We start from the raw sequence: 69,935 nt of genomic DNA on the forward strand, positions 1-69,935 counted from the left end.
ACCAAGGACGATAACTATAAAGATTTAATAATCGTTCTAAAAAACTGATGTCATTGGAATTACTTTCAGAAGATTTTTTCCAGCTTGATGAACGATAAAAAGATTGACAGCTAATCAGAATCCACCTGATTTTAAAAAACTGCGCACACTCATAATGTACCAAATTTTGTCATTGAAGGTGTGGACTAAATAGTTATTTTTATAGTTAGCGTTCTTGGTTTGAACAAGCGTCTAGACCTGATATATCAATGATGAATTGTTGTTGCCAATTATTCACAGTATATTTTAAACTTGCACGAATTATAGTATTAATTTAATCAGTTTCCAGTGTAGTAATGTGCATTTTTTTATTTTTGGATGAACTATTTCTTTAAGGTTGAAAAAATATTGTCTGCAATGTCCGTTAGCAGCTCAGCATGGTTTACATTCAAAAATGTCTTTGACACAAAAAAGGAAAAAGACAATGTAATCTACTCTGAAATGTTAAAACATTGCGACGTTGTAAACTCAATGTAATGTAGATTATTAGCATACATGTCAAGAAGTAGGGGGTAGAGAAGTCCTGCTGAGACATTAAAACAGCAGCAGCATGAACGCTTTATCTCTGGAGTAAAGCAATGAGTTTTGTCCAGGTAAAGATTGTATTCGTTCATTCATCCATTCATTCATTTCATATTAACAATATCTTCAAAGTAGGTTAAAATTTCAGAAGAATCCATTTCCATTTCTTGGGGTCTACAAAACTACAAAAATCAACCTTAAACGTTTAAAACAGGAGAAGAATAAACACATTTAACTCTCAACAAGATTAAGATGAATTCATATAAAGCAGTTTGTAGAACTCTGATAAATTTTTATGTGCAATGAATCTAATTTATGAATCCATGGAGAGGCAGATGCCTCTTAAGGCTGCGGCCTGGGATATCAGGTAAGCCGCTGCTCTAGTTAGAATAATGAAATGAAAGTTATGGCAAGAGAGGTCAAGGCAATTTTATATAGATAACTAAATATTCATCAGTTTGACCCTAAAACCATGCAATGATTAATTGCATCCCTGATGTGATCAGAATTTAAATACAGTTTCAAAACCATGAACTCACTGAGCTGAGACATCCAAAATTAGCAATTTGTGCTTAATGCATGAAATATGCAGTGTGTGGTACAGCTTTGAGTCGACCAGGTCATTCTGTTCCTGATAGCACTGTTTTTCTAACAGGATGTCCTTCCAGAGAGGTTGTGTGATTTTTGATACATAAGTCTATAACCAAATTAGAGATTATAGCTGAAAACTGTAGCCCTCGCATTTGTTCCCATGATCCCTAAAATGTATTGACATTGGTAAAAGTGACTTTGCTGACGACAAAAAAAAAACAGAGGATATTTGTATTTTTTGGTGACCTTGTTACCTGGCTTTGGGTGTTGCTGGTCAAAAATGACCAGCCTGCAAAAATTGCTTTTGAAACTGAGTTATTACAGGCCTTACTAATCTTAGTTTTTGTACCTATCTAAAACTGTGGTGCATTAGATCAATGAAGCCAGCAACCAATCAGTTCTAAAAGGAAATACAAAACAAAATAATTATATTCAGTCATAATACTGCATAATTAGATTTACATGAAAAAAAGTCTGGTCATTTTTGATAAGAAAATGTGGATATTTTTTTTAGCACATCACAGTTTACTTTATTTAGTGTCTATTTTGCTTTACACAATATATTTTTCCAAAGCAGCTTTACACAGTAATCAAAGCAGCTTTACAGAGAAAACCAAAGCAGCTTTACAGTGAAAATGCAAAAATAGAGCAGTTTTACACAGAACTTACAGACAATCTAAGCACTCCTTATGCATTCACCTTAGAATGAATACATAGAATATTGAGTGACATGAGGTTGAGTATGATGAAAGAATAATAATTTTCGGTGAAATGTCCCTTTAAGTATTCTACTCAACTTCTGTTCCAAACCAGTATTATATGAACATTTGAGTCTGACCCAGTTTTCTGGCCTGTGTGGTGTGTAAGATCGGTGTGGGTTGTGTTCAGTCCTCATTAATCACTTCTGGTTCTCTTAGGGCTTTGTGTCATCATCACACACTCACCTGCTCCATCCATCCACATTTCAATACGCCATCGCTTGCATACAAATTTCTGCACGGTAAAATAATTAATATTGCTCAGTACGGATCTGTGCACATTGAGAGATATTACATGGAGATAGCAGAATTGTGATTATAAATTGTAGTTGAGTAATTGAGTATAAATTGGGAAAATATGCTTTAACCTTAACCCTGAGCCAATCCAAGATGTAGATTTTTTTTCATCAGAGTTATGGTTTAATCAGGTGTTTGGAATCTCATTTTGACGGCAACCATTCACTGTTACAACGTTCTCCATATCTGTTTTGATGAAGAAACTCACCTACATCTTTGATGGCCTGAGGCTGAGTACTGAGTTTTCAGCAAATGTTCATTTTTGAGTGAATTATTCCTTTAAGAGAAACACCAAAATGAGTTTTGTTATTCCAAACATTGTTAGCAAACAGTACATAACTCAAATACACAACATTTCCAAAATGAACGCTGGAAATTACATTCATACATCATTATGACAAACTCAGAATATTCATCATAATGAATAAGGATGTGAAGTATCCATACACCAGTTTGCAAAACAGGTGAAAAGAATCACATTTTCCCCACAGCTTCTCACAGCCAGCAGCCAAAAGTGATTTATTTCTTACATGCTTGCTAGTTGAAAACTCCAGTGTTTCTTTTTCTTAGCTTTCCAAATCAATTAGTAGATCAAAAGACTAATTCAATCCTTGAGGAGCTGTGCTTAGACAGATATTCCCTAGGAGCCTAGAGGAACTCATCCATAAAACATTGAAGTCAGTTGTGTCATTCACGTCTCCGATGTTACACACCGACTAGCCTACGCTAACCATTCTGATCACGTTGCTCCTAGTCAGCCCTCTTAGTGTTTGCTTTTGAGGTAATTAAACTGCATTTGATGGATAACCTTGTTAAAGAGAGAAGTTTAGGTAATGATAATCCAATTAGATGTTTTTATCTACTGGAACTAATACAAATATATTCTAAATTATAGCACAAGCTGCTGATGTTGATATACCAAGAGAACAAAGCGCGTCAATTTTTTAGAGTGATATTTTGACAGATTTCATAATGTACCAACATACTGAGGAAGAAATAATACATGTAATTACAAAAGTCATGATTTCACTATTGACAAGAGCTTGACTAAAAACAAGCAAGAATTGACTATTTCAGCTAGCAATAATGCCACACATAATGTCATTTGGCACAGACAATTTGTTGTTATAATGACGAGCTCCAAGGCTTTTTGTAATAACTTAAGAACAATTGGACGGCATCTGTTGTTATGGAGGAGGCTTATCTCAGAGGCTTGAGAAATCTCTCAGAGACGGTGCGATTTCCCATTATGTTTCGTTGTTTAGCACCACTGAGGTGCAAACTCTGTTTAACACCCTTAGACAGACTGACTGCCCTCATGGGGAGAAAAAGGCATTAGAAATGACTCCGCTGGTTATGAAAAATATTTATCTGTCTGAGAAGTTTCAGAATTATTCCCAAAGCGCAGCAAAGTTTCATATTCCAGTATTAAAAAGTATTTTCAAGTGTGACCATTCCTGTTTTTTTTTTTAATGCACAGTGCTCGTATATGTTTTTGCTGTTACACACTGTCAAGTTTAAATACCTCACAACATGTCAAAGTATAGACCAATTTATTCTTTTGCATCATTTTGCCAAATGTAATATGTAGCACATAGCACATAAAAGCACATAGAAAAGTTGTCATCTCGAGAATAATTTCATTTTGAGTAAAACAGCATGCAACAATCACTTAATCTGAGTACAAGCTCCACTCTTCACAACAAAGGTAACACTCAAGCATTTATCACAACAGACGCTCTTCTAAATCCTTTTCTCATCAAAAAAGGGCAATTCATTTTAGGGTGACCATCACTTCTCTGTGGATATCTCCATAAGGATTGCTAATCTGCCTAAAAACTGTTTTGTCTTTGTTTTCATATATGATTAAGGTAATAACCAAAAAGTGGGCACAAAAAGAGAAAGTGGGATGTATGGAGAAACGTCAAAGCAATGCAAATATGCATACATGTAAAATATGCTACAATAACACCAATGGAAATTATTCATATTTATGATTCTTCATTAAATTCACTGCAAAAAACAAAGTTGCAACCAAATGTAGTGCACTTGCTAGTGACACATAAGAGCTGACTTACAAAAACGTTTGAGAATGATTTGGGGCATGTCCTGTTTACATTCCCTCCATTTATTTGCTTATTCCTACTGTGCCATAAATAAGGCATAAAACGATTGAGATCGTTTTCTGAGTAAATGTTTCAACATAAAATATGGTTTTGCTCACTGTTAAGTTGTTCACAGCGGACGTCCAGTAAAGATATTGGTTAGATGATTTGTTGATGCATTGATTTGATTTTTCTGTATCCCTGCACTCCAGGATGTCTGGCAGGTAAGCCCTAATCACTACTCTTCAGGACAACTAAAGCATGGGGAAAGGTATTATAAATGCAAATTCCCAGTAAGGGCCCTGAATCTATGTTGAAAGGTCCTCTCCAGGAGATAATTACATCTTGCTTTGATTACGTTCAGAAGACAAGATTGCAATAAAACTCATAAATAATTCAAAGCCCATCAAGGGTTTTTTTTTTTTTTTTTTTTTGGAGGTTGAGGCCATAACTCCTTTCATTCCAGATGTTATATTCGTTGACATGTACACAAGTCTGTTTGCTTCTATTCTAGACTTGAAGGGTAAGTACACCACTGAGTAAAACTTGTTAAACAAGTGTTGTTTAACAATCCTTGAGAAAAACTGGTTTTATTTATACTAAAGCATAATCATCATGAGAATGTGTGAAATCTTTATAATGATTATTTTTTATGAGGTGATTCATGCAGGTTTAAGTTAGAATTGATAGCATTTTCGAATTTAAGACACTGTAAAATTAATTTTAATCCATGAACATATATAAAGAACTTTTGACATACAAGAAAAGCCCTTTACAAAAAATAAAGATGCAAGATACAGTGGTCAGGCATGGAACAGAATGCAGTGTCTGAGACATCTTTTTGAAATTCTTTTAATCTGACTGTGATCCTCAAAGTCTAACTAACTGAACAAATATATGAAAAAAATATGTGCTTTAATAAGAGAAAATATAACTTTATACATATTACAAAAGAGTTTAGAGCAAAATGGAGTAATAAAAGGCTTATTTTCCTTATTGTTCACTGTCAAGGAACATTTAAAATCATACAAACACAAGCTTGCCACTTGCCAACGAGAGTGTATACATACATAATGCATAACAGCAAAGTGTTTTCACTGAACAGACAATTTATGAATACAATCTGAAAAATCATCATATAAATAAATCACTTTTATTCTTCAGGTTTATCAAGAGTCTTGTTAAGATGCAAATTTTAGCCTGAATTCACAGGGCTCTATCTTTGGGATTCAGTGTGTACCTCTGTAAAACTGGGGCTCCTGCTGATGAGCTTGTTTATCTTGTGCATTAATTTTTCTCTAATTGCAGTCATTTGTACCATTTAATAATTGTTAATTATTAACATGATTCATTCTCTCCCCTTTCCTCCGCTTCCACTTGGTTAAATACAATACATCTCAGTCTCTAGTATCTCTCACAATACTGAAAAACATAGTGGGTGGTTCAGCGGTGAATTACGCATTCCAGACTATTGATTGGGGTCGTGTGATATGGCCTCTGAGTGTGTCAAGCTCCTTTATCAGTTGTAACTGTCCTTATTGATTTGGATACGAGTGTGTGGGATGGAGCCAATCACAGAGAGAGTTTTGCGGAAGTGACCCTTGAAGCAAATGTCTAACTATCAAACCTCTGACCTTTCCCGCATGCATATTTTATGGCAGCCGAATTGTCTTCGGTTAACATGGACCAACCATGCATGGTGGAGTGCGATGTTATGATATTTCCTCCCGCATACGTCTGTTCTGAGATCTTCGCGCTAGATGTGAAATGTCAAGGGTGTGTTTGGAAAATTGCCTGATACACTGAAGTTTTCTGTAACGACAATGAGACGTATCTTCGCTGCAGCGCATCTGGATATTGCCTGTAAATGTCTCTCTTTTTTTCACTGTCTCCTCTGTGCAGAGAGAAGAGCGGATGGCCTTCTTTTCGATTCCATGAACTAACCAGGCTGGAGGCTTTTGTGGATCCCTCAGGGCTCTCTCTTCGCATACATACATACTCATTTACAAACCCATCATTCCTTTTGATAATGCCCTCCAAGCTCTATCAAGAAGATGACTTTATTTGAATACAGCAGGATAAATGAATAACAATGCACAATCTTCTGAGAATAATGCCTTAATGATTGAGATGTCACAGAGGATGATTTATCAGAATATTGGATGATGCAATTTGCCTGTTTCACTTAATGGGAAATAATGGCGAACAATATTGTGTAAATATTAAAATTCGAACGTAACAGGTTTTTATGAGTTTTGTAGGTCAGGGTCATTGCAAAAATACGATGAATATGATAAATTCTCCATGCTCTGAATTAATATCATTTTCCTGCATGCTTTCAGGTCTGTATTGTGATTGCTGGAGGGCTGCTGAGAACTGTGGGAAGGAAGGAAATGCAACATCAGACAGAACAACAGAAAGGTGTGACACGATGTTCATTCTGCTTTTTAGCCTTTAGAAAACTTGTTTTATGGAACGGCATTAACTTTTCCTATAAAATGCTTTAGGGGAATGTTCAAAGTATTACATATATAAATCAATTCAGTATTAAAAGATTCAATAACAACAAAAACATAAATGCCAAGCACTTTGTTTACATTGTATAAATATTGGCTATAAGTCATATCGGTGTACTGAAAATGCATAGTGTGATGAGTGGCTATTGCAAAACTGAAAAGAAAACGTACCTATACATACATATCACTGCAGGTTCCAGCTAAAATGACCACCAGAGGCAGTAAACCTCCCACAACTTTTATTTCTTTTCACACAAAAGTACATTTCTTATTTGTAAAAGCTCATTTTCACACAGTTAGTTGCAGAATGTTATGAATTCAAAACAATTTTTACTCTGTTGTTACTCATACAGCTTCATATGTCTGAGTTTTCTAGTCCAGTAGGTTTACTCGGTAGCTCCAGAGCATTAATCTGTAGCGACACTCACTCGATATTCGAATTCTGAACTGCTGCAAAATGTACCTCGAGCAGCAATAAAAAGCCCTGCAATACGTACCTGTACCAAACTAATAAAAATGTGCCATGGTCACGGATTAAATTTGTGTTTAACACCATTTGCTGGACATTTCACTTTGAAACTGCTGCAAAATGTGAAGTAAGGTGTGTAAGTACGAGGTTGCAGAAATCAGAAATGGCAAGACGTATCTTTCCATTGCATCTAACACAGAATTGAGTAAATAATGAGCGTCCATCGGATTCTGTCTAAAATGGTGCTATGGTGGTGAATCTTTGAATAAACTCATTATTTTAGTTTTCTTTCTATACAAAAAGTATTCTTGTGGCTTCATAACGTTACAGTTAAACCACTAACGGAAGATTTTGTTTGTTCTCTACAAACATTTTTTCAGCTTTAGTCACTGAAGTTATGAAGTCACTTCTTTTTGTCTAAAATGAAAAGGGCTCTGTTTAGATGTTAAAAGGGCTATTTCCTAGTTGTCAGGACACCCAAGCAATAAAAGACGTACCTACACACATCTTTTTTTAAAACACGGATGTCTGAATAAATACATGATTGAAGTGTTTCCTCTTATATTACTTCAGTTGTGTACAACAAAACCAGAAATTTGTTTAATAAGTAATTAATAAGTAAATAGGGTAACTTTTGCTTTCATGTTGACTTTAATACAACACATATTTTGCTGATGGTTTAATCTTACATTTTCAGTTCAGTATGTTATGTAGAAATATCATTGTTTCCATTAAGGGCATTTTTAGTTTGCAGTAGAAAAGAAAATATGAGTATGTCTATATTTAGGTAAATAATATTTATGCGCTATATTCAGTAGAATGAATTATGCATTCTGTTGAATAATGAAAAGACAAAACTGTACAACAGAGCAGGTGATGCAAAAAAACATCACTTGAGAATTGCCATACTATTTTCTGCAAAGATTATGTATATAATGGTGAATCATTGTAGGAAGTATAGTATATTATGTACAAAAGCTTTCATGTAAAAGTAGATGTCAGTCTAAATATGTCTCAATTGGTTGAAACTGAAGTTTCTGCGAGATAAACACTAGGAACGTTTAACTAATCACTGAATCTTATGGCTGGGATCATTCACATTATACCTGAGGCATGGCCCTCCGGCTCTTAGAACAATTTGCTGAAGTTGCTAACCTCACAAGGAAAAAAACATGTATATAGCTTTAGGAAAAATGTATAGAAAACAAACTGCTTTTTAGTCACTGTTAGGTGTGTGGTTTTATGTGATTGCCTGGATGTCATGGATTTAGCTGCACAATTTACAAAAATAAAGCTGTTTAACAACACGTTTTAGAAGGAAAGCATTACCACATTAGATGGTAAAGTCCAGGTGACTGCAATTGCAAGGACCCACATTAACCAAAATGAAGACCCTTGCAGCCACAAACAGGGGAGTTATATGCAATGCTCAAGCCACGACATGAAATATCAGAATGAGCTGGTGCACAGCATGGCCGGCCCTCAACGGCTCTCTTGCTGCAGATTTATGGGACAACCTCCAATCATTTCCCCCCGGAATCCATTATTTCTGCCTCCTTTCTTCTGTCAAGGTTGTGGGTGTTGAGTTGAAACGACTTTTCAACCCAAGTTTACAGTTAAATTTAGTAACTGTTTTTATTTCACTTTCTGTTGGCTATGTGCATGGGCCATAAACAACAGAAACAAAGTTGGCAGAAAAGAAACTACATCTGGCATATGTTTTATTTCCAGTTTCCACTGTCTTCTCCAAATTGACTTTTACAGTCACAAAGCATTGCGAAAAAACAAACACGGCAGTAATGTAACATTTATAGATCAAGTCCAGTGGCAGTTTTGACTTTCTTCATCTTAGCTGGAAAAATAGTGACTTTATGGAAAATGAGCTTTTGATTGAGTCCTGATAGAAATGTAGATTAAAGAAATTCCTCTTATGAATGTGTGGTGTGTGGCAATTCAAGTAAAAGCATTTCTTTGAAAAATAATGAAGCTCAGAACAGAATGACCCTAAACTGCATATCATCAATTTTGTTGATTAAAATTATACCTCAAGGGTTCCTTGGAAGATTTTATTCCAATAGATCTGATAGTGGTGAAAACTGCTCATGGTTTGATTGCACAGGTGTATTTGATTAATGAATTCATAAATCATGAATTAGGGTTTTATGTTGTTGCGTTGGTTAAATGCTGTAAAGATCTAGATTATAGGGTGCTGTGAAAGATATTCATATTTTTGTATACATATAATTTTGAATGCAGTATCGAAAGCAAACCTTGCGTGCGGCAATCATTTAGCTTTGTGGAAACTTAAGCGTGGCCCTTAACATCTGAGCAAATCAAGGACATCATAATCTTAAGGAAATTACTCTGTGTTGGAATTACAGTGTCTGAACAGTGTTTTTCATGTGTTATCACAAAGCCTATCAAAAGTTCTGTTCGTCATTTGAATTCTTTGAAGTTCAAAAATGTCCCCTTTTTGTTGAGGAGAGAGTACTGGCCTTTCATGTGCAAATCTAAAAGGATGATATTTCCAATACAGGAAATAAAAGGCCCTGAGGTCATTGTGCTAATGCAGAAACTCTCCGAAAAAAAAAGTACTTTCCACTGATAAAACAGATTTTGTGTTTCTACCCAGACTTTCATGTACGTTGTGTCTGTACCGTAAAATAAAGAACCTCAGACATGAATATTAACAGTCCTATGTGTACCAATAAATATATGCCAATTGTATAATAATGCTGAAGGCAGATGAAAGAAATTTCCATTTCCTTGCATGTCCTATATTTGAATATCAGTTGATTTTATGATGAATTTCTCATTTTATTGCTCTACTCTCTAAAGAATCGTTTCAAGATATAATTATTTCACATATCTGAGCAACGTCTTTGTAATATAGAATATGCACGATGCATTTCAAGGCAACAAGAAATCAGATTTGACCCTGTTTGCTTCCCTTAGTGCACTTGGCTAAAAATAAATGAATAGTTCACCCAAAAAAGTGAATGTTGAAGTTAAAAGCATGTTTGAAACATTTTTAATTACTTAAAATGCTTCAGTTATGCATTATGTGTTCAAAATTAATTAATCTTGGCCAGTTGCAAATATCACATATCTTAAATGATGTTGTTAACCTATGTATGAGCGTGAGAAAGAGAGAGAGAGTGACGAAGCTCGACACATTGTCTCAACCCATGATTCTTTGTGGTTTTCAAAAAATGATCCTCCATTCGATTACCCTTTCTTGATTTTCCTCCTATTATTCATCCTTTGGGGACTCTCCATACGTTTGCGTGAACATGTTAAAACAGGCCAAAATTCAACATTTAGGAAACCCTGAAGTCACAATTCATCGCCTAATTTGGAGGTGACGCTATCATCTGAAACATATCTTTGAAACATGGCCCTCTGGCTGCCACCCTACCGGTGCTCATTCCCCCCAGCAGATAAAATCTATGAGCTTGAAGGGTTTTAATGAGGCAGAAGATTCCTGTTAGCGATGGCTTTTTAATTATCACAAGGACCACTTCCCTCATCTTCAAAAGGGAAAGAAATGATTGGATGCATCTTGTTGAGGTTTTTGGCACTATTATGGCAGGACCTGAAAAAAATATACCATGCTTTAGCCTTTTATTCAACCCCAGTGACTGTGATTTCGCAAATCAGACTGAGTGTAGGGTAAAAACATGAGGGCCCCCATCGACCGATGTTTCATTTCTTCTTCATGACAGTGAAAGCAGACAGAAGGAGAAGGTTTGCGCAAACATTGGAAATAACCCAAGGAAAACATTTCTGTGCAAAGATCAGTTGTCAACAAGACTCGCCTTGAATATTTGAGAAATGTGTGAAATAGATATTTGTTGCTGTTGTCTGGGTCTGAGTGACTTTCGTCTTTAGAGTTTACACACTTTTTGTACACTCAAAAAAATGTGCACTCACACTTGCAAACCGACTGTAAAAGCTTTCTTGCTTAATCCTTATCAAATTTTTATGTCCCAACAAGATACAACAGCTGAAAACTCGCGTTTTAGTTTCATCCTTCCAGGCATTACAAGCACATATGAAGTAATATGTATTTGTTGGTCTTTTGTGGAACTTTTTTTAATAATTCAGGTCCATTTTACATCGAATTGATGCAATACGCTGCAAAACAACCATTCTGTATTTAGAAAAACCCTTACTGGAAAGAACTTGTTTTTGCTTTCACATTATATCAGATTAATTTCTCTCTAGGCAAACAAAAAAGGGGCAGAGACCATTTATGTTACGCTGAATGCATTTTCCTATATAAGTGCTTGAGTTAGCACAACTGAAAACAAATAAGGTGTCTTTAGTTTACATCATTACTTCTAAATCATGTCGCTGTTGAAGGACAAAACAGCAGTGGGACGTAAACAAGAAATCAAGTGGCTGTTACCAAAACAAATTTATTTTTGTCACTTTGGGTATCCTTCGTAGTTCAATGGGCTCGCAGTACAAACACAGTGCTATGTCATACTGTGAGGGACACCCGAGAGACTAGATTTGACTTTGAACATTTTTGCATCAGGGACCTCATGAACATATTGTTTTAAACTAGAGGTAATGTGCAAGAATCTCCATTTTCCCATGATGAATGCACATTCTTTGATTGTGTGGAAACGATCTCTTCAGAGAAAGGCCTTTCCCGATTTCAGAAAGTTGTTTGTGGTATGTTTGGTGCTGTCTTATGGGCCTTTGAAACACTGATTAAAGAATTTGCATTCTCAGGAAAGAGAGCAGGGCAAATTATAAAGGAACAGCAAGGGAATGCAGCGCACCGTGAGAGATGAGTGTACTCTGCGGGGCAGCTTAACATTTTCACACTGTATTAAAGTTCACACTTGCACAAACAGTTGTTTACAGACATTACGTACAATAGTAGTTGTGTCCAGGATTTTAGGCAACTGAAATCAAGCCTTCGTGAATATTATGGATTTGATGCTACTACTTTGATATCCTATCTCCATCTTTAGGGGAGCTCAAAAAGGAGCCATTAAAATTTGTGATAAAACAGTTCCCCCAAGCTGCCACCTAAAAATGTCATTTCAAGCGCTAATGGAAATTTTCACAGGCTAGTAAAAGGAATAAATAGGTGACTTTGCATTATTGGTTAACCTGTAAAAGTGGAAGGCATAATCTGATCCTCTGTAGTCTTTTTTACTTCATTTCTGACCTCGATGGCTCACATGATAATGGTTACATGCTGTTAATTTAAAATTCTGAACTGAAATATGTTCATTTGTAAAATAAATATAAAATATATATATATAATATATATATATATATATATATATATATATATATATATATATATATATATATATATATATATATATATATAAATAAGTAGTATCAATGTGCAAGGATTTTAGGTCTTGGACTTAATCTTGGATTAAACTTTCATGATAGTGGTTGTGTTGTGTGCATGGATTATTTACAGTATGACTATTAGCACTTATAGAATGTAAATGTATACCAAATAAATGTTTGACTCCTTCTGTAATTATTTAACCTTAAGGTCAGGTGGATTACTGAAATAAATTAAATTCACACAAATACATAGCTACTTTTAAACAAAAGATAATAAAAAAAGAATAAAAAAAACAAGCATACGATAAATTTGAAAGAGTCATAGAACTATTCAAGGCAGATTTATTAAACCTGCAGTTTGATTATGAAAGCTTTATAAGTGCAAATTAACTGTTCATGGATCAGCTTTTTTATGAGGATATTTACAAGGTCTTTACTGCCATTTAGTGGCTAAAAACAGAAGTGCAATTTAACAGTGTATAAATTATGCTAATGTTTCATTGTATAGTAGGATAACGATTTTATTCCCTTGATTTTTGGCATAAAAACTTCAGAGCAAAAAAGGGAAAATAAAAACAGAAGAACGTTTCTCTTAAAATGTAAATTTTACAATTATTTTAATATTTATTTTTATATTGTTTGTAGAAACACTGCAGTTCAGTTAAGCAACCAATTTAATTTTGTACCAAAATGCTTGGATTTCATGCTTTGATTTTAATTTTTTATTCAGAAACATGCAACAGATGACTTCATTGTAAATTCATAGAATGTTGCTCTATTAAATAATACACATCTCTACTGTATTTTATTTCTGTAATGCATTTACAAAGTACAGTATGAAGTAGCATATTATGATGCCTCTTTTAGTTTCATATTTTCCACAGAAATTATACCTTGTGTGCATGTCACCAATCTTAAGCATGTGACCATGTTATTAGTTCCACCCGGCATCTTATGAAACTCCTAGAAGCAATTCCCTTTTAATGTGATGGAAAGATGTAATTGCTGCTCTTGATCCAACTGTTACATCACAGTCAGGGTATTTGCACCTCCCTTTGTTGCCCATAACAAGCCTGTGGGCAATTCTGTCTAAAGCGCACAGGATCAGACACACTTGGTCCACTGTTTCTTATCTTCAGGTTTTCAGTCACACTTTGTGATATAAGCTTCCCCATTTGCTTGATGCTGCTGGCCTTGTTCTCTCTGTAGATAAATCAGTCTCGAATTGAATACACTGAACACTCACCTAGTCGAGCCTTCATTATTCAATTCCCTTTTTCTGCATTCAAAACTCATTCACGTCCATGTCATTCGCATGGTTACTAATGTCAAGTTCTTTCTCATTTTTATCATTGGAGACTTTATTCTAAACCTTTTTTTCCTTGTCTTTCTTGGAGGGAAGTTATCTTGTGGCTTATGGCTAGCTAAATAAAATGCTCTTTTGATTCTAATAATGCAACATGTTTTATCTCTTTCTGAATAGTGTGAAGAGAAAATAGCCTAATGTGTTAACTCATGCTTCAGTCAGCCTGTCCCTCACGGTGCTTGCCTTGAATAAACTGGAAATCTGGAATGACTTGTATTCAATTAAACCTGCTGTTTCTAAGGCATGGGAACAACTTCCCAATTTATCAATATTTCACAGAATACAAGATTCTGAGAAGATTTCAACATGAACCTTTCATCATTTTAGTGGCAACCTCAGGAAACATTGCATCACAAAAACAGCATTACGAAGGAACTATGCAAAACTATAGACTATACTTACATTAGATGTATCAGATTTGATCAATCACTTATATAAGTTCAAACAAACAGGTTCTCTATAAGAAGTTGCATGACTGCCATTTCGACGTATGGACATATACTGTGGATTGATTGATTGATTGATTGATTGATTGATTGATTGATTGAACAACATAAGTGACCTAAATGACTAGCGTAGATTTATTTATTATGTTCAAAGTTCATCACAGGACATCAGAAAAGACAGAGTCCATAATACATTAAATTCTGAAATCCGATCATATCAGTGAGGCCTATGCGTTTATTTATCCAGGTGTAATAAATGATACTTTATGATCACCCGTTTTGTTTATCACTGCATGCATGAATTTAGAATTAGAATTATGCATTTTTTTAAAATATATATTTATATGTAAAAAAAATATAACTGTAGGGGACCGTTTCAAAATATCTGTAGCCAATGCGGTTCTTCTCATAATAACGGAAAAATACTGCCAAAGAGAAGTCCTGACAAATACAAATCAAGTTCCTGTGTGACGTCAAGCAGCCAGGCAGGAGGAGACTTGTGCACAACATTTCTCACACACAGTGAGCTGCAATCGTGTCTGGCCGGTTACCATCTCAATACCCCTAAAAACATATCTATTTTTATATTTATCCCTTTTTCTCTTTTAGAACAACAAAACCAAAATCAAAACTGAGGTTGCCTTAGTAAAGGTAGGGTTTTTTTTTGTATTTAACGTAAGATAAAATGGCTGCTGTTGTGAGTGCGTGAATGCAGAAAATGGCGTCGTTATAGAACAAACATCTGAGAGTGTTTCTGCTCGCTTTTCTTTTCGTAAAACGTCGATATACATGTCAGTCGTTAGGTAGATTAATATGTATAATTTGGCTTCTCTCTGTGTTCTGAAACGTGTAAAATATTACATGACCAAACACAGCATGCACGCTCGCTGTTACGCAGAAGCTATTATAATAGTGGAAATGTTTGGCTGTAACTGTTATATGTTGACGTTATCGTTATTAAGTGATTTGGTCGTCTTTCAGGCTTTCAAAATAATGAAAACTGAAAGACGTTACGTTAATCGGCGCTTGCTCGTTTTTCTTTGTTAGCCTCGTTACTGTGTTAGCAAGCTAAAGGTTTGGCCTCTTTTGTTCCGACTATAATTTTATTTCGACTATATATATTGGCGCTATAAACCATTTTGATGACATTTAATATTACTCTCTGGTGTAGGCTTTATTATCTTTAGAGGAAGAGGAAATTGTTAAATCTGATCAGACTTGTACATCCACTGTGTGTGTAACACGCAGCCATTTCTGAGCAAGGCAGTTTTCTCGTGTTTCCTTGACTTTCTTTGTTGTTTCTTTCTCTAATACAGTTCGGATTTCCCCACCCCGCCCTTTGATTATTATTCTTTTGAAGATTCTTCGTTGTCAAGCCGCCAAAGTGGAGAGTGTGATTGCAGAAGGGGGTGCTTCTCGTTTCAGGTGAGATAAATGGTCGTATGTGGGCCAGGACTTGGTCATCAGACTTTCTTAATTTGTTATCCATCAATAAAAGAAACATAGCTTAGCTGTACCCTAAATTATAAAGACAAATTACCTGTTTACATCATTGTTTGTTCAGCAAAAGTCTTCATTTTGAGGCACCCAATTTAAATGGGATTTCCCAATGTTGAAGCTTTTCACGACAAGATTATCTGTGTATAGGCTTACTCTCAGATGAAACACCATAAACATTGTGTATTGACTGGCATTTCTCTCTATTGCACGCTGGTTCAGTTGCGTTTTAGACCCGATCATCTGCGTTGACGCCACACCAGTCACCTTGAGCAAGTGGACAGTTCAATCGATTTAACTTAACTCATGACCGAGGGGTAAAGCATTTGCCTGAATTTTTAAAAGGATTTTTGAATTGAAGATTGAAAATTGATCGAGATGGGGGAACTCTTCTTGATGGGTGTCTTAAAATGGAGTCACTCAGATATTGGGGTACTTGCCACGTTAAAGATAAAAAGTCATAAGGTGTATTAACTGATCCACCAGTTCTGTTTTCTGCTGCTTTGTTTTTAAAATGGTTTCCACAACTCCTGTTATGTGTTGTCTTGTGGTTGTTGTGTGACTAGACAACTTCAGAAAATCAATCTAGTATGGCTTTTATTTAAATTTTAGTGCTTCTTCGGGCGGAGGAGGAGGTAGGGGTGCACCTCAGCACTATCCCAAGACTGTCGGCAACAGGTATGATTTAAGTCAACAATAATCCAGATTTTGCAATATGCTTTGGAGACTCTAATCGCTTGGTTTTCTTTACAGCGAGTACCTGGGGAAAACCCCAGGGCCTAGCGTTCAGAGATGGGTTCCTTCACGAAGCACTAGACGAGATGTCAACTCCTCCAATGAAAAAGAACATCACGATGCAATATTTAGGAAAGTGAGAGGGTGAGTGTCCTTAAGGAGAATGAATATTCACTTCAGCGGAGATGGGAGTTTAAAGAAGCCTCTGTTTTTGAGCTCTTTTGTTCATTGTGCCCTGAGCCTTGTGAGCATGTTTTTGTGGTTGGGTCAGCTGACGCTCTCAAGCTCAGATAAGTACACATTACATGTGGTAAACAGTGGTCTTTGTTATAACTGGTTCAAGATGTTTATTCTATGCTCTTGCTTCTCTCTTGTAGCATACTTAATAAACTGACCCCTGAAAAGTTTGACAAGCTATGCCTTGAGCTTCTCAATGTGGGCGTAGACTCTAAACTCGTCCTCAAAGGAGTCATCTTGCTGGTAAGATTTTTTTTTTTTTTTTTTTTTTTTTAAACTTTACATCTCTCTCTCTCCCCTCCCCTTTCTACCCACTGTAAAATTGGTAATTCCAGGATGACACAAGTTTTTAATACTAGTGGAAGGTCCTCCAACTTGTTTTTTCTGCCGAGTGCCTTTATCCATTAAGGTTGAGGAAATTTTATTATTCAGTTAACTCTTTTGAAGAGATCATTAAATTTAGTTAAATTATAAAAACAGATATAGTTTAGTCAGAATATTTCTCGCCATTAAAATATCTTATGGAGCTGAAATGGCAGCTATAACGTAAACAAACAACCATAAAGAATCATTCTAATACACTGTTTTGGTGTTTTTAATGTTGAAAACAGTTGTCCTGCATATTTCTATGTAAACCGTGATTTATTTATATATAGATTATATTATTTTTATATAAAATCAATAGAACAGAATTTATTTTTATAATGTAAATTATGGCATCTTTTTAAAAGGAAAAAAAGTCTTACTACTAAAACACAATAGTGTAGGTTATGGGTTTTGTGGAAATTGCAATAAAATAAATATTTAGAATATCTTCCAAACCTTCTCAAATGTATACATATATTAACTTTATTTCGCACACCAAAAAAAAAAAAAAAGAAAAACACTCAGGAATGTTTAAATGCTGATTCTGACTATTTAAAGCAACAAAGTCATACCAGACATGTTAGAATAAAAACTTAAATCTATAGATAACAGCATTTTCATGCATTAAAGAATTACTATTGCTGTAACATACTAATTCTGTAGATCTTGTATCTTGTAGATCGTAGACAAAGCCCTAGAAGAGCCTAAATACAGCTCACTCTATGCTCAGCTATGTCTGCGTTTGGCAGAGGATGCACCAAACTTTGATGGCCCTACACCTGAAATCCAGTCATCACAAAAGCAGAGCACAGTGAGTATCTCAAATTAGAATTTGTATTTTATTAAGGGTTGTTGAATCTGATAGAGCTATCTGTAATTAATTTGGTAACAAATTATTTAATTGCACATGTTGTTTAATTTTTTTTAAATAATGCACCATACTTGTCTGCAGACTTTCAGAAGACTTTTAATTACCAAGCTTCAAGATGAATTTGAAAACCGCACCAAAAATGTTGACAGTAAGTCACTCCCTACCACAGCGTCTTGTTTTTGTTGTTTTGTTTTTTGCAAGACATTATGCTGTTACTCTTTAACATTTAACCGTCTCTTCATTTAGTCTACGACAAACAAGATAACCCTCTCACCTCTGAGGAGGAGGAGCAGCGTGCCATTGCCAAGATCAAGATGCTTGGCAATATCAAATTCATTGGAGAACTCGGCAAACTTGACCTCATCCATGAATCTATCCTTCATAAGTGCATCAAAACAGTGTGTATCAACATTTCAGTCTATTATTTCCACTCAGTTATGTTCTTTGGTTAGTGGTGACTCTCACACTACACCTTTCTGTAGCTTTTGGAGAAAAAGAAGAGGGTCCAGCTCAAGGACATGGGAGAGGATCTGGAGTGTCTCTGTCAGATAATGAGGACTGTGGGGCCCAGACTCGACCATGAAAAAGCCAAGGTAGTACATGACCCAAAAATTAAGGGTCGCATTGCTTGATAAATATTTAAATAACAAATCGTCTCTTACATTTCCAACATTTTTGTAATTTTGTTACCAGTAACAAGTTTAAAGTAGGAAAAAAAAAGTGTAGTTTTGTAGGATTCTCTGGTATGAGTTTCAACCATGAAGCAATTGTCAGCAGCTTGTGGTCTTTCCGAAATTGATCGTTGATGTACTTTTGCACCTTTTTTAAAATTGGTCAATTTGCTAGAAATTGGCTTTGTATTTGTAACAATCAGACATGACTGGAATAATGTCATGGTGGCTTTTTGGAAAGTCCTATAGTGCCATTTGTTTTTTTTTTCTCTCTCTTGTGGAGCAGATTTAAAAGGATGATAGAGCCATTAAGTTACATGAGTGTGATTTGTGGGTATGATCTCTCATCCGTTGTTGCCTTTCCCACAGTCTTTAATGGATCAGTACTTCGGCCGTATGCGATCCTTAATGAACAACAAGGATTTGCCTGCAAGGATTCGTTTCCTACTGCAGGACACCGTAGAGCTGAGAGAGAACAATTGGGTTCCTCGCAAAGCTTTCATCGACAACGGACCAAAGACGATTAACCAGATTCGTCAAGATGCAGTGAAGGTAAAGAAGTTTTTCTTTTGTTACAGTTTACAAAAACTGTAATGCTAAGAGTTACAAAAAAGTGTTTAATACAAGTCTTTCTTTCCCTCTTTGAAGGATTTGGGTGTTTTTATTCCACCCATGAACCAGGGAATGAGAATGGACTTCTTCCTAGAAGGCCCCTTCATGCCGAACAGGATGAAACTGGATAGAGAAACTCTTGGGGGATTGGCCGATATGTTTGGTCAAATGCCAGGTAGGTTTATAACCAATTTGTTGAAAAAGGTGCCATGTGTATTTTTTTTTTTTTTTTTTTTTTATATATATAAATATATAACCTTTTTTGTTTTTTGGCAGGTAGTGGCATAGGGACTGGTCCAGGTGTGATCCAGGACAGATTTTCCCCAACCCTAGGTCGTCATCGTACAAATCCTCTTTTCAATGGCCACAGTGGACACATGGCTTCCCAACCACAGTCACAATTTGACTTGGGTATGAAGCCTTTCATCAAGTCTAACCAGGTAAGCATAAACGTTTTAACAGCTCATATAGCAGTATGTGGGGAAAACATTGAGATTCCTAAACAACTATATATCCCTAGGGACAAAGTCAGCATTTTCACAACCAAAACCAGAACCATTCAAACCAGCAGCAAGCTCAATCTAAGGACATGCCTCCACGCTTCAAGAAGGGGCAGCTCAATGCAGACGAGGTAAACAAGACACTACATGCTGAGTAAAACCAAAACACATTCTACCCTGTGATTATAAAAAGACGCGTTATTCTGAGGGACTCCACTGAATGGCAGTTTTCATACTTTGTCTGTTCTTTGTTTCTTGCTGTTCTTTCTCTCTCCCTTTATGCTTCTCTTCTATCCCTCACTCTTAAACTGCCAACCAGTCCGCTGACTGCGATTATGAGATATGAGGGTGTGAATTTTAAAAAAATTGTCCAGAATTTAGTCTTTATAATTAGCCTAACAAATGTTCTGTATGTTTTCCCATTATCTTTGTTTGCAGATCAGCCTTAGACCTGCTCAGTCGTTCCTCATGAATAAAAACCAAGTGCCAAAACTGCAGCCCCAGATTCCCACCATGATTCCTCCCAGTGCTCAGCCTCCACGTACACAGACTCCACCACTAGGACAGGTAGATAAATCTCTCAGCTAGGGTTAATATTGCATGTCAATGAATTTAGATTCCATAGAATGACTTTGCTTCTTTTTTTTTTAGCCTCCTCAACTTGGTCTGAAAACCAACCCGCCTCTGATCCAGGAGAAACCTCAGAAGACTATTAAGAAACCAGCCCCTACTAAGGAGGAACTGCTGAGAATGACTGTGCGTGCCCCTTTTTTCCCCCTCTTTTTGTGTTTAAAGCAATTCTCATCATCAGCTGTTAAGTCTTTCTAATGGTTTATTGAATTTGTTCACAACAGGAGAACATTGTGACTGAATATCTGAACAGTAAGAACATGGAGGATGCTGTCAATGGTGTGAAAGAGATGAAACCTCCCAAACACTTTCTGCCAGATATGTTGAGTAAGATCATCATGTGTTCTCTGGAGAGGACTGATGAAGACCGGGAACATGCTAGCACTCTTATCCATACACTGCGTACTGAGGGCTTCATCACTGGGGAAAACTTCATGCAGGCAAGTTTCCTTTGTGGTTTTTTTTCCCCATTTCAGCAATCAAAATATTTGTATTTTGTTACATTTAATTCCCATAATTGATTTGTTTTTTTGTTTTTTTTGTCATCAGGCTCTGCTGAATGTCTTGGATCAGTGCCCTAAGATTGAGGTGGACATTCCTCTGGTGAAGTCATATCTAGCACAGTTTGCAGCACAGGCAGTCATTGCTGAATTAGTCAGTGTGGCAGAACTGGCTCATCCACTGGAGAACGGCAACCACTTTCCTCTTTTCTTGCTATGCCTGCAGCAAGCTTCCAAGCTCAAGGACCGTGAGTGGCTCACAGATCTCTTCCAGCAGAGCAAGGTCAACATGCAGAAGATGCTTCCTGGTATGTCTCCATGTACACATACACTTTTTTTTTTTTTTTTTTTTTTTTTCCCTCTCACCTTTGAAATATTGACATTTTGCAAGTAAATGGGATTTCTGTATTTAACTAGAGATTTTTGTTTTCCCAGAAATTGACCAGAATAAGGACCGCATGCTGGAGGTTCTTGAGGGAAAAGGTTTAAGTTTCCTTTTCCCCTTGATGAAACTGGAGAAGGAACTGCTAAAGCAGATCAAGGCAGACCCTTCCCCTCAGTCCATCTATAAGTGGATTAAAGACAACATTTCTCCCAAACTCCACACCGACAAGGGCTTCATCAACATCCTTATGACCAGGTGCAGCCAATTGAATGTTCTTTACATTCATAAATGGAGATATGCGAGATGGATATAATTGAAGTTGTTGTGGTTTTTCCCTGTTTAACAGCTTCTTACAGTATATCTTTGCTGAACTTGGCGTGAACGAAGGTGATGAGCAACTGTCCTCCCCTTCAAAAGAGCAGCTGGACCAGGAGAAGCAACTGCTACTCTCCTTCAAGCCAGTCATGCAGAAGTTCCTCCATGATCACACTGAACTGCAGGTCAGCGCCCTGTATGCCCTGCAGGTGCACTGCAATGCCAACACTTTCCCAAAAGGTAAAGGAAAAAAGTTTTTTGTAACCGGAGACATTCTGAATCCACACTTTTATTATTTCGGTTTTTTTTACTCAATATTTGAGGCTCTGTGTTTTTTTTTGTTTTTTTGTTTTTTGTAATTTAGGCATGTTGCTTCGCTACTTCGTGAACTTTTATGACATGGAGATCATTGAGGAGGAAGGTTTCCTTGCATGGAAAGAAGACATTTCCCAAGAATTTCCTGGAAAAGGAAAAGCTTTATTCCAGGTAAGTTTAACCACTGTGTTCTCAAATGGAAAAGTTTTTACCTTAAGTACAAGAATGTAGAATGACAGGTCTTTTTAACATTTCTTTTTAGGTGAACCAGTGGCTGACTTGGCTTGAGACGGCTGAGGAAGAGGAGTCTGAGGAGGAAGCTGACTGAGGAACCAGACTAGTCTTCTAGTACACATCAGTTTCCTGCTATGTGACTTGCTGTCTTCTCTTTGGTTCCTGCATTCTTTGGAGTAGCTCACACTCGGCCAATTACAGTACACTGCTGCTAGGCTCATGAATTAAATGAAAGACGTAGTAATACCTTGATCGTAACGTCTCTAATGTGTTTTCTCGCATCATAACCAATGTCAGACTTGTTATCTGCTTTAGTTTCAGAACCACTATGCTTTTTCAGTAGAAAAAGTGGTAGCCAAATCTTCCTTACATGTTTGTTTTTTGTTTCACAAGACACAGGACAGAAAACCTTACAGCGTCTCGACGGATGTGAAACTGTATAGAACCAATGATTTGTTTACGGTCTGTCTTGGGGATTGATTAAAATGAATCTTGAGATCCTGGTTGAATGGCCTTTTGTAGGTTACGCTGTAGACGCTTTTATTAGTGTTATTCTGGGTCGGTTGCAATATCTTACACCCCTTGTGCATGATTTAAACATCCGTAAAACTGTAATCACTGTAACATATTAGCAGTTTCCATTTCTACCTCCTACTGAATGAGCGTTATTTAGTGCAGGCTTCTGATGTCTAAAGTTTTAGTCTTGAATTAAGATCCAGAACATCTGCGTAGTTTGATTTTGCACAACACACTACCTAATATGTATCTCAGCTTGCAGTAGTTCAAGTGCTTTCCATTGAAGATGCAGAAATCAAGCTACTAGTGTCAACTTAATGCCTCTGCTGCCCCAGCCTTACTTCATCGATGTTCTTCAGTGTGTTCTGGCAAGGTAACTGAAATGTGTTGTTTAATGGCAGTAGTAATGTTGTCCTTCAGGTCCCACTGACTTGCTGCGAATTATTCCAATCTTAAACATCAAAGTGATGGATTATTTTAACCTGCATTTTATTGGGTCACTAAATGTAAAAGAAAATGAGAAAAATCCAGGAAAAAAACGAGGTGAAAGGCTTTGCCCTTGTCAATAAGGGTTTCTCAGACAACCTTTTATTGACAGGTGTTTTAACTGTGTTTGACAAAGTTAATCTTGTACACTTGCGTTTGCCAACATGTTAACTGCAATCCAGTTGTCAGAAAGAAAATGGCTTATGATCATGACATTGTAAGGCTGTTTAGTGCTGTATTCATCACCACTATTGCTGAATTCATAATAAAGGAAAAACTTGATCAGCTAAAGATTTTCAGTTACTTTTTTTTTTTTCTTTAATAGGTTTCATTGTGCTAAATCTCTTGTAAAGAGAATTATTTTGCCAGAATCTATTTATTTTTTTATTCCACAAGGAGACAGTAGTGATTGACTGTTAGCACGATTAAAATATTTTTTTGTATGTGAAAATGTTCACAATTTAGGCATATTAAATCTAGAAGATTTTACAACAGATATTTAGTAGTTTAAGCAGTATATCTAAAACTAGACATTTACATTTATTCCTCATCAGTGGGGATCCAGAAATATTCCACTTTCCTGTTTCTCCTTGAAAATCCCGATTCGTGGGTGTCTGCCATTGGTGACAGCTCTCTGAAGTGGCCTGGGCCTGTGTCCCGTCCTACTCGAGGAGCAGCCACCCTAAACATTGTCCTGCTGAGATATGAGATAAATCAATACATTTACTTATCAAAGATAAGCATTTGATAGGTTATACGTACCTCCCTGAACTCCTGTCTGATTCCTCACTGTTGAGGTCAGGCGTAGAGATATACACAGGGTCTCCTTCCTGTTGTGTGCATGTTATTTAATGTTATATAGTAACAAAATGGATGTTTACACTTGTTTATTTTAATAATGTGTTGTAAACACAGACAGGAAACTTTACCGTGAAGTTCCTTGGTGTGCCATCTTGATTTTTCAGGATCTTAACCCTCTGGTCGCTTTCAGTCATGCACAGGAAGTAGCTCTTAATATTAGCTTGACACTGAAGTGAGATGCAAGTATGTGTTATTTTGCCATCAATTCAGGAAAACAATAATTTCACAGTAACAGCTCCATTTTGAAGATTTTACCAATGTTATGATTATTTCATAAAAAGGAAAAAAATTCCATACATACAGGACTGTTCAAATGTTCAAAATTTTGCTCAGAATTTTGGATCGACGGGAAGAAAAAAACTTACGCTCACCAGATGTAAAATACATGAATTAAAAATACAGTAAAAAGTTATTGACATAACTACATTGTTAAATATTATTTTAATGTAAATATATATATATATATATATATATATATATATATATATATATATATATATATTTTTTTTTTTTTTTTTTTAATTCTTTTGGTGGCAAAGCTGTAATTTTTTAAGCAGTCATTACATTTTCAGAAAGTATTCTAAAATGCTAATTAGATGCCCAAGAAACATTTATTATTATCAGTGTTAAAACAGTTGTGCTGCTTAAAAAAGGTGAAAGTGGAAACTACTTTTTTTTCAGAATTATTTGATAAACATTTTGAAGTAGAAAGACATTTAGTAAATGTCTCTAATGTCACAATTGTATGCCTCCTTGTAATTTAAAAATAGATCAATACAATATTGTTGTTATGTTGCATTGTTCTGGAATGTTGAAAATAAGTGGGAGCAAAATTCTGTGTCTTTATTCAAGATGGACACAAAAGGAAAGCTGGACATACTGCTTTGGTCTGTCTCAGAGACTTAAATTCTTCCTGGGCCCTGATGACTTCTGCCAGAACCTGGTGTTTCTCTCTCCAGCTGAGACACTCCCTGGTGCGATCTTCCCTCTCCCGCTCGGCTAAATGTCTTTCCTGCTCAGATTCCTGCTGGGCTTTATTGGCCCTTTCTCTCTGCTCTTCAGCAACCAGAGCTCTGCGTCTGGAGTTCACCTCCCTACAGAGAGAGGATGACAGTGACAGACAGCATCATGAACCAGACTGTTCCAATTCAGCTTTTATTGCATTATAATGGCCTGAATGCTGCCACGCCAGGATCCATTCACAATGCTTGTATTACCAATGATAAATGGCATTACTGAAGGCTTTCGAGCTTACTTTTCCATTATCTTCACATTCTCCTCAGTCAGCTCCTTCAGTTTGTGTCGTAACGTGTTCCTCTCATCCTCCAGTATTCTGTTCTCCTCGTGGAGAGCCTGCTTTTCTCCTGACACCCTGTCTAGTTTTAGCTTGGTCTCAAAGTAATTCTTTTCAGCTTGTGCTAAAAGCAGCTGGACATCACTGTGCTGTGGGAGACAGTATGCAAATGATTTCAGTGGAGCCATACATAGAATTATTTCGCATTTATGTGTTTGATGATGTATCTGTACCTCTTTTTTTAGCACATGTAGTTCTTCACTGAGCCGTGTTTTGTCAGCTACTGCGAAATCTTTCTCTTGTCTGCTGTCTATTGCCCGAGCCTCCGCCAGTGCCCTGCTCTTGTCCGCCTCTGCTCGTCCTCTGTCAGCATCTTCAGCTGCCCTGGAGCATAGTGTGGCCCTCTGCTGGCTGAGATGCATCTTCTGTTTCAACTGATTAATACAAAGGAATAAAGAGTCCAAAAACATTTTGATTCTCTGCAGACTAATTTCAAAGTCGTTTAAATGGAAATAACCGACTAGTTCAAATAAGAAAACCTCAGATGAAAAGTCAAAACACCGTGTGTAACATGCAATCCACTTTTAAATACTTTATGAACAAATTTTAAATGATTCCAGATACATTGCTATTCGAGTTGTTCTTATTTTCCATCAAACCGTTTAAATTTGCAACACTGGCAGCAACAAAAGCGGCATAATTTAGGTGGCGCATTTATACAAGAAGAAATGGCTTGTTGTTGTGGTTTCAAAGGTTACCAAAAACAACACAGCGTTGAGCTGATCAACACGGTTTTATTAGGCATTGTACCGAGATAGCATTACTTCATACGTAATGTTTCCTCATTTAAATCGGTGGTCTGTTTCCAAGTGGAAATTTCTGAGAGGCAATGAGCGACATAAAAAAAACACATGTAGCAAATGCAAGGTTTGGAGAGTGAAATAAAATTTGTTAGTTTTGTTAAACACTCGAGTTCGAGTGGATGCCGACTAGCAGCGGCGGTTCTGCTCTTCTACACTATGATTTCAGATGTGTTGTGTGCACACCTCTTTAACTTGGGCCTGGAGTTCCTGGTTGAGATTGCGCAGGTTTCTCATGGTGAGCTCACTTTCAGTCCTCATCATGATCCTTTCCATGTGAATTTCATTAGACAGATACTTGTTCTCCTTTTTTAGGTCTTCACATTCCTGAACAACACAGATACTGAGAAAATGACTGTATACTTCCAATAAGATACAAAATATATTTTGTAGAATGATTTTTGTTGGGTTTGTGTAATATTTAGTATTGTCTGTACACATGCATTTATTATATATATATATATATATATATATATATATATATATATATATATATATATATATATATATATATACATTAATGTATTAATGTTTTCAGTATTTAATGACCTTAAATTATGACAGAATGTTGAACTCTTCTTAATCGGAAAAGAAACTTTGTTTTATTCACACTGTAAATGACTAATTTTTACAAATTAATTTTCCATATGTACATGTCAGTCACGAGGCTCAAGAATATTTGAATTCTGTTAAAAATGAACGTGTGTGGTCTATTAAAGTACACCCTTGTTTTCAATGTGTCCAGAGGACATTGCCCTAATGTTCTCCTTCATGTCAGCACCTACCTTCCTCTTTCTTACTAGTTCTCCCTGCAGGTGGTTGATCTGCAAGAAGGAGCCGCTGGCACTCAGAGCACTCACGGGTCGGACTGCACGTACAGGTCTTCGAGGAGGGTGCGTGGGTTTCAGAACTCCTTTAATCTCCTCGATGCTTTCGAATCGGCCGCTCATGTTGTTGCTGCTGTGAGAAAGAGACTTGAAAGTACCGCTGTCTGAAGCAGGGGTCTTCAGGGAAGTCAGAGCCTGGAGCTCTCCATGAGAGCTGGCCCTTAGGTTCATGGCTCTGACTGGACGCTGAAACCAGATGTGAACTATAAATTTTGGGCTGCTGTGAAATGTGTTTTCCTCTTGCCAACCCAATGTCCCTTGACGTGAATGCAATGGGAACTAAGGAGACTCACCAACATGTAGCCTAGTTCAATAATTTATGAGGAAATGTTATACCAACTCACAGGGAGCAGAAACTCTACGCTACCACAAGGGATCCAACACAACTCATCTCATCCTTGACTAATTGCACCATACTGCCTCTCAACATCCTGAAATGAGCTGGTTAGGGTTAACATCATATTGGTAATGAAGCCAGAACTGAAGCCTAGATTAAAATTTTTCGAAGAAAATGTGACTGGTGTTTACCAAGAAAAAGCTGATAACAAGAAATGTTAAAGCTGTCTGTGATATTCTGATCATTACATATGACTATGAGTTTATATTAGTTTCTTGGAAATTCCCCATTTTATTGTCCTTTAGGCAAAAATGTTGAACTCATCTTACATTTACTACATTGTAGTAAAAATTACCTCAGATTTCAGCATTATTACTGCAATAGGTACTGGTCTGGGTACTCTAAGAAAGACTTTGTCAGGCTGCCCCGTTATGTTGATTCTTATTAAAGTTACTAAAGTTATTCAGTAAATAGCAGTGAATGATTGTCTCATTGTATTTAAAGACACAGACAGCAGCACGTTTATTAGACTGCTGTCACTTTAAGACCGAATGCACAGATTTTCCATTAGGTGCGAACCAGAAGCTCAAAATAGTCTTTATGTCTCACTCCATCTTGGATCGCAGGCACAGAAAGCCTTTTGGTGCTCATTGTTTTTTGAAAGACGTTATGTAGGAAGAGCAACAGTGCAGCACTTTCCTTGGATTTTCATAATCACTGGAAGCCAAAAAAAAAAAAAAAAAACCTAAACAAATTTCTATTAATCACACTACCCTAATTATTAATTCATCTTTGAGAGCAAGAGGCCCCATGGTATTTCAGGAGCCCTAAGCAACTTGTATTCTTTGTGTATAGAGGGAATAGCTCTGGCTGCAATAACACTGGCATTTTCATCTGTTGCTTAGCGGGTTGCAAGGGGCTGTTCAAACAGAACACGCTTTTACATTCAACACTTCAACTTTCTATGTAAACATGCACTGAACCCTTAAGGGATTTTCACTCAGAATGTGATTTTGCTTTTGTCTGTGCAGGTTTTCCATTGTTTCTCCATGTAAATATAAACATGCACTAGAGCGACATGTTTGACTGTTACGCCTAACCAACAGCCTGCATCTCATGTTTTTAAAAACAAAATGCATCCTTTCGTTTCGTGTGCGTTTAAGATAATCAAAAATTTAAGATTTCATACCCATATAGCTATTTATGTTGTTATCACTCATTGTCACAATTTCACAGGTGAATAACACAGGGGAAAAAATAAATAGCATACTTAAATTATTATTCAGAATTATATCTTTAGTAATAGTCTACCTCAATAACACCAGATCCTCTACAAGTATAGTACACAAGATTGATTCCCTTTACTTTACAGAGAAAGGAAACTCACACCCTTCCATTGTAAATGTATTATTCAAGCAGAGTGAAGCAGCACAAATAAGAACAAGTTCCACTGTCCCAGATAGCCCTGTTTGTGGTTTTGCTATTACCATTAACTGCATAACAACAACTGTATGGGACTAAACAAAAACAGATTTTACATTTTTTTGTGCCATCTAGTTTAGTGATATAATAGCAGCAGAGTACACAAAGTTGTATATATAATATTGAAAACCCCAGTCAAAACCTTTTGTCATGGTTATGGTTTATTTAGTTTGCTCTTATAAATGTCAGGGAAAGATGTGTTTATGTTCAGAAATGTTGTGATTAGATTATTTGAATCAGCAAAAATAGTACAGGATGCTTTGAATAACTTCCTGTAATTTCCTACGCCTCCCATGTGGGTTCATTCAGAGGTGATGCTTTCTTTGTTTGCCTGCATGCCTGACAAGTCATCAATAGCCTGTAATTCACTGTTCCCGGTCCCAACGCATGCGACTTGGCTGGTTGATCTGAAAGTGACGTGGTAAGGAGCCTTCTGTTTATCTAGCCTTCAGAATCACAAACAACTCTGGAAAGAATGACCTGCAGAGGGAAGCAGGCTTAATTCAGCAGTCTGTGCTTAACGTCACAGATGCTACACATCAGACTATTAACATTTTCACTTGTACAAAGACACATTTTTTCAGTTGGATAATAAATCATCAAGGACATCAACAATGTTTTACAATTAATTTGACTTGAATTACCAATGGAAAGATGCTATCAAAACACAAAAGAAGATGCAGCTGTATTTACAGTTAAAAAGAAACTACAAACCAGCAGAATACCTGAGTTGTGTGAAAGATCCCAAACTAAGAAGGACGTTAACAAAATACAGGCTGATAAGTGTCTGGCTGTAGATAGAGGATGACACAGACAGCGATATAAGCCACGAGAACAGAGATTGTGCTTACAGGTGCATCTCAATAAACAATTCAGCGCTAATTGTGAAACCTGTTTGTTAAAATGATTTTGTATTTAAAATATAAAATATAAAATATTTTTCTTGTTTACTGAAAAAAAGAAAGAAAGTATATATGTAATTATTTTGCAGATCTATTCTTGTTTTGCTTATGTATTATAAAATAATTTGTTCCATATTCATGCAATGGGCAATGCTGCAATACTGCGTAAGTCATGCCATTAAAGCTCATTCGAACTTGAGACTTTATTTATATATTTAACACAGTCCGATGTGACTATAGAATGGAAGTATTTTTCTAACTTGTCCAAAATGTCTATATGTGCATGATATATCACATGAGTTCAAATATATGTGACATAACTAGTGCACGACCACAGGAAGTGAAAATGTTTTATTTGTCCTCTGACCTAGCTTTAAATGCCCCTATTGTGAAGGTCATCTTACAGATCATCCTCAACCTCCTGTTTCCTATTTTCATGGGTCTCTTTCTGCAGCATCATCAGAATGATTGTGTTCAGACTCCTGGACATTTTTGGTGGCATGTTCTGCAGTCATGGCTAGAGTCTGGTTACAATTATGTCTACCGTTCTTCTTATTTACAAGCGCACTCTGTCTGGATGTGAGTCAAATCCAAGGTAGGTTTACCTTTCGTGTTCTGTTGTTTTAAACTCAATTTTTAATAGTTTTGAATCTATACTTTGGTACATTGTTAAAAACCATCTTTGCCTGGTTGTTTTTAGTTCCTACAAACGATGGAATTTCTGGAGTATTGTTAATCCAATCCAACAGCAATGTGTACAGTTTTAATGCCACCGCAGCCAAAGAAGCATGCGAGGCTATTAAAATGAGAATGGCTACAAAGGCTGAAGTAGAAACAGCAAACAAAAATGGTTTACAGACATGCAGGTAAATCTTTATTTAATGAGTGGCAATGCACAGACATTATAGTCAAATTTAAAATATGAGTGCCTTATATAGTCATTTAGAATAAATATAATATAGGACACAGACCTACAAATACACTAGATACACTAACGTAATGAATTTTGTAGATGCATTGTCACTATCAGAACAGAAGTGTGTGTAATAGTCAGAAATTATATTTGCACTCTTAGAAGATATCTTGTTTTCACACAGGTTTGGTTGGGTTGAGGAGCAAATCGCAGTTATTCCTCGAATCGAGAAAAGCGAAAAATGTGCTAAAAACCAGTTAGGCGTTTCTGTTTGGAGAGCTGACGTCAGCAAAATGTTTGACGTTTACTGTTTTAAGACAGCAGGTATATGTAGGCTATAATATGTTTCTGAAAATTCTTTCATAGTTTAAAATTTGATTGTTTTTTTATGTAACATAACTGTAATCCTAAAGTGTGTAAATAAATCTACTAGGATTGTCAGTAAATTAACTCTCAAAATGCACCTCAGGTTCTGATGGATCATTTGAAACAACATCAAGCAGGCCTCAATCTACAACAGGAGGAACAATGCCATCAAACAACCATTATTCCACTAAATCAACCCATACATCTTCCATTAGGTCAACCTCTACTCCTGTCTACACATCAAGATCCCTGCCTCCACGTACATCCACTCCATCCGCTTCCTCCTCAGCATTTGTAACATTTCGTCTTTCTAGCATCAGAGACAGTTCCAAAGCAGCAACAAGCACTCAGTCTTTTTCATCTCCAAAAATGTCCTCTGAATTCTCAACCTCATCTTCTTCTGCTTCATCCACTCATTTTCTTCTTCAGCATAGCTCAAATCCAACCGGTCATCCTGCACTGTCCCAGACCGCTATGCCTGACAGACCATCCGCTAGAGGTTGGCTTTTGAAACTTGCATCACCTTTTTAATAATTTATTTGCTTTGCACGTATATTTTATCGCTCTCATTTGTCTTTTTATATTTTAGCAGCTCCCAAAACATTAATCATCACTTCCACTGTGTTGCTGTTATTGCTGGCAGCGGCAGGTGCAGCTTGGTATCTCAAAACGTAAGTTTTTAATCCACTGTCATGAGTAAACAGTTGTTACATGCATACTCTTCACTGATTGTGTGCTTTGCTTTAGTAAAAGACAACTGTTTACATCCTGGTCCAGAATGAGGCAAGAAGAGATGAATGAAACCGAGATGTTTAAACGAATAAATGAGAGGCATTGTACGCCAGAACAGACCAGCAAAGGCAACGACAATAGCAAATGCAACTTCATCCTTAAAATGGAACAAGACTCATCCTAAAAATGCTGCATTTTTGTGAAAACTACATTTGGAACTACATTTTTTATCTTTTTTTTAGGCTGGAAAAAGTGGTCAGATGTTAGCCACTTTATTTTTCGTTTGCTGCTCATTTAATTTTCAAATATTATTTTATGTTCAAATGTCCATAACGAATGTAAATACTAGTCTATTCATTACGACGCCGTTTTAGTGCCACCTTCAAAAAAAAAAAAAAAAAAAACAAGAATAATGTCGAAAGATGTTGATGTTTCAAGAATAAAGCTTAAAGTTATAGCCTAATTTTTTGATATATCCATTTGTGCATACAACTGGTCTGGATAAGGAGCATCGGGGGACATTCCAAAATATATGACATATCGTTGTAATCGCTTAAGATTTTTGGTAATTAGTAATTAATTTGTATTATTTATATAAATTATGTATAATTGTATGTATATATATATATATATATATATATATATATATATATATATATATATATATATATATATATATATATATAGTCGCATCAGTGCTAATATTTGAGGATTAAAGGATTAATGTGGCCTACTATTCTTACCTGCTTTGTTGTTAACATATTTTAGGGTGATGTTACCAAGGTAATAAATGTATGTATGTGTGTGTGTTCTTACAGCTTGTATGTTAGTAAAGTGAAATCACATCTTAATATTCATTGTCTTTTTTAATCTTATGGTAAATGTTAAGTTTGATGTCCTAATATAAACTCATCTCTGCACATGTGCTGTGTCATCTGTAGTCTTCATAAGAGACTGCATTTAGTCAGCAGGAGCAATCTGTAGATTACACCAACAAAATGATGTAATCATAGGGAACACACTTTTTCACAACAAACAGGGAAGGACTTGTCAAACCCAGTGAGGAAGCTCATTTTGACGGTGATATCTCATCATAGAGGATCTGTAGGTGGTTAATATTCTGAGCAAAATAGAGGAGAAGAAGAAAAGAGAAAGTGCATCAGTGCAATCACTTGTTTATTTTTTTTTCTTTTTTTTTTTGCATTTCTTTGCATTTTTTTGGAAACAAAATAGCCCATGCCGTCGTTTTCTTTGATAAAGATAAGATAATAATAATAATAATATATAATTCAGAACTGTAAATGGCCCATTTTTATTTGTGTGCACTCACAAAATCAACAAAACGTTATTTTATAAAACAAAGAAAAACATGATGCGTCTAGAAAACATGATGCGCTTCACAAAAATGTTAACATATAACTTTGATTTCTACGATTTAAATTCTCGAAACGTTTGACTTTATTCTCGGATCATTTCGACTGTATTCTCGAAATTTCGACTTTATTCTAAAATATTACGACTATAATCTCGTAATTTTCTTTTCTTTTTTTTTTTAAGGTGGCACTAAAACGCCGTCGTAATTCTTAATAGTGATATATGTAAACATTGTATAATTTTATCGATGATAATAATTTATATTCTTTAAAGTCCTTAGTTGTGGGCTACTTGTTGTCTGGAAGTATTAAGGTTCAAAACATTTTACCGTCGAGCGTGCCCGTGACATCATCAACCTGCGTCAAGGTTTTCTTGTTATCATCTTACTTGTCATCTCGAATATTTGCTTGGATAAAACACATGCCAGCAGGTTTGTGGTCATTGTTTCCCATCTCTCTGGTTTCACGTACGTTTGTAGCTAATACTGAGTGTGGGGTGTATTTTCGTTACGGTCTTTATGTATTGTTTGACAATACACTAGCTGAGCTAACACTAGCAGCTACAGTAAATGTTTTATATAAGCCTCGTCTATTATTTAAAACCGTCTTTTCACATTCTGAAACAAATGTACGTGGTTTACTTGTCTGCTTGGTTGTTACGGTTTTTGAAAGACAGTTTGCTATTGGTAAACGATAGGGTAGGTAAGAAGATAAATAAACACCTGTTCATTGCGAAAGTACTGATGCATATTTGTTATAAATAAATGTTTAATTAATGTCACCAACAAGACCTACATCGATATCTGTAATGTAATTAATAGTATATATAGCCTAAGTAGAGAGGTGAGTCATTTAATATCAGCAGTTTAATATGATTCATCACGTTCACATTTTGTTTCTGTAGGTAACTTGCTGACTAATAAATTAGCCTAAATTTCATTTTGATCAATATTTTAGGGTGAAAGAAAATGTACAGTGTGGGTCATGTTTCATTTTCAAATTCTCTACTATTACAAATTACGTTTTCAGCAAATAAAAAAAAGAATTTTAAAAAGTGCTGGACTGTTATTATCCCTTTGATTTGAGAATGATTCATATAAAATCAAAGCATCTTATAGATTAGGTAGTTTATATTTTAAACAAGAAAGATTACGTGATTAGTGTCACAAAATTACATGTATTAAAAATTATCTACATAATTCAATTTTTAACCAGAGTTCTATTATGAATGCCAGTTTTTCCATGTGGTCTCGAAGGTTTTGGACCCAACCATCTATGAACCCTATAAACAAATATTTGAGTTCTGTGACGGGCCATAATTTCTTTGAACACCTTTAAGCACATATTAGAGTTTTGAACTTCACACTGCATGATGTGTCATGTCAGCATTCTCTCTTATCTAGAGCCTCCAGCAGTGAATGAGGTCTAGAGTTGTTTTGGAGCAACCCTCCATCTGGAGCCAAGATGGGCCAGCAGCTTTCTGGCCAGGCAGTGACCAGACTCCCTGAGAAACTGATCAAACATGTGGGGCTAGTGCGCGACAGTGGCTACCTTACCTATGATGAGTTCTTGGGTCGTGTGGCAGAGCTCAATGATGTGTGAGTGAGGCGTTAGGAAATATTCAGACTTTAGTACATCATTACAAAAAACCTACAATCTGCAAGGCGCTTGCAATAGGATTGTGCAATGTCCAATCCAAAAAATGTAAAAAAAAAAGCTACAAGATTTTGTTAGCATGATTTTGGTATTCTGTTTAAACTTGTACAGATTTTTACCACTTGTCACAATGACAATGCAATTCATTAAACTCTAAAAATCAGTGGTTTTATGTTAATTAAATAATAATAAAGAAAAATAACATTAATAATATTTTTTAAATAATAATAATAACATGAAGGCTTTTAAATAATGAATAATTGCATACTTTTTAAAAAGGAAAAATACTACAAATATTGAAAAACAATATTTCCTTTTTAAAACATGATCCAGCTTGAAGTGATGTAATAGGTAATATGATTTCATTTTTGTTATACACAGAACTGCTAAACTAGCCTCTGGCCAAAAGAAACATCTGTTGTTTGAAGTACAGCCGGGATCTGATGCAACGGCATTATGGAAGGTTGCTGTGAGAATAGTGTGCACCAAGGTGAGATTAATCTTAATTTATGGGTGGAATATATTAAAATGATTTTCAAGCTAAATAATAATCGTTTGTTCTGCACTGCAAATTTGAATTGTCTGATTGATGTTTGTCTAGGGTGGGATGGAAATTGTTACTGCTCTCACTGTGTGCTTGTAGATTAACAAGGAGGATGGAATGGTAGAGGCCTCTCGTATTATGAATCTGTACCAGTTTATCCAGCTCTACAAAGACATCACCAGCCAGGCAGCTGAAGTGTTTTGTTCAGAGGCTGCAGCAGAGGGATCCTCCGGACCGCTGTCATCAGAAGACACCTGCCAGGCCAGCATGTGGATGGGCAGGTACTTTTAAAGATTGCGTTTGTTCCGTTTACCAAATCTGCACCTAACGCAATGATGCATAATAGATGACTCATTGTCTCATCGAGTATAATTTTCTCTCTAACAGGGTCAAACAGTTGACTGATGAGGAAGAATGCTGCATCTGCATGGATGGGAAAGCAGACCTTATTCTGCCCTGTGCTCACAGTTTCTGTCAGAAGTGTATTGACAAGTGGTAAGAATGTGTGATTCATTATCGCGATTTATGAACGGATCAGCCAAATAATGGAAATTCTGTCATTTACTCACCCTCGTGTTGCTCCAAAGCTGTATGACTTACTCTCTTCTGTGGAACACAAAAGAAGATATTCTGAAGGATTTTGGTTCCCATTGACTATCATTTTATAGACAAAAATGGAAGTCATTGGGAACTGAAACTGAAATATTCTTTCAAAATAACTCATTTTGTGATCATTAGAAAAATACAGGAGGATGAGGATGAGTAAAATAATTTGTGAATTTGTATTTTTGGGTGGACTATTAAATGAATCCGTTAAATACTTACAACTGTCATCCTTTACTCACCCTCATATTGTTACTTCCAAACCTGATTTACTTTCTTTCATGGAACACAAAAGCAAAAAACTTTGGCCAAAATTTTTCACATTTGTAAACTGAATCAAAGGTTTTCCAAACCAAATAATTTTTTTTCAAGACCAACACCAATAAAATGTATATTATATTATATATTATATTATCTATAGAGAACAAAACCATAAAATCTCAAAATGACTCATGTATGTCAAGAAGTAGACCATCTGAAAGTAAAAAGAAAAAATGACAAACAGGTTTAGATCAACATTATGACCTTAAAGAAATCTGATAAATCATTTTAATCAGCCATGACAAATCCAGCTCCATTGTGTGTCTGTGCCTCATATAGGAGCGGTCAGAGCCGAAACTGCCCCGTCTGCCGGATTCAGGTGACTGCCGCTAATGAATCATGGGTCATGTCAGATGCTCCCACAGAGGAAGATATAGCTGGGTACATTCTCAACCTAGCGGATGAAGCCGGACACCCACACAGACCTTAAAATGAAGCACTGTGCCACTGACATATTCACTGTCTCCCCATAACAGATGACCTTCTTTAAACAGTTATTTCATAGGGTGACTGTGGGTATTTGTTGCACTATATAGTGTCACTCACTGAAGGCAATAACTGCTGAGTTTTTGACTTTTTAATATACTATTTTTAGGTTAATGCATCATATTATAACACCTGATCAATTCATAGACGTGACTGTGAACTGTATGTTGGTAAATGCTAAACAAGATGTAGCTGTGAAACAACTTTATTTCCTTGTTGCACTTGCCGTCTTATCTCGTTTGTGAAGTAATTGCACTTAAGTGCGTTTGTTCCGTAAAGGCCTTGTAATACCTGAATAAGCGTCACAGTGTCAGCATGTGCAACGATTTAGTATTGATGCTGTAATTCAGTCACACATGATTCAGTGACATTAACTGTACAGTTGATGTGCATTTATAATCTTAGGTTTAACAGAACAACTATAGTGATCTGTTTGACTTGGACTTCTTATCTGTATGCAAGTTGGATGAAATGTTAATTATAGGGCATGACTCTCATAACATTCATTATGAAACATAATAAGGATGGATTAACATTTGGGATAATTTGCTTGTTTTCCTTAGTTGCAAATGAAAGCTTTATTTTACAGGGCATCATATTATAGGTTAGTCACCTTTTTATATATTTGTTTTCTGGTTTGAAATCCTAGACTTTTCGTTCCGCACTTTGTTTGAGAGAGACTGTGAATTTGTGGGCTTGGGGAATTCACTTGTATTATAAATAATATGTATAGATCAAACTTTATATGTAAATCTAAATATGCGTGGCAGTTTATTAAGATTTAATCTAGTTTATTAAGATCCACTAATCTAGTTTTAAAAATGTGTTTATTTCTGCAATATTCTCATGTTTATAGAGGTAAGACTGAATGGTTAATGATTTATTGGAGAAAATGACACTAGTTGCTGTTTTCTATTGTGAGAATGTTCTTTCAAAGGAGAGTTCTTTTAATTATGGACTGAACTGATATTTGTTGTTCTCTTTTCTTGTATAAATATCGAATAATAAAGTAAATTGCATATTTTGTTCTAGCTAGTTTTTGTTTGAAGGCTGTAGCAGTTCATAGTATTTCCACTGGGGTGCAGTGTTGTGCAAATAAACCATTTTTGTACTTATCTGGAATATTAAGTCACACCATGAAAGGCATTTTTTTGACACCACCTTATTTATTTTACTTTGAAAGCAGCAATCAAATACCGCAGAATACATTCAGGCATTATTCCTTAACAAAACGGCTTAACCAACTCTGTTGTACAAAGTGTGCAAGTTCACAATATTTTGTGAAAAGAATAAAACGCCACCCTATAGGTTGCCCAACAGAATAACAGCCCCAAAATCTCAGGTTACAAAACAAACTAGTTTATCAAGGCAGATTTTTTTCGTTTGTGCTCCACTACCTTTTTAAGTGTTTCTGAACAAGAGAACACATTGTTCAAATCACAAACCCTGACGAAAATGTAACAAACGTATGCTCCGTCAAAGCATAATTTTTCAGGAACCATGCAAAACACAGGAACGTTTTATCAAAACTTCCAATAAAAAAAACAAACAAACAAACAGATCTGAGATATATAATGGATATATTCATTCTGTAAGGCACTATGGGAAAGGTTATGTCCATCATAAGGCACCAAGACGTGTGGCTCCATGACTTGCTGCCAGAATTATGTATTTATTACCTGTAGCAAGATAAGGTTTTATGCTGATGTCTGGTCCCCTCATAAGGACCCATGTTCTAGCCTCTCTGTCACCCTGCCATGTTTACGTGGCTTTTTCAGCCACTGATTCTGACTTGACAGCATCCACCAGGAAGCTGAGCTCATTGCACAAGGTCTCGTGCCGATAGGCCATACGGATCTGTGCCACATTTGTCTTACGGATGTCATTTCCCTCTGGTCCATCCTGTAGATAATTCTCACCCAGGAAGTGTTTCTTCTCCTGCAAGGGAAATTTAAATGTCAGGTTAATCTAGAAATTTTGCTTTTTATGTGTGTCTATGAAAGGTTCCGTTAATGTTGGAATGTGTTTAATAACAGCACTGAAGGATTTTTCTTTAGAAAATATTATGGGTTAAGTAACTCAATAGCATCTGTCGCATACATTTTTCAAATGTTCATTAAAAAAATAATAACAGTTTGGGTTACAGTGAGGTATTTGATGTGAATAGGACCAAATCAGAAATTTCAAAATACTCGCTGCTTTAATTGTATAGCCACAACAAAATATGCAGGTTGACATGATTTTTCTGCTCTGTGTAAAGTTATGTAAAGCTGTGTTACCATGACCATAAACTCTAAATGGTCGTAAATACTAATGACATGAAGTCTAAAACACTAAAATAACTGTAAAATGATTTAGACTGCTTTACAGATCAATATTTTATTACCTTAAAAGCCTCACATTTGATCTTTGGATTCAAATTTTTAGTTTTTTTTTTATTGTTAACAGAGGACAAGCTGAAACTATTTGTAATCTGAACCCACAATATGGTATTAAAACTAAGTAATTTAAGTCATTTAAAAGATTAAAAAAACCACTGCTTTACAGGGTAGGACAGAGAGAGTACCTGATGAGACAGACCGCTCTGAAGCACACTGTTTCTGGCGATCTCACACACATCACACGTGCTCAGTTTCCAAAGTTGTGCCGCAATGGCATACTCCTCCATCAAAGCCTCCTGCAGGTGCATAAACAACATAAAATCACATCACTAGACTGCACTCAGATGTAGATTGATAATTAACTCATTGAGTGTCAGTGTTTGATTCCATGCACATCATTCCCAGAAACTGCTCTCCCCGACCTTTGTGTAGTGAAACTGTAACGGGTCATCCGTGGAGAGAGACACACACAGGCCCTTTTGCAGGAACTCCCTGAGGGGATTCTTAGAATACTCCAGGAACAGGCTGTTATTGCTGAGTGGAGACATGGCAATGGGCACCTGGGCCAAATAATACAGGTACTGCAGAACAGGGCTCTGTATCGAGAAATAATCATGCGAAGAGACTACATTAGCACTGTTTGTCATGACTTCTTTGTTGTTTGGTGGTTTGATGTGTGCACAGACAGCCCATCGTTGAGACTGACCTTCTTCAGGTTGAGTCCGTGAGAGATGTTGTCAGCTGTGAGGAAGGCTGACACCAGATGAGTGATGGATCCTGCCTCGCCACAGTGAGGACGGAACTGGAAGGTATTAAGACCTCGTTCCCTAAAAACATCAGTTATAAAGCTTTCGGTAAAATATGAGGGGAATAGCTTGCTTTTTAATTCTGTGATGACAATGGAATTTGAATGCTGAAACCAGCTTAAACTTTATAGCGACTTACTTTCGAAGGTTGTTAAGGACCATGATGTTGGCATACATGTGGAAGAGGTAGTAAGTGTACGGTGGGTTTTCCTCCATGGTCCACTCCTCTGGTTTTGGACTCTTATAGGTGAAAATGTGATCGCTGTGTTTGGACTCATCATCCACACTGTCAAACCCTGTCACCTGTAGGAAAACCACGTTTTGCCCATGATTTATATAAAAACTGAGCGGGCTGTTCAAATATAGAGATATCAACATGTGAGACATCCACCACACATTGAGTACATTTTTGATTTGGGCGTAATCCATGATTTCTGTTGTTTGTTTTTGTGATTTTATTGTGTGTGACAATTGTACATGAAGTCATAGTCATCTGAGAAGGATTTAATTGCTCAGAAGGGACTTGGCATGAAAGCTTGTTCCCCTAGTAAAATGACTGTTTTGTGTTAAAGCTGTTAATTGCCCTGTTGGTTACTAAATGTTCTAATGTGGTATGAATCTGCTCTGACTGGTCTTGCCAGCTGTGATGAAGCACTTACATGTTTGAGGAAGACGTATGTTTCTTTGTGTTTCTGAGGATTAATGGTGGCTTGAAACAGTGGGAGGAAGATGTTCTCTAGCATCTTGGCGAAATTGGCGAAAATCTTCTTTGATCTGAAAATATCACTAAAGAAGCAGAATTAAAATAAAATCTTTTCCATACATTTCTAAATATCAGCGTAGTTTCAGATGTGGTATATTGATGTTTGTGTAAGTAATTTATTTTTAAATAATTAAGTAAAAAACATAAAAAAATAATATTAAATATTGTATATGCATTTCCACTATGTTTTCAATATTTCATGCATATGTATACAATACATTATTTTATATTTTATTTAATTGGTATGTTAAGTTACATTTGAGGGGGACTTACTAGATCCTGGGCACCTGTATGATCCATCTCATGTTAGGAGAGTGCAACTTTTGCTTGATAAACCATTTGGACAGGTTGTCCCACTCTTCAGGTGCTCGGCCGTAAATTGAGAGACGGGGTTCTGCATGCTGATATTTACTTTCTTCCAGATCCTGAGCAACCTCCTGTGCAGAACAGTAACAATTTGATTGCTTCCTGCTTAAAAAATGATCTGAATGCTCTGACAACTGTAGTTTATTTTAGCTAATGTGTTAGTTGTTAACCCAGCAGGTGACTTGATAAGTCTTACCTTGATGAGACGTGCAAAATATTCTCCATTGATGTGGTTATCGCTTTTGATGTAGATCTCTCTGAGCTCGCTAGCACCTACCGGGTTGTATTTGGAATTAAATTTATCAAAGCGATGGAACGTTTGTCTGCCCTGTAACAAACAATAACGCAATTTATAAATTACAGGTCTATTCAGCTTAAAATGCAAATTAAGGCATGTAAAATACGTACCGCGTGTACATCCAATGAGTCTACTGTGAGATCATATGGGTCCATTTTCAGACTTTCAAACACCTGTTTGAGGGTGAACTTCTTTCCTCCCTTCTCCAGCACCACCCGGTCTGCTTCTGTCTTATAAGTGTCCTTGATGAACTTTAGTAGGTGCTTCTGGTTCATGCAGGCAGCTGCGTGGATGTGCGTATCAACCTGAATATTCACAAATATTAACATTTAGAAGTGAAAAGCACTATAATACAGTAAGTAGTGTAATCCAATAAATTAGAAATACCTTTCTGACATTGTAGAAGTCTCTGTGAGGAACGCTTTTGAGTTCCTTTAACTCGGCCATCTCATTAAGCATTTCATGTAGATGGAACTTGGACATCAGGAAGTTAAGCCTTCTGTGACAATAGGTCTTCCTGTATAAGAGAAAATGTCTAAATAATGTATTTCCGTTTTTTGCTGAATATCACCTTTCCTGTTTATTATTTAAATGCAGTGTTAACAAATTGAGATTGCATTGTGTCAAAGGAATAGTTCACATAAAAATACAAAATTGGCTAAAAATCTTGCTTCACAGAATGTTAACTGACGGACTGGAGTTGTGTGGATTATTGTGTTTTTATCAGCAGTTTGTACTCTCATTGTGACGGCACCCATTTACTGCAGAGGATCCACTGGTCAACAAGTGATGTAATGCTATATTTCTCCAAATCTGTACTGATGAAGAAACAAACTCATGTCTATCTCGGATGGCCTGAATGTGAGTGCATTTTCAGCAAATTTTCATTTCTTTCTAAACTGTTTTTTTTTAAGTTAGGGTGTGAGGTTTTGCAGAGGAGAAGCATGACATGTCGAAACTCACGTTGGTCCATCTGCGATCATGGCAAGGACATGGCTCATGTCAATAGCAAAGGTTTCCAGGTCAGGATATGGCAAGCTCCGTGGCTGATCTTGTTTTAACGCATCTTCATTATCATAGACGTGTATGATTCCATCTTTCATCCTCAGGGAGTAGTTCAGATTCTGAGGAAGGTCTTCCATACTGTAAGGATCCTCACCCTCACTTGGAGCGGGGCAGATATCTGTTGCCATGGAAATAAAGCATAAAGGGAACTTTTAGAGCTGATGTAATATTATGTTTATGTCCTACCATGAAAATGAATGATTGTATAGTATCGATTTCACAAACTTAATAAAAAACCTACAGTGTTTCTGAGACAGAATATGAAGGATTCAGGCAGTAAATTAACACTAACATCATCCCATTATCGCTATAGGCCTTTAAACAGTTAACTGTGTATTACTGCTGCATGCACGACAATGACATACCCGGCAGCACTTCTTCCTCCTCGCTCCATTTCTCATTATTGGCACTCCTTAGAAACTTGGCTGTAGTCCTGGGAAAGCGGTGATATGCCAGCCGAGAATATTTTTCTCTGATGAAGAGTGCTGTCAGCAGGGTTTTTGCAGCTTGCTCATAGTCCTCGACTGTAATCTGTTAGAAGTGATCATAGATGAATTGACATTGTCAAAGGTTTAGGTTGGTAAGGTTTTTTAAAATGAAATGAAATGAAGTATGTTGAAAGTACATTTTTAATAGATTTCTAAGTACTTTTTTTTTTTTTTTTTTTAGCTTGAAGAGGCTCAAAAGAAATGGTTTTATTTAAAATATCTGTTAATGTATTTAAGAGTTTTGACTGTCAACTTAATGCATCCTTGCTGATCAAAAGTTTTAAATTCTTAAAATAAAAAAAGCCCAAACCTGTAACTGTATTAGTGTACACCTCTACACTATTTATGTTTAGGTTTTATAAAAGTAACAGATGTAACACATACAAAATAGTCTGTTCATGCACCAACATAACATGAACATCCAAACAGTAATCCTAGCATCATGCACACTCAGTCATAACGCTTTCTTCATAAATTTGTCTACTAATCTAACACCGCATTCAAAGTATTTGACTTTGAAAACACACCTAAACTAGTCATGCAAATAATAACTGAACTGATGTCACTGGCCTCAGTAATTTATAGCTGTTTGACTCAAATTAAATGCCCAATCCTGTTTATCCACTTTTTTAAATTGCTCCTTATATTACTGTGTGTGTGTGTCTAAATATAAATACATATATGCATTATTATATAGACTATACACATTGTTATATATTTAACGTACGGTATTTAAAGTTCATGCATATATAAAATAATTTGTTTCCTACCCCTGCACAGTAGTCTCCACTGATGGTGACCCTCTGGAATTCTGGGATATTGATTGGAAGGGCTTCTGTAGGTGAGGATGGGGTCAGCAGGGGTGAAATCACAGACATAGCCCATTCTGGAGCAACTGGGATTTGCAAGGAAATCGACTGGGATCGCATCAGCTTGAAACTCTGTTTCCTAAAATGGAGCATAATAAATAAATTTTCAATGCATACTGGTTCTGTGTCCTGTACAATATTAGAATTTACTGACCTCTTGACTGACTCCTCAGACTTCTGCTCCTCTATCTCTTTGCGTAGCTCCCACTCCTTGGCCTGATGCAAGCCAATGGGACAGTCCTCAGGAACGGTAAACATGGACAAGGTGTTTTTAGTGTCTTCTTCCTTCAGAGCTGAAGCGTAGACTTTCTCAGCCAAGAGTCGCACTCTCTCATCCACCTCGTGGAGGGAGATCTTTGTAAACTGACGCGGCATTTCTGCAAGGAGTGGTGCCAATAAGGAGATAAACGCCAAGAATGCTGGTTCTTTCTATTATTAGTTAATGATCAGGTTCTAGGAACAGTCTGTTATGTACATTGTGTACATTTGTTCAAAGTTTTCAGAGTGTACTCTGGGTGTAACCATTTTCATCAGCTTCTCAGTCTCCAATCACAAGCCTGTATCTATTCCACAAAATCCCTTACCATGCTCAAACGAGACTAAATAGAAGTGTACTGCGTGTTTGTGTTATGTGAATAACCATAAGGAGTGGAGTTACTAACATGTTGCCAAGACCTGACAACTGAAATTCTTACAACATAGCATAAGAAATGAAGTGCTGTATTTTGCCATAATGTAAATCCATTTTTGAAGGTGGCAAAATGAATTTAATTTAATGTGGCAGTGAAATATATATGCGTATGTGTAAGCCAATGTGGTTTTGCAACTGCACAAATCATGGTTATAAACATGTCCTCAAGTATCTGTCTACGCAGTTCAGGTTTCACTCTGCGTCTTGTGCCTTGGTTTTAGTCAGGTATCTGAGAGGTCTGCGAGTCCTGAGTCGGTCACTAGATTTCCAAAGTATCAGATCGGTTGTTGTTGCGTCCTCTCACAGGAAACTGCACATGGTGCACGGAAAGCACATCATGCATCTTTATTTACCTAGCAGGCAATAGAGTTGTTTAAAGGGATAGTTCACCCAAAAATTAAAATTACTGTATATTTTACTCACCCCCAAGCCAGGGAGTGTATGCTAGGTGACTTTCTTCCTTAAGACAAACACAGTCTTTTTATATATTTATCCTGGCTCTGCCATGATTTTGAAGCTCCATAAGTCAGATATATCCAGAAGTACTGCGATGTAAAACTAACCTATGTGCCTCAGGGGGGTTATCACATGTCATACGTTGAGTCAAAAGTCAGCAAAGATGCGCTCTCAGGGATGCGCATGCGGCCATTGCTGGAAATCAGTTATTTAGATTATAGTTTTAAAACTAGAAATATTTTTGTTACAAAAAACCATCAATCTGCTTCAGAGGACATGTGATAACCCCCTGGAGGCGTATAGGTCAGTTTTCCAGCACAGTACTTTAACATTTACAGAGCTTCAAAATCATGGCCATTATTCACCAGGATCATTTTTTTAAAAAAACTCTGTTGTGAGATTGTGAGAAATCTAAATGAGGACATTTATCAAGATCATGTCAAACATTGTCCTTTCATATATCAGAAGACTTGAACAACTAACACTGTGAGGCAGAAGTTTATGCAGCACATTTACAAAGTGTAACTTTGTGGTTAGGTTTAAAATGCAACACTGTATAAAAAGGCACACAAAAGGCAAGAAAACTGTTGTTAAAGTTTTTTTTTTTTTTTAACACATTCATACAGGTTAATAAAAAAATGATAAGATATAAATGAAATATTTAATGCAAATTTTTAACAGTTGCAGTTGGTTTCTTTTGAATTCCAAAATATGGAAATAAATAATTTTTAACACAATAATTGCTGTTCAACTGACAGCCTTAGTGGTAAACAGCAAGGCTATCTTACTATATAAATCTTTATTTAAAGATTTATATGGCAAGTAAAAACAGTTCTGTCAACTTTATAAAAAGTAAATATTTAGTGATAATTCAAAAGTTAACAAATTAACACTGGAAACAACATGTTGTTTTAGTAATATGCATAATATTTTCCTCGCACAATATGGGCTTCTATTTATTAAATTATATTACAACCATTATATTTTAATGTATAAAAAGGATTATCAAATTTAATTTAAATGTCATTGTTTTAAGGCACTGTCTGCTGCTTTTTTCTTTGTCTCACATGCTCTATACCATAAGTAAGAGAGTGACAGTTACCCTCAGCAGACAAACCACAGCACACTTCCTCCACACAGACTCCCAGTGCTATCAGTTAACTTCATTTACATCCTGTCCAGTCTTGGCCCCCGTCCTGTTTCCCATATCACATCAGAGATTACATCTGTTTAACGGAAACTCTATGCTTATAAAGCATAGGAAAGTAGGTCGGGCCTAAACCTATAAACAGTTTTTAATAGCAAATGGGGTTATGAAGTCAAATGCGAGTTTGTTGATTCCCACCCCTGTTGACATGTAACTGGATATTACACCACACTGTCAACAGTCCACAAGCCTTGGATATAGATGCGTGACAAGCCTGTCAGATAGATGACCCCAGACTGCTCCCAGCCCTGCCCATCTAGGAAACCTACATGCCAGACGTCACTTTCACCACGCTTTTAGAACACATAGAAGTAAACCCCTCTTAATAGATCTCAATCAAAGTGAGAGAAAAAGAGAGAAAATATCTTACTGTACAAAATCAAATATACGTATGTAATATTTTATCATATAATTATTTCTGTATGTAGAGAAAGAAACATGTTTTAAAGTAAAAATAATATATATTACTTCTGTAAGTTTTTTTATTTTATATATTATTTATTTGTAGTGCTGTCAAACTAATAAAATAATGGGTAATTGCATCAAAAAGTTTTTTTTTTTTTTTTTACATATATCCATACACACACACACACACACACACATTTAATACATAAACATAATGTAACATTTGTAAACTAAATTTGTAATTATTTCTATATTAAGAGATCAGAATAGTAGAAGTAGAATGAAAATCAATCAATTATATATTATATATATATATATATATATATATATATATATGTGTGTGTGTGTGTGTGTGTGTGTGTGTGTGTGTGTGTGTGTTTGTGTGTGTGATATTATTAAAATAAAAATGACAGATAAAATCATATGTTATTAAAATAATTACATTCAGTTGGAACATATCATACACAGTAAACAGTTTTGATAATTACTCATTTATTTTAACCCATCTCTAAACCATTAGAAATACCCATTTAAGAAGCATTGTGCTTTTTTTTGTTTAACACGTGCAACCAACATTTCACCTTTCTATTGAAAAAAAAGCTTGTCACAATTTAGCTCCTGCTTTGGTTTGACCCTTCCAATGTCCAGTCTTTTGACTGTCTCTGACCCCTATTATTCTGCTTGAGCACCCCCATTGTACCAAATGTTGGAATATACACTTTCTCTTACCTTCAGCACCTATTTTTGCCATGGTTTTACTGGATCTCTGTGTTTGGACTTCCTATTTTCCTGCTGCTTTCTAACTGTGGTCTTCACTTCTAGGGCTTCAGTGTTTTCCAATCTTGAGTATCCCGCTCCCCCCTATTTAAAGCGTCTGACAGCATCATGTCAGCAGAGAGCTTGGCTGGATGTCACAACAAGTAGCGAGCTGAACCTGAGACCCTTCTAAACGCTGGCATGTTGCGAGCTTTTCCCTGCCCCTATGTGTAGGGAATAACATTGACTTGGCCCTGACTCACCTATGTTCCAGAAACATTACTCAGCCTTTAAAAGGAAGACTGCATATGCTATGGCTTAACGTGCAATATACACTGGCACTAAGAGCCATGTTTACATTCCCAAGCTCAACCTTAGCAACTTGTCATGTATGAAAGCCCAACCTGATTTCAAACCAACCCAAGCCAACTAAGCCGTACCCTGCATAGGTAATCAGAGTCACAGGTTATTCCTTTTTAAGTAAACACAGCTCATACACCAAAGTATACTGTAAGTGCAGTATTATTAGCAGGCTTCTGGAAAGCACAAGCTGACGCGCACATGTCCCAGACGAATAACTTGTTTCAAACATCATCACTTAAAGTCATAATCAGTATTTATACACCACTGCGGATGACGTTACGCTCACCTTGTTTTGCTAGACCTTGAAATGAGCATAAAAAACACAACACATTCTCAAAACACGCCAGTTCAGAGAAACTCCACTGAGAGGATTTATTTACCTGCGCTTTGAGAAGGTCAGCCTATCACAGAGTTGTCTCGGAGAGAGTATGAAGAGGGACAGACAAAACAGCTCTTCTTATTTGTGCCTATTAACACCCTGTCTCCTCCGACTTTTCCTAATTTGTAGGGAAACAATTGGGAGAAGCTGAACTCCGCCCTGCAGAGCAGCACTGACTCTATACCTGCCCATCCTACCGAGCCCATGCCCCCTCCCCTCACCTCACATTTCTCTTTGTCTGAAGGATTAACATAGTTTCTACACCATCTCAAAGGCGGAAGTAGCTTGCTTTAATTTTTTTTACATAAATTTGCTTCCCACAGAGTCCAACATGTTCGTAGCTCGCTTCTTGTTTTGCAGCATTTGATTAAAGTTAACTCTAATTTCATGTAATCAGAGGGTGCAAGCTATTAAATTACAGTGAAGCTATATTAAAAAGCACATAATCCAATTTTATGCATGTCATTATTGCAAACTGTTTTAATAACCTTAAAAAAAACAAACGTTTTTGCAAAGTCATTGAGGCACGCACAAGTCATGTGCACTTGCAAACAGGTTATTTATAGAAACGCACAGGGCTTTTTTGATAGAGCACTTTATGACGTGCTTGTAAAGAATGAGGAGGACACCTTGCCATGCTATGCTTTTAACCTACTTTGACTGAGTGACAGCAGCAGACAATATGTCTGCGAGCCACCTTTTTAGGAGTCTGTACCAGTGGATCCTGCACACTGGCTTTTTACGAAGACAAAAGTGACATAATTTCAAATTCGCATGTAGTGTTCATATGCAATATTATCATATGTTAAGTCAAACTTACCCCTTCCCAAGCTGGGAGTTGACTGTTGCTTGGATAGAGTTCCTTTTCTGCTCATTTTGCACAGAGTAGCAGATTCAACACGATCTATGAAACTTCCACCTGAGAGACAGAAGCAAACTCCTCATGTTCTTAAAATGCATTGCAGGAATATTTCACAAGTTAAAATATATGTGTTGTTATTTTTTTTTTATAAGAATGCTACACTAGCATGGGCTGTTTACCTCTCAGTATTCTTGTGGTGTTCAAAAACAGGAAAAGGAAATTTGTAAGTACCAACAATCTGGCAGATTCTATTGCCGTAAAGTCAAATACAAAAGCAGAACACATAAATTACAGCTAATTCTTAGTGTGTTAACTGAATGTCCTGAGCACTTCTTTGACAGCATTTTACTGCTCCCTTTAAACGCTAGAAAGTCGTTAGTTGTCGTCTTGGCTTATCTACAAGAACAGTTCTCAATAAGGAAATGCCTGAATCTTCAAAACATGCCACCACCCCTGATAAAACTGTACTATCTTTAATCCATCAGTTTTAATAGTTAATCCGGTTTACAAAGGGGGAGATGTAAGAAATGTAAGAAGGAGACAGAGCAAAATTATGTACATGGATTAAGACACAAGAAAGGTAGTGTGGAATTAGGCATGAGCTCACAACAGGTTCAGACCTGCAGGAGATGCTTGAATTAGTTTACTAGCACTTCTTACCACTTACCTATAGCACTTGTAATGTGGTAACCAAACAGCCAAGGGGTTAGTAAGCTTTGTTTTAAAGAGATATTAACCAACTCACCTTACTGGTGCTGACCTTTTCTTGCTGCTTAGCAGTCTTGCTGTCTCTCTCTATCTGTGTGTGTGTGTGTGTGTGTGTGTGTGTGTGTGTGTATGTGTGACTGTCCCCTGAGACACTGTGCTTTTTAGTGCAGTACTCACTGGGTGTGAAGATATGCCTCAAGGCTCTTGCAAGCTACATCTGCAAGTAAAAAATGTCACAACACTTAACCCTTTCAGTGCTTGTGATGGAAACTTCGCTTTTATGAGACATACAAATCTTGTCTTGGTTGGTTTATCCGAGTTTCTCTGAAACTTTAATTTTTGTTTTGCATATCTTCTCGGGATGTTTAAGGAGACTTTTGTAATATAGCATGGGCTTACCGTATATCTGCAGGTAAAATAAATGAGCGCACAAAAGTCAAATTTTGGTTATGTTACTGTGTACACTTACACCTGCCCTTCTAATTTCTATTCATGTGAGCAGAGCACCGGCACTGAGGTGGACTAGAATGGTTACTGATGCTACATTTCAGGCATAACTTATATGTGTCTCTTTTAAATGTTTGATCTGTACACAAATACGCTACACGGACGACACTGACTCTGAGCCCAGCTGCATTTCCGGAGTCTTGAGCGCGGTTTTAGTGAACCACTACAAAACACATATCGAGACCAATTCATCTCAGTATGAGTGGACATTATTTTAAGCATAGTTTTGAAAAGTGCTATTCTTTTAAATGCAGATTTAGTATTAATTAAAAAAAAAATGTGCAAGTGATCTGTTTCGCCTATCTCGTCACGTGAACGATGTTTCTCAAGACTGCCATTTTATCTGTATGTTAAGTGACAGCTGAATTACCTGAACTTTACTTTAGAATTTACCGGTGTTATAGATTTTTCTACTCCTTTTGCTATTTCTAAAATTACGATTAATGTGTTGCGCTTCACGTATATAATAATTGGAGAAAGCGCGCCCTCTGCAGGATTTCTAATGTAGCTCTTGAAGTTCTTATTTTTAATTTTTCCCACAGACAGTTAAATTAAACTGATTTGATTTCATTTAGCTTTTTCGCAGATATTTTAGGTACAAAAAAATATACTGTGTACTGTATACTATTTACATAAGTCACAGCAATTGAAAAGCGAAACTTTTATTGTTTGAAGAAATTAGGCATTTAAAAAATTATATCATGCTAGATGGCATCACAACACACAAGTTTTAAAATTCATTAGATCCACTTTATATTTTATTATTTTACGCTTTTTTTCACGGTAAAATACCGAAAGCTGCCATGTAAATAAAAAGGCAATTTTCTCTTACTCTTGCTGGAGTTTAATAGGTTATTAACAGGTGTCACATTATTGAATGAATCATGAGGGGAGAAAAATGCTTCTCATTATAAAGACATGAACTTATAGGATAAACATCTTATTTCAAAATAAACTATAGATGCCCTTTTTCTTATACAATAGTTTCTTAAGAATACACGTACAGTATGTAGATATAAATATGAACTTTTAAGATACAGTATTTTCATAATATACATCTTTGTACACATTAATAAAAGACTACATAATATTAAAGTGAAATATTGCACAGCTCCCACAGTATATATAAATCAGTCTTCAAGTATGCGGATGTCCTTGAGGACAACAAAATTATTTCTTCCATAAAGAGTTCTCTCTGTCTCTCTCCATTCTTCATCATTGGTCCTCCAAGGTAAATAGCTTTAAGTCGTAAAGGTTAGTTCCTTTGCCCTCTTCTTGCTATTCTCTCTCCGTCCTCTTCAATGTACGTTTGGGCTGGCAGAGTTCTAGGCTGTTCCTTCATTCCTCCAGCAGAGGGCGTATCAGTGCTGCAGAAGAGACAGAGAGTCAAGTCCCAAAGCTCCATTAGAATGACAAGAATGCGAAACACATGCACAGAGCATTGACCACCTATTTCCTGTCGTATTGCCTTAGACCCACACATTTTTTGTGTGTGTGTGTGTGCGTGCAATTTTTTTTCCCCAACTGATAGCAATGCTATTTTTCACAACCACTTTAAGTGACCTGAATCCTTCTCAGTCCAACCCATCAGGCCGAGGAGGGAGAGAAGGATGCTCCACTTGCTCCTTTGTGCCTGAAGAGAGTACACTAACGTTCAGCAAAGGCAGTATCAGAAGTATCTCAGTAAACCGAGCCGACAGAAAGCAAAGGCTCAGGACAAACCGCAGAGGTGTTCCCGGGTTGTTCTGTAATAGAGAGATTGAACCCATGCCAGCTTTAGACGGCCTTCGTGGAAAGTTAGCGCGGGGAGGTTTGATGGATCTACCGTCTCCGCCTCCGTCCATAGCCCTTTGAGCCGATCTTTTCGGGAGGGGCGTTGTTCGTCTTTGTGTTGATTATATTCAGCAGGTGGGCCAGTTCGTGCACTGAGCAGGTGGACAGAACACAGCCCGCTCTTTCCACTCTTTTGACTGAGTAGGCAGGTTCTGTACGTTTTACCCTCACACTCCTGGAGAGAAAAAGAAAGCAGTTAGTTCTCCTGCTCGATCCGGTCTTTAATAATGTGCTCAAATGTTTCACAACGTTTTAGTTGGGCTTTTGAAATGTCATTATTTGTACATTCGAAAGTAACATACCCGATATGTTTGTGAAATGATAAACCGGAATGTTTCCTTGTAATGATAATGATTAGTCAGTTTGACCTTCACATGTGTCTATTCAGTCGAAGAAAGGGACATACCTGCGCAATGGTACAAATGTCTCGCTGTTCCTCTGAGTCAGCAAAGCTGCTGAGTCGCTCTCGCTCCTCTCGGACAAGCTGTGGACTTCTCTCCTCACCCTACCCTGAAGCCAAACACTCAGCCTAGCCGATGACAAGAGAAAGCCATTAGATTTGATTCAAAATCAGGGCGCTTTGAATGAGATGGGCGGTTCAGTCGCGAGCGTACCTTCTCAGACCATCCGTGTTGAGAGGTTTTGCACTCGTGATGCTCGGCAGAAGCGCTGTCAGCACACACCACAGGAAAGCCTTCTGAAGCACAGAGTTCATCGTGAATGGAAACTGCGGAAGAACATACAGAAATGTAATTAGTCATATAATAAGCATGCTCGTTTTCTCTTCTCACACCTCATGAATACTGAGCAAATCTTCCAGTTCCTGGTTGACTCCACACTAGTCATTCTTTTATTGTCAATGTTACACAGAGGTTAAGTTTTGCTCAACCTTGTCATTTCTCAGTATTAAGTCTTATACTTGCCTGTGGAGTCAAGTGCACCTTAGGTGCAATGATAATGACTTGCCATAAAGAAATGTTTTTGACCTTTGAGGTCACCGAAGCCAGTTAAGAAACCAAGAAAACATACCTGATAATTTCAGTCGGTCTCCAGAATTGACTCGAAAAGTGTTGATGGTGAAGTCCGTATTATTGTGTATTTCCAAGTAGCATCCAGAGCTTGGCTGGCTAGGGATGAGTATTCAGCTGTGACACTGCTAATGGTCTGAGTTTCACAGAAAAACCTGAGTGCTTTATATACTTTACAGGGGGTGGGAAGGGGCGGGAGTTGTCTTGAGTGATAGCAGCCACATCCCTGTTCAAAACTAGCCAACAACTTTACGTGCCCTGTCTTAAAAGGATGGAATATAACCCCTGAGAGAAATCATTACTTCAGCATTCCTGTGATATTGTTTTTAATTAGATGACACCATTTGTTTTGGTTCCGAATTATTTTCATATCTCCTGCTTGTCTGTATTCACAGGGTCAGACTTGGGGAGGTTTTGAATTGTAGATGGACAGACAGAATCGTAGATGGAAAGATTCATTTACCAGACAAATATGCTTCAGAATCAGCCTTGTAAACATCTGATGATTAACTTCCTGCAAAGCATCTGGAATGCACATCTAATTGGTGATCCAGTTTATTTCAAATGATGTGACTGGGAGATGTTGTCCTTGGGATAATGACTCCATACAAGCCCTCACACATTCCAGCCACCTACACATTTTGTTAACAAGTTAGGAATGTGGAATTAATGATTTCTATATCGAGTACAGCTAATATGACACCAGGTGCTTTGCCAAAATAATTTGTGAATGGAACATGCCCAAATTTGTAACTGAAGAGAGAGAGAAAATGTAGATTATAATTATTCCTGCTCAAACATTTTGCTCACTCCAAAAAATGTGATTTGATTCTTCTCTCTTTGGATTGCTATATTTTCCTTCCATGGATAAATAAATAAATTGCATTCAATATATACATTTTATATGCTGTACCATTCGAAATTGTTTGATGTTTACCAAAAATACAGTAAAATAAGAATAGTGTAAAATACTGTTAAAATTGTAAATAACTATTTTAATATATTTCATGTGTAATTTATTACTTTGATGGCGAGCATTATTTCTCCATCTTTAGTGTCACATGGTCCTACAAAAATCACTCTAATATATTTGCCCAAGAAATACCACTTGATAATACTGATAATACTTAGTATTATCAATGTTAAAATCAGTTGTGCTGCTTAATATATAAGGAAAACATTGATAGAAAGATAAAAATAAATATTTTGTGACATTATAAATGTCCTTGCAGGGAAGAAAAAAAAAAATTATATACCCAATATAAAATAAATAAATAATACAAAGGTCTGGGTGCTTTTTTTGTTTTTTGGTTGTGTCTGGTTTTTAAAAGCCCCATTTCAGCTCATTAGACACAGTAGAATTGTAAATAGGCTGCGTGACTATGGTAACATTATGTTAAGTGTCTCATAAGGTTGCTGGAAATGTTTCCACCAAGTGAAGACATGCACAGGAAAGACAACTCTACTCCTACCAGTTTCCATTAAGTTCAAACAACACCCAATTCTATATTTAAGCCAGAGCAAAGCCTCTCCCTCTCGACTTTTTATCTGTACCAAGTAGAAGCACAGTGTCATTTTTTTTTAAAAGGTACAGAGTGTTCTGAAACGATAAAGAGCAATCTGCTGTGCTCTCGCTGAGATGTTTCTGGTGTCTTCCGCAGTCTTACAGTCTTGGTGTAAGTGACAAACTGATGGTCTGAATCCATTTGTGGGTTTCTATCGTGCTGCACGAAACTACAGCGGAAGTAGTGAGGAACTGATGTGTTGTGATTAAGAATTAAAAATAATACCGCCTCATGAAGAAAGCTAGAATAAACCAGAATTGGATTCTAACAGCATCAGAGTATTACGTCCATAGTGAACTTTTTTAGGGGTCACATGTTTTAATGTAAGCATGACATCTCAGCTGTGATGTATTTCCTTTTTTCAGTAATAGAGTGATTACATTTATGTTATCCCCCTCTCTCTCTGTGTACATTACCAGCTGTTAAATGTGGTTGAAGCAGGTTGAAACCAGACTTTGGTTATATCAGTGAGACTCCAAAAAAATTGAGGGTGTATTCCAAGCAGATGGGGCAAGTCCCCTAGAGGCCTTGTTATTGCAACATCATCAAGTCAATGGATACAGACAGCCACAAATTATTTTAAGCCTCAGGAAGAGAATCTCCTCCATGAAAATGACACATCTCATCACATCCCCATGTCATGACATACATGCTCTCCTGTTTACACTTGCCAAGTAATGCATCGCGAAACCACCGTGACATTTTATGCAAAATCCGTTCTGTTCTCAGCAAGTTATCCGCTCTGAACTTTCTTTATTACTATTCGGTGTCCAGTATATATTGTATTATGTAAGTGTTTTGATGTAATGACATTCTAGGGCAGCACATGTTATTAATTTGTTAATAATCTGCGCATCAAAATTAATATTACTCCTCACAGGCTGATTTTATAACCAGCCCCTGGTGGAGATCCAGTGGATTTGATTCAAAACAAGTGGGTCGTATCTTTTTTTACTATCAGTCTTTGCATGGTGTGAACTCTGTTTTCGTGCTCAAAGAGAAATCACTAACAGATTTAGGAGTGTGGTTATTTCAACTCTGTTTCGTGGAAGCGTTTATGTGGCCTGCCGGTTACCAGTAGGTCTGTTTAATTTTTGAGATTTTTTTTTTCTTCTCCGAGAAAATTACATGAGATAACAATACTTGTTTTTAAACGATACATTTATTTATCTTAACCAGTTGGTTGTTCTCTGGAACCAAGCCTTTGTTTTGCTTTTGAGGTATATGTATATTCCAAAAAAAAAAAAAAAAGAGACAAAATATTACAGATTAAGAAAAGTATTCAATAGGGCACTGCAGTGATGGCTTATTATAAATATCATAATTTAGATTTTTTTTTTGTTTTAACCACTCATCGGTTTGAACAGTTGTGGGAGATTGTAGACTCGGAAGTAAACACCGGCTGCTATGATTGGATAACATTTGTGTGTGTTTGACCGATGACCGATGATGTGTTTTGACCTTCACCAATGGACGCTCCAGTGATTTAGGTTTAAAAATATATAAATACTTATAAAACAAACTGTAATAGCATATAATAGGAGCAAGTTCTTACTAACACGTTCTGTCACTGTGCATACACTGTCGGTATTACCTGCTTTGTTAATCTTACTCGTACAAATATAACCATTTTATGTGTATTTACACATAAAATGTGACATTTAAGACGCACGCTAACCTGAATGGAACTCTGTTTTAGCTGGTGTTTAAATATTTTAGACTTCACATTGTCAAGGACGCATAGTGTACTAAACAAAAAAACTGAATGTTTTGATATTCATAAATGACTGGCAGCAAAAAGTCCCACGCTTTCTTGGGAAAACTAACTTTTTCGAAATGTATATCTTTAAAACAACAGGCTAACAGGAACTGCGGATGACTCAAACCCTTTGTTTCAGTTACGATCATTAAAAGGTGTTTCAGGTAATTAACTGGCAGCTTTCTGGGAAGCATCACCTGAAAGAGAGGTGAAAAGACTTTTCGAGTAATTAATTTCTTAACGCAAGCTGTTCTGTAAACTATGCGAACTATAAAGTCTATAAATGTTACAGTAATTATTTCGTTTTGGCTGTTTTTGCACTTAATAATGCTTGTCTATTCTCTGTTTTGTGTTTGAGTCACATCATCACTTCAGTTCGAAGGCATTTTTGCTCTCTGGAACCACTTACATGTAATCTTCCGTGGCATTTTTCTAGCTATTATTGTCTGGATTTTTATTACTCACAGTTGCTGGTATTGCACAGTTTTGATTGGTCAGTCATTGCGCCTAATCTGATTGTAAAGACGCTGTGGATCACTTATGTGAATGTGAAGTGAAGTATTAGTCTTTAAGAGTAAATACCTAAAGTAATGATTCTTGGAAATGTAAACATGGTCAACCATCCGCCGTCGTCAAAATCATTTTCTGCTGTGCTGGTGCTCAAGTTCTGTCATGCATAGCTGTCTTAGCGCTCATCCGGTGCTATTTGTGACATTATATCTTTGTCATGCAGTTTGTAATCATGCATTTTGTCTTTTTTTTACAAGGATGGACGTTTATGTAACACAGGATGCGGTAATAAATTATCAATGCAAAAATAACATAGTTTTCTTAGGTTGAGATGGTTGAAACCATAAAGAGAACTGTATAGGTATAATGCCCTTTTGTTGTTGGTGGTGGTGGTGGTTTGCTTGAATCGAGCCTGCACAATTCAAATGATTTGAAATGACAAGTAAATATTTTCACTGTTTCGTTGCTTTTTATATGTCAGCATTCTCTTGTTCCAGAGGTCCACCTTTTAGTGCTTAGCGGGTTAATAATTGTCAGAGAAATGCCTGTAATGTATGCCGACAGAGTTGTGCAGCGGAATTACCAGCATGGAAAACTATACACTGTAAATCAACGTACTGTGTCCTGAAATAATGAGGACACTTTTTGAAAAAAAAGGGACCTATTCTTTTTTATGAAAAGTACATTCAGGAGTGGGTTCTTCTGCCTTCAGCCATTAGATAGAGTACCCTTGTGCCCACCAACAACACCATGGTGACCACATAGCAATAACCTAGCAGTCAAGTCAAACTCAGTTTATGGAGTTGATGGTGTACTGTGAAGTCTTACGAAGTCTCACTCAACCTGCTCAGGGTGTGTTTATTAAAACACTTGCCGTTAACCAGCATGTCATGTGACCTGCCCTCAAAGTACAATAAAATATTTTCCACTGCAGTTTTAAAAACTGACTAAATGATTAGATGAGTGATGACACATGCTCCTCTTTATGTAATCGTAATATTGTGGCCAGACTATGTATTAGTAATCAGGACACAGCAATTCAGAGATTTTTCCTTGGCTATGAGCAGCGCACAGACTAATTTTGCTTTTGGGACTTCTTGTTAGTTATGTCGAGTTTAGTTCTTTAGTTCTTGGCTTGTTATTTTCTTTGTGGTGATATTAGTAGATGTCTATGTGTTGCACTATATAACCCTTGATTTTGCTTATGTAATCTTTATTATAAGCAATCTTTAGACATGAATTCAATGAAACTGTTCTTGTTTGTCTTATAGAACAGGAATTTTCAGCCTGTTTCATGGAGGTCCATCGTAAGGTTTGCAACACATGCTAATTGTATCTTATTACCATCAGTACACATTCAAGAGGAAGTTACAACAGGATTCTGTCAAAATCAGATATGTTTTTCATTTCATTTCATTTACTATTTTTTAAGATGAATGGTTAAATCTTGTAACAACGAGTGTTCAGGAAGTAATCGGAGACAGCATTCCTAATATTTAGGGTTGTTTTGGGGTTACTTGAACATTTTCCAAACTACACAACCATAAATGACCTCAGACTGACCACTAATACTAATGTTTTAATGTTACAAATTATTGTCAATTAATCAATGACATAACTTGTGAATGGCACCTCATCAAAAAAGGATGGCACGTGTTCTAAGCACAAAAGTCTGAATAGATTCGCTGATGTTACACATGATGGGATTCCAGTTATCTGTGTTTTTGCTTGTAGTTTAAACTTCCTGAGAACATAGAAGGACTGCACACACGCATGTATAATGTTTAAACAAGTGTTACACGTTCCCTGGAGCTACACCCGCTTCGTCAGGCGTTCAATCAAATATAGTGACATTGCATTATGTGTGCTGGATCTTGAAGGGAATTATTAACCCAAAAAAATCAAAGTTAGCTAAAAAAATAAATCAAATTAGCCAGCCTCGGGCCATTAAAGATCTGATCTGAACTGATTTGTAGAAATGTATCATTACATCACTTGCTCACAAATGGATCCACTGCAGTGAATGGGTGAGTTCGATCAGATGAAAAAAAACATGATATTCTACTTCCAGGTAACGTTCAAGTCTTCTATCCATAATATTGCCTTCTACAGTGAAAAAGTCATCAGGAGTCAGGAGAGAAATATGCACATTTGCTTCTTACAGACTTGAAACTTCAAAAGATGTTAATCGAAGAGCTGGAGTTTTGTAGATTACTTGATTATTGTGATGTTTTTATCGGCTTTTTAGACATTCTGACGGCACCCATTCACTTCAGAGGATGCATAGCGAGCCAGCGATTTAAGCTACATCTCTCCAAATCTGATCTGATGAAGAAACAAACTCATCTACGTCTCGGATAAACTGAGGGTGAGTACATTTTCATTTGAACAATTTCAGCAACCTGTTAAGAATGCAACGTCATCCTTGCATGATTACTTAGCTCAGGTAAAGTTTTAATTGCAGCAAATTCAGTAAACAAAATTATAATCGGAATGCAAAAAATTCTGCCATTTCTGATCAGCCATAGAAATCTACGTTCATACATTCCTAACTTCTGACCATGAAACGAATTAGACCCCACAGAGAACACCTGAACATCCATCTGCAAAGGGGCCGCGCTGGACATGCCGCACGGTCCAGGGACAGCTTCATCAGAGCTTCTCACAGAACAGATGGAGAAGTTTGGAGAAGAAAACCTTTGCTCCAATCTGTTGCCCCTGTCAATCCAATACTGGGCTGATCAGATAATACAACAGGTTAGCTTTTATCTGTTTACCTCTCATCTTATGAATTTATGATTACACATGCATCTGTCCATAAATTGTTGGATTAAAATGTGTGTGGGCTCCTGCCAATAGATTCTTGTTTGTTGAAAACATAAATGATTGATGCTTCGCTTGGCCTGAGTTAGGCACCAGGGGGTGGTTTCAAACTCCGCAAAGATGAGACGGGTTTGTGCATATGAATTATTTTTAGCACTTACTTCATAATCTGCTTCGTGTTAACTGTCCCCTTACTATTCATTCTTAATCTGTGACCGCATTCTCTGTTCACATCTTGATTTAATCCAATTCTGCCCTTTATTTATGATCCGTGACTGAATTCGCTCCTCCAGATGAATTTTGACTCAGCACTTCAGAATTTCTGCGTGTTTATTTAGCGCACGTAAACCACGGTCACTCTGGGATTAGGTTTGTTTTTTAGTGTCAAAAGGCCAGGCTGTTTACTTGTCTGCAAAATAAGAATTTTTACATGTTAGAAATATTCAGAACAGGTTTTTTAAATTACACCCTTTTTCTTTTCATCTTTTGGCGTAACTAGATTTGTACACAAACTGCATTAAAGAATAGTCAAATGAAGCTTGATGTTGTGCAAACATTAGATCATGTTTCATTGCTGGAAAGCTTCACCGTATATAAAACAAATGATCACAGCTGCAAAGGGAGTTTTCAGTTTTTATTAGGAAATTTCATTTACGTTTTTTTTTTACCTGTCCAGAATTCACTTAATTAGCACTATAATCCTCAAACAAATTTAAAAAAATAAATAAATATAATTCTGTATATGACAAATAATTCTGTATATGACAAATAAAAATTGCCATCTTTATGTAATTTCAAAAAGCCATAGTTCAAGTTGCTTTATTGGCATGACATTTGTTACAGTATTGCCATACAGAATAAAATTCATATATAAATATATACAGGTATAACTATTTTTTTCTATGAAACACAAGAGAAAATAAATTTTAAAAAACTTCTTATATTGCCAAAAAAATAAAATCTCAAAGCCACAGAAAGTGACAGAATATTAATTTTTCATTGGAATACCCTTGCTTTAAAAAGATTTAAAAGCATTTGATGTTAAAGCATCAAAAGTGTTAAAAGTGTTTTTGAGACAGCATGTATACACTATGTAATATAATATATCATGCATACAGCATGTATTATAAACTCATATTGTAACACTCATACTATATTGTGCAAAACACTTGCACCATTGTATAAAATATTGATATTTAATTAGAAAGCATTTGAGGTTCTCCCATCATCCATCGTTGATTTCGACTGCCTTTGAAACCCCAACTCTCCCCAAGTTTATAGAGTCAGGTGGGGTCATCTTGTAATTAAAAAGCTGCATTGCACATGTACGTTTGAAATGCAAAACACGTGCTTAGTGGCTATTTTTCAGTCATTACACTAATATGCTATGATTGCTTTGAAATGCAACGTAGCTGTAGATGCATCTTGTTTATCCCCCAGATATGATTTGGCTGCAATGAGACAGCAGATACTGTTAGAACATGTGTGTCCAATCAGAATTACCTCGTGCGCATGGAATGTGTGGCATTTATAGTGACTCTGGTGTCAGAAGTCAAATGAATGGCAAGCTGCAGCACAGAATGAATTTAACTCTTAAAGGGCTCTTTTTACAGATGCGTATAGTTTGATGCACGCATTTTGTTAACTTAATGGACAGCACTGGCAATAAAGTGAGTAATGTGATTACAAAAAACATTAGTTTAAACTCATTTTCTTATATATTACATATATTTAGGTTACAGTTACAGTGCAATGGAATTTAATTGGAGCGTTTTTTTAATGGTCAGTTTAGTGAATGTTCAGTTTTTAAACACCATAACCCTATGACTTTATAGTTCTAATAATCAACTATGAATTAACTACTAGTATTTCGTTAACTATAAATAAGAATATAAATATGAATGTTTGCTTGTTTATAGCTTTTTTCATAAAAGCAGCACGTTGACCGTGATTTCTTTCCGTGCTGAAAATCTTTGTTGACTTAACACTTTGTACTGTTTTGTTGCTGTGAATACAATACATCCATCAGTGTGGTTGGCGGTTGATCTGCAGAGCATAAGTGAGAGCAGCCTATAGCCTGCAGCAGCGAGACTGTTTCCTTATGAGTTCCTTGTGGATGAAGGGGGGTCTGCAGGCTCGTGCCATTTTCTGACACTGTGCCAGAGATAAGCACTGCTTATTGGAGTCAGAGCAGAGAGACGCGGGACCTCTTAACTGCTTCAGCCCCACTGGCTCCAGCCAAGCAAATTGTGACTATACGCTGTCGCTACATCATCGATGAAGCATCTGTGCACTTTTTGGAATTAAATGGGGCTATAAAAATCATTCAGATGTGCACAACTTTCTGAGTTCCGAGTATATGTTTGCTAGGAATAATGCGTGGGTGCCCTGCCAAACACTGCTATGACTTTTCTGTTAGTGTTTACTGAACTTGTGGGACACAAAAGTTGTTTTGCAAGGATTTCAAAAGTTCCATAAAAGTGTCTAAACAATGTCTCGCAGGGTATGGACAAAAACACGAACTTTTCTTTTCTTTAAACACGAAAAATTTAAAACAACTTGAGTGTGAGTAGATACTGACTGAATTTAAAGCTATTTTTATTTTCATTGTTAGTTTGATGCCCTTAGTTTAGAAAAGGTAATATATTTAAAAAACATTTATTACTTACTAAATACAGTTTAAATCTAATAACATACTCAAGACTTGCTGATATAACAATTACGATTAAAGTTTATATAAATCCTCTCTTGTGCACAATTTGCATTTCTTGTGTGTTTTAATAATATTTATTATAAGTACAAAATTAGTTACCAGTACCAAAATTACCAGTTAATATACTAAAAGTAAAATTGCAGGGTATTTTATTAAGTACATAAATGTGTAAATATATTTGTAGCATATACATACAATGAAACTGATGTATTTCAAATACATTTTAGTATATATATTTTTCACTAAAAAGAAACAAATAAAAAAAAGCTACTCTGAATTAAAATTTGAAATTATTAATTAGAAAAGCTAAAATTGTGATTTCTTGTAATAATAAATACATATGTACATACATAGATAAAAATCTTATCCAAAAAAATCATGTTTTATTAAGTTTACAGCTTATATACATAATGCCCAATAATACTAAAGTGCTGTATGATTTGCTCAAGTTTACAGCTTTATACAAATGATTTTTTCAAACATATTAATAAATAATAAATAATAAATTATTTACGAAATAATAAATTCGGAAATTTACATTGACAAAGATAAATAAATGCAATAAAGGGTGTTGAAAAAAGACAACAAATGAATAATTCATCTCTCTCATTGTGCATTAATGAATATAAATAAATTAATAAATACCTAAATTAATAAATAACCTGTGACTAATAAAAATAATTAATCAATGCCAATTATTGTAAATCAATACTATAAAAGTGTGTTTTGTGTAGACCTCCTTATTTGAACTGAACTGATAGTCATATCATATTTTTTTGTGTTTATATGAATTCTAATACCTTGAGCAAACCGGGTGTGATCGAAGCATATAATTTGCATGGGCTCCCATTTAGTTTCCATGGTTACACCCTAACACATGCACAGACAAACAGTGTCGGGAACGCAAGCTGTAACCGTAACACCTGCACACCCTAATCCCAAAACTGGAGTCATCTGTATTTGTACGTATCAGGTTACCCGTGTTTTCTAGATCTGGGCTGCAACATAATACAAATATCCGTGTGTCCTCGATGTAACAACAGCAACAATACAAACACCCTGACAAACAAAATCAGCACTAACAACTGGCTCATCTGCTGATGAATCACAATGTTAACGGGATAAATATACTAACAGCTGTACTCATTATTTTATAGAGCTCAACTAGAAAATGAGGATACAGCTGTGAACGACAACAGACAGACGTGGGACAGTTGAAACATCTGACACCCCAATAGGATACCCTCTCTGGTTTGAATTAGACCTTCATTCCACGGGGTCCAAAGGGTATCGTAAAAAGACAGTTTATTTTTTGCCAGAAATATAGTCCGGAGAATGTTATCTGTCTGTTGAGCTGTCTCTGGAAGCGTCATATTGTAGTAATGATTAAAAGCACTGTCATTTTTACGGTTACGCGGCTGGATTTTGAGTAAATATGTAGGAAGAGCTTAGCGGGATCTCAGGTGGTTGATTTTCCTTGAGGCCTCTGGTGTATTTTGAAATGTTTTTAATGATGAGTCAAAAGCCATGTGAGTTAAAGTGATAAATCGTGTATATTTCGCATCTAAGGGTTGTGACTCTTCTCATTTGGTATTTGAAAAGACATTCAGGTATTGCAAAAGAGTATCAGTCACATGATGCTTTTGAACCGCACACGACAGACCGGTTTAGAGCCGTCTGTGTAAAAGTAGCGGATTTATGAAGATGCGGGAGGGATATGAGTGGAAAAAGGTAAATGTTATGTTAGCGAGGGTGCCAATCATGTGCCATGTTTAGTAAGATGGAGCGGTTGTCATCCTTCTAATGTTTGTTAAACATTCTCCGAGCCAGATCATTTAATTCACAACAGTCCTCTGTAATCGCAAAAATAATTACTTCACCCCCCACAGCCTACGAGATAATTGCATTTGATTTACGTTCGCTTTAAATGGAATATGAAAAACAAAATCGGAATCTAAGAACAACCGCTGTGCCTGAATATTTTTAGTGTGTGTGTGTGTGTGTGTGTTTCAATTGGAATGTAAATGTTTGATAGAACGGGGCTAATATGGGGACAACAAATGAGCATTTTCTACTTTTTTCTTATTCTTGCATTTTATCTCTATCACAGCGGGTCAAAAAATAGACCGGGAAATACACAGTTGACAGGTTTGGAATAAAAGACATACATTTAAGATTCAACACTATTTTTAAGCGTGCATTTTACAAAAGCACAAGATGCTCTTTGGATCGTTTTTAAAGTGTGCTGGAGAACATTGTCAGGACCGCTGTAAGCAAAGCAAACTGAGTACACATTAAAAAATAAGACTGAATTTAATTGATTGATTAAATTAAACTCAATTTTATACTCATTATGGCTGCATTTCTTGATCAAAAATACAGAAAAAATTGTAATATTGTAAAATGTTATTACAATTTAAAATGCTATTTTCAGGAGGTCATTATTCCAGTGTCATATTATCCTGCAGAAATAATTTTATGCTAAATTGGTGCTCAAGAAACATTACTTATCATTATCAATGCTTATTTCGGTGGAAACCATGATTTTTTTTCCTCGGTTAGTCAAAATGAATGAAACACAATAGAATGAGTAGAAAGATCTTTGTCTTAAAATATATGTATCTGCTAGTTGCCATGAGATTAACATCATTATATTGTCAAGAGTTTCTGCCCTGAGACCTGTCAGATTCAAACGTGCTTCAACAAGAATAGCAATGATGTCAGCTCCGATGATTCAAAGATGCTGTTTTGGTTTGAATGAACGATCTGTGCCAAATGCTTTAGCATGATGCACCATTATGACAAGAATCTTGAAAGCAATTAAAGAAAAGTAGCAAGTACAGATACATTTTTGGTGGCTTTTTACATTCAATAGTTCATACAGGGCAGGCCATCCACTTGCTTTGCCTCTGACCCCGGCAGATATTTCCCCAAATCAGTCCAAGCTTCATTGCAACATGGAAAATAAAAGAATAAATCACATTGCCAAACTCTTTGAACCTGTGAGGCCGCAGACACATTTTTCCTATTTAGAGCCTCTCTCGAAGTCTCTCTGCATCCACGGCACAGCATCCATTCCAAGAGTGTGCACACGCCAGTGTTGCGTGTTGACTGCGAGAACTGCGCTCTGTTGTGTTCCTTGCTATTTCCTCCCATCAGACCACAGGCTTTTTTTTTTCCCTCATTTGATTAATGCTGAGTTAATGACCCCCCATAGACCAGAGGACCAGGCAAAAAATGTTAAGCATCTTAAACCGTTGCAGCTTGTTTGCTCAAACTGTTTATGGGGCACAAGGACATGCTATAAACATAGAGTAAAGAGCAAGCAATGGAAACGGTTTTGTGCGCTGTGGAATGTAGCAAACTCTTTCGCTTTGTTTTAGAAGAGTTGTTTCATATGTAGCTGAATTACCGTTTGGCACCCCAGGATGATTTGGATGCAATGGATGCGTTTTTTTTTGTTTTTGCTGATACTCTGAACACTAGAATTGAATCAAATTGAATTGAACACTTGTTGGAGGAGTCTATTGTAATTTATCACATTTTCATTTAAACGTATAATACTGTGTGTATCTGATTATACTGAGTGTGTGAGTTGATCGAGATATGTTCTAAGCATACACAATATAAAATCAAGCCAATTCTCTGAAATATAGGAAAACGTTTGGTAAGATATGTATGTGGCTAAGCTGTCACATCCACCACAAATAAATCTTTTTTTTTTAAATATTGAATCACATTTTGGTGAACTGGCAGTAGCCTATATAAAACCTCATAAATTACTTGGCTAATCATTAGGCATGAATTTTTAAATAGTGCAGTTTTAAAGTATAGTGTAGGCTTCAGTGTAGGACTGTAAAATCAATTCATATATATTTATACTACACTAACACAAACCTTTATGAAAATTAACAAATTATGTTTCAGTTTGTTGGACTGCTTTTAAATATTCTTAATATTAAAATGTTTTCTGCTTGGTCATGTAAATCTGAATAATATGCATCAAAATATGACTTTGGATATTAATAAAAAAATGATACATTTTACATTAATAAATATCTCAGTTATTTATCCTTTTTATTTATTTTCTATTTTACTTTGATTTTGAAGCCTTGGTGTAAGTCATAAGTTGGATGGAAACACTTGGATCTTGTATTTCGATGGCCGTATATAATTTATATACGTATATATTAAATTTTGACCTCATTGATACAGCTTACTGTTGCCCTATACAGAATCTGGATAAAACTCTGCATAGATAAAGGTGAGTCATAGTTATGTTATGATCAACCCAAACCACTTCAAGGGAGACATCTTTATAATGACAATATGTGTCAAGTGTTTAATTCTGTGTCTAAGATACTGTACAAACATGCCCTTATAATTGAACTCTGGTTCTTAAGGACTCGCTGAAGATGGCACGTACACTGGGTCGTGCTGAAAGACAACCTTATGGTTGAGGTTGTAAGGATGTGTTTGATCATGTCTGACTGAATGCTGACTTTTTAAGTGTGTGTGTGTGTGTGTGTGGTAAGGGGGAGCAAAAAAAAAATCAAACTGAAAGTTCACATTTAAAAAGAAACATATGTTTTTGAACCTAAGGCATTGTTCTGTATTTCAAATTAAGTGAAATGATGTTTAGCTATAAACAAATTTGCACTGATAATTAACGCGGCTGGCTTCTCGTTTCCTAATCACGCAATTATCCAACCAGAGCAAGAGAAGCCTACTATAAATTCGCACAAGCTTCTTACCTCGATATCTCGTTTCCGAGCATGGTATCCAGCATGTCCGAACAAGACCAATCGCCAGAAACCTACGAAATCGAGGACACCGAGCCCTCCACGACTGCTGAGCAAGCACGCTAACGCCCGCCGGAACTTCAAGCGGCGCGGCTTCGCCCAGAGGCAGAAAACTAACGCGAGTGACTATCCTTTCGCCAACGCGATTAAGATCACGTTCGCCTCCACCTGCCAGACGTCCTCAAGCTTCCCCAGCTTCTCCCTACCGTGCAGCCTTTTCTTCCGCTCCATCCGCAACAAAATGGACAATTCCGGCTTTGCGTCAAGCACTCGCAAACGCGAACATTCCGTTCTCCCGCCGCGCTAACAAAGCCGAGCTTCTCTCGCTGTACTCGACTTATCAAACAGGCGCAGCTTCGCCAAACATTTCTCCTCCAGCCAAAAGAAAGGAAACAACTAGAAGAAGCCGTAATTCTCCCAGGGGAAGACCCGAGAAGTCAGCATCTGCACCCGTATTAAGCCTCCGCCCACCAGGAGGCGGCAGAAGGCTCCCAGCTACTGCTAGCAAAGCCCAGGACCCAAACACCAGCAGCTCTTCCTCCAGTTTCCAGCAAACAACCCACGCAGCAAGCACCACGGCTCCAGCCCCCACAAGCCATCAGCCTAGCCTGTACCCACTCTGTTCATTGGATCAGTTGAACCCACACCAACAGTACTCTGCCCAAGTCTCTCCCGACCATGCCTGGCAACCAGCCCCCCCCAATCCACTGTCCGTTATTTACCAGCCTCAAGTTTCTCCTATTCCTCCAGGACCTAACTCGTCCATTTCTGTTCCCACAGCCCAGCCAGCCATAGGTGCCAGCACAGGCACACAGATGCCTCCACTGGCGATCCCAGCCGTACCACCTCCTATTCCTCCTCCCCTCCCCTATTTTTCTGCTACCAGTCTGAACCCAGGTTCAAGACCCCCACCATCTTCACACACCTATTCTTCTTTACCTCCCTATCTTTTCCACTCTTTTCCCCTAGATCCCCTGCCATAGCACCGTGAGCTCCAACCCACCCCCACAAGTAGCTCCCATGAGTTACCCCCGCCAACTCTCCCATCGCCCACCACCCTTTCTCAGTATCCCTGCTAACCCTCTTCCTATCCCTCAAACCCTCTTCCTATGCCCCAGCCCACCCCGTCCCCAATTCCATCAAAGCACAGATCCTTGCAGAAATCCAGGATGCTGGCACCAGAAGCGGAACCCTATGCAACCCAGGTGCTTCTCTTTTCACAACTAATATCCCAGCGAACCATCCTTTAAGGTCCCTCCTCGAAGCCTCCTCGACTCAATCCTACAAGCAGTTTCTCACAGAACCCTGCAATCTTACCTGACCGCTTGGAAATGCTTTAAATCTTTCCAGGCAAGGTATAACCTCCAATTCCCTGATTTTTCCCTGCTATCCATCACTTCTTTCATCTCCTTTCTTAACACCTCAAAAAAAACCTGCAAGTCAGTTCTATTAAGGGCTACTTGAGTGGTATCCAGTTTTTCCATAAACTCATCCACGGCATCGCCTCACCTCAAATAACCAATGCTCAGACTTCACTTTTAATCAAGGGCATCCAAAGAAGGCATCCTCCCGATCCGACTCAAGGATGCCCATCACCTCAATTCTCTCAAAATGCATATCCACCCTCCGCAGAGAGCTACTCTTCTATCCATACTGCTCGCACTCGATGCAATGTTCATTCTGGCCTTTTTCGGTTTCCTCAGATGTTCAGAATTTACAGTCAACTCCAGATTCGACCCAAATATTCACCCCACTATTTCCGACCTATCTATCGTAGACCACGAAACCGTATCCTTTTCATCAAACAAAGTAAAACGGACCAGACCAAAAATGGGCATTTCATATATATTTTTAACCTCCAAACTCCTACTTTTCCCCTTCAAACACTTCTAGCTTTCCTCCAATACAGAAATCCCAAACTAAAACTCCACTCGACCCTCTGTTCACAGATGATTCCAACCACCCCGTATCTGATTCTGGTTCCAAAAGCACCTCAAATCAGTCCTATCTTACTCGGAATCCCATCAAAAATTTCTCCACACATTCCTTCAGAATAGGGGCAGCCACCACTGCAGCAGAGAAAGGTCTCTCCCAACAGCAAATCCAAACCCTCGGCCGCTGGTCTTCTAACGCATACAAAAGCTACATTCTGTTCAGACCAGTCACTCATCAAAAAGCCCTCCAGACCCTAACCAGTCCCAACAGAACTCCAAACCTACCACCCCGCAGGGGATCACCCAAGGCACGTCATCACTCCTTCTACAACGGCCAGCTCTCGCTGTATACGACCAAATACAAAATGCAGGAACATCGCACTCCACCGCCCTGGGACGGCTCCGCTATAAACAGCCATATTCAAAATCTGCCACCACAGTGGACATACCAAGCAGGAACATTGCACCCACCGCCCTGGTCAGCTCCGCTATAGACGTTCAGTATACAAAATCTGCCACAGGAGTGGCAATGCCAAGCAGGAGCATCGCATCCACCGCCGTGGACCGCTCCGCAGCAAACGACCATATACAAAATTCGCCACTGCAGTGGCCAGCTCAAGCAGGAGCATCGCACCCACCGCCATGGACCACTCCCCGCTATAGACGTTCGTATACAA

General features: G+C 36.9%; 6 protein-coding genes, 1 long non-coding RNA gene and 1 other non-coding gene across 16 annotated transcripts in view; 5 read left to right on the forward strand and 3 right to left on the reverse strand.

Annotated features, from left to right (window-relative positions):
- The first annotated feature begins 14,907 nt into the window (after positions 1-14,907).
- On the forward strand, positions 14,908-23,595 carry eif4g2b (eukaryotic translation initiation factor 4, gamma 2b). Its single transcript, XM_043264616.1, has 22 exons — positions 14,908-15,085; positions 15,751-15,859; positions 16,154-16,248; positions 16,544-16,609; positions 16,685-16,810; positions 17,044-17,146; positions 17,949-18,080; positions 18,222-18,288; positions 18,387-18,538; positions 18,623-18,733; positions 19,181-19,363; positions 19,460-19,598; positions 19,700-19,863; positions 19,944-20,054; positions 20,362-20,490; positions 20,575-20,679; positions 20,778-20,993; positions 21,103-21,361; positions 21,489-21,693; positions 21,785-21,993; positions 22,118-22,239; positions 22,331-23,595. The coding sequence occupies exons 3-22, from the start codon at positions 16,238-16,240 to the stop codon at positions 22,394-22,396; spliced, it is 2,676 nt and encodes an 891-aa protein (XP_043120551.1). The 5' UTR covers positions 14,908-15,085; positions 15,751-15,859; positions 16,154-16,237; the 3' UTR covers positions 22,397-23,595.
- Positions 20,096-20,275, forward strand: LOC122323238. The gene has a single exon (XR_006246977.1). It is a non-coding gene; the product is annotated as a small nucleolar RNA SNORD97 (small nucleolar RNA).
- Positions 22,937-27,377, reverse strand: LOC122362778 (trichohyalin). Its single transcript, XM_043264333.1, has 8 exons — positions 27,105-27,377; positions 26,506-26,646; positions 25,693-25,893; positions 25,421-25,608; positions 25,046-25,259; positions 24,234-24,332; positions 24,067-24,134; positions 22,937-24,001 (listed from the first exon to the last, which is right to left on the reverse strand). The coding sequence occupies exons 1-8, from the start codon at positions 27,375-27,377 to the stop codon at positions 23,845-23,847; spliced, it is 1,341 nt and encodes a 446-aa protein (XP_043120268.1). The 3' UTR covers positions 22,937-23,844.
- A 3,026-nt stretch (positions 27,378-30,403) lies between these two features.
- Positions 30,404-32,789, forward strand: lyve1b (lymphatic vessel endothelial hyaluronic receptor 1b). 2 transcript variants are annotated; one of them, XM_043264198.1, is made up of 6 exons: positions 30,404-30,522; positions 30,628-30,793; positions 31,025-31,164; positions 31,310-31,705; positions 31,796-31,877; positions 31,954-32,789. In XM_043264198.1, exons 1-6 carry the CDS (start codon positions 30,441-30,443, stop codon positions 32,120-32,122), a joined length of 1,035 nt encoding a protein of 344 aa, XP_043120133.1. In that variant the 5' UTR covers positions 30,404-30,440; the 3' UTR covers positions 32,123-32,789. The 2 variants fall into 2 exon arrangements, with proteins under 2 accessions (XP_043120133.1, XP_043120134.1); XM_043264199.1 differs by having other exon boundaries at positions 31,799-31,877.
- An 822-nt stretch (positions 32,790-33,611) lies between these two features.
- rnf141 (ring finger protein 141) lies at positions 33,612-37,945 on the forward strand. 2 transcript variants are annotated; one of them, XM_043264439.1, is made up of 6 exons: positions 33,612-33,742; positions 34,715-34,909; positions 35,349-35,457; positions 35,611-35,792; positions 35,899-36,006; positions 36,715-37,945. In XM_043264439.1, the coding sequence occupies exons 2-6, from the start codon at positions 34,776-34,778 to the stop codon at positions 36,863-36,865; spliced, it is 684 nt and encodes a 227-aa protein (XP_043120374.1). In that variant the 5' UTR covers positions 33,612-33,742; positions 34,715-34,775; the 3' UTR covers positions 36,866-37,945. The 2 variants fall into 2 exon arrangements, with proteins under 2 accessions (XP_043120374.1, XP_043120375.1); XM_043264440.1 differs by having other exon boundaries at positions 33,665-33,742; positions 34,698-34,909.
- Positions 37,946-38,067: 122 nt separating this feature from the next.
- Positions 38,068-49,970, reverse strand: ampd3b (adenosine monophosphate deaminase 3b). Of its 5 annotated transcripts, none has more exons than XM_043264435.1 (16): positions 49,822-49,970; positions 49,035-49,133; positions 44,112-44,334; positions 43,859-44,036; positions 42,966-43,131; positions 42,499-42,718; positions 41,923-42,052; positions 41,646-41,840; positions 41,434-41,565; positions 41,145-41,308; positions 40,768-40,894; positions 40,248-40,411; positions 40,009-40,129; positions 39,725-39,898; positions 39,488-39,598; positions 38,068-38,859 (listed from the first exon to the last, which is right to left on the reverse strand). In XM_043264435.1, the coding sequence occupies exons 2-16, from the start codon at positions 49,087-49,089 to the stop codon at positions 38,683-38,685; spliced, it is 2,337 nt and encodes a 778-aa protein (XP_043120370.1). In that variant the 5' UTR covers positions 49,090-49,133; positions 49,822-49,970; the 3' UTR covers positions 38,068-38,682. The 5 variants fall into 5 exon arrangements, with proteins under 5 accessions (XP_043120370.1, XP_043120369.1, XP_043120371.1 ...); XM_043264434.1 differs by lacking the exon at positions 49,822-49,970 and adding an exon at positions 49,256-49,376; XM_043264436.1 differs by lacking the exons at positions 39,725-39,898; positions 49,822-49,970 and adding an exon at positions 49,256-49,376.
- Positions 49,971-50,937: 967 nt separating this feature from the next.
- admb (adrenomedullin b) lies at positions 50,938-53,289 on the reverse strand. 2 transcript variants are annotated; one of them, XR_006253122.1, is made up of 5 exons: positions 53,154-53,289; positions 52,739-52,851; positions 52,531-52,653; positions 52,014-52,299; positions 50,938-51,658 (listed from the first exon to the last, which is right to left on the reverse strand). XR_006253122.1 is itself a non-coding variant. In XM_043263903.1 (4 exons), the coding sequence occupies exons 2-4, from the start codon at positions 52,837-52,839 to the stop codon at positions 52,113-52,115; spliced, it is 411 nt and encodes a 136-aa protein (XP_043119838.1). In that variant the 5' UTR covers positions 52,840-52,851; positions 53,154-53,289; the 3' UTR covers positions 50,938-52,112. The 2 variants fall into 2 exon arrangements, 1 of the variants encoding a protein (XP_043119838.1); XM_043263903.1 differs by having other exon boundaries at positions 50,938-52,299.
- Positions 53,290-58,442: 5,153 nt separating this feature from the next.
- LOC122362644 overlaps positions 58,443-69,935 on the forward strand; it is a 15,488-nt gene continuing 3,995 nt past the window's right edge. Inside the window, exons 1-4 of one of the 2 annotated variants that reach the window (XR_006253141.1) lie at positions 58,443-59,013; positions 59,235-59,354; positions 59,562-59,743; positions 63,680-66,509. This is a non-coding gene — a long non-coding RNA (uncharacterized LOC122362644). Of the gene's footprint in view, positions 59,014-59,234; positions 59,355-59,561; positions 59,744-63,679; positions 66,510-69,935 lie in introns of those variants that run through there. The other variant, XR_006253142.1, reaches the window with a different exon arrangement.

The sequence above is a fragment of the Puntigrus tetrazona genome, chromosome 18, assembly GCF_018831695.1.
Source record: "Puntigrus tetrazona isolate hp1 chromosome 18, ASM1883169v1, whole genome shotgun sequence".
In the NCBI taxonomy this organism is placed as follows: Eukaryota; Metazoa; Chordata; class Actinopteri; order Cypriniformes; family Cyprinidae; genus Puntigrus; species Puntigrus tetrazona.

Excerpts from the sequence above, each read along its gene's own strand:
- LOC122362778 (XM_043264333.1), bottom strand. The coding sequence starts at position 27,377 with ATGAACCTAAGGGCCAGCTCTCATGGAGAGCTCCAGGCTCTGACTTCC. Across the intron at positions 25,609-25,692 it reads TACATGTGCTAAAAAAAGAG|CACAGTGATGTCCAGCTGCT; the intron begins GTACAGATACAT and ends TGTCTCCCACAG. Across the intron at positions 24,135-24,233 it reads GCACACCAAGGAACTTCACG|GAAGGAGACCCTGTGTATAT; the intron begins GTAAAGTTTCCT and ends TGCACACAACAG.
- admb (XM_043263903.1), bottom strand. The coding sequence starts at position 52,839 with ATGAACTCTGTGCTTCAGAAGGCTTTCCTGTGGTGTGTGCTGACAGCG. Across the intron at positions 52,654-52,738 it reads AACACGGATGGTCTGAGAAG|GCTGAGTGTTTGGCTTCAGG; the intron begins GTACGCTCGCGA and ends GTCATCGGCTAG. Across the intron at positions 52,300-52,530 it reads ACATTTGTACCATTGCGCAG|GAGTGTGAGGGTAAAACGTA; the intron begins GTATGTCCCTTT and ends TTTTCTCTCCAG.
- eif4g2b (XM_043264616.1), top strand. Across the intron at positions 18,734-19,180 it reads TCGACCATGAAAAAGCCAAG|TCTTTAATGGATCAGTACTT; the intron begins GTAGTACATGAC and ends CCTTTCCCACAG. Across the intron at positions 21,362-21,488 it reads CATGCAGAAGATGCTTCCTG|AAATTGACCAGAATAAGGAC; the intron begins GTATGTCTCCAT and ends TTGTTTTCCCAG.
- lyve1b (XM_043264198.1), top strand. The coding sequence starts at position 30,441 with ATGGCTAGAGTCTGGTTACAATTATGTCTACCGTTCTTCTTATTTACA. Across the intron at positions 30,794-31,024 it reads AATGGTTTACAGACATGCAG|GTTTGGTTGGGTTGAGGAGC; the intron begins GTAAATCTTTAT and ends GTTTTCACACAG. Across the intron at positions 31,706-31,795 it reads TGACAGACCATCCGCTAGAG|CAGCTCCCAAAACATTAATC; the intron begins GTTGGCTTTTGA and ends TTTATATTTTAG.
- rnf141 (XM_043264439.1), top strand. The coding sequence starts at position 34,776 with ATGGGCCAGCAGCTTTCTGGCCAGGCAGTGACCAGACTCCCTGAGAAA. Across the intron at positions 35,458-35,610 it reads TGAGAATAGTGTGCACCAAG|ATTAACAAGGAGGATGGAAT; the intron begins GTGAGATTAATC and ends GTGTGCTTGTAG. Across the intron at positions 35,793-35,898 it reads GCCAGCATGTGGATGGGCAG|GGTCAAACAGTTGACTGATG; the intron begins GTACTTTTAAAG and ends TCTCTCTAACAG.
- ampd3b (XM_043264434.1), bottom strand. The coding sequence starts at position 49,361 with ATGTGTTCTGCTTTTGTATTTGACTTTACGGCAATAGAATCTGCCAGA. Across the intron at positions 44,037-44,111 it reads TCTGAGGAGTCAGTCAAGAG|GAAACAGAGTTTCAAGCTGA; the intron begins GTCAGTAAATTC and ends GCTCCATTTTAG. Across the intron at positions 43,132-43,858 it reads GTGGAGACTACTGTGCAGGG|ATTACAGTCGAGGACTATGA; the intron begins GTAGGAAACAAA and ends CACTTCTAACAG.